At 39.3% G+C, this 72,089-nt stretch overlaps 3 protein-coding genes and 2 non-coding genes across 6 annotated transcripts; 3 read left to right on the forward strand and 2 right to left on the reverse strand.

The window, feature by feature from the left end:
- The first annotated feature begins 17,611 nt into the window (after positions 1-17,611).
- trnai-aau lies at positions 17,612-17,685 on the forward strand. Its single transcript has one exon. It is a non-coding gene; the product is annotated as a tRNA-Ile (tRNA).
- A 181-nt stretch (positions 17,686-17,866) lies between these two features.
- On the forward strand, positions 17,867-17,938 carry trnaq-cug. The gene has a single exon. It is a non-coding gene; the product is annotated as a tRNA-Gln (tRNA).
- A 420-nt stretch (positions 17,939-18,358) lies between these two features.
- On the reverse strand, positions 18,359-26,761 carry exosc9 (exosome component 9). 2 transcript variants are annotated; one of them, XM_042485242.1, is made up of 12 exons: positions 26,610-26,761; positions 26,342-26,436; positions 25,040-25,159; positions 24,737-24,839; positions 24,127-24,264; positions 23,234-23,316; positions 22,077-22,209; positions 21,836-21,924; positions 20,808-20,954; positions 19,441-19,628; positions 19,103-19,209; positions 18,359-18,805 (listed from the first exon to the last, which is right to left on the reverse strand). In XM_042485242.1, the coding sequence occupies exons 1-11, from the start codon at positions 26,673-26,675 to the stop codon at positions 19,127-19,129; spliced, it is 1,245 nt and encodes a 414-aa protein (XP_042341176.1). In that variant the 5' UTR covers positions 26,676-26,761; the 3' UTR covers positions 18,359-18,805; positions 19,103-19,126. The 2 variants fall into 2 exon arrangements, with proteins under 2 accessions (XP_042341176.1, XP_042341175.1); XM_042485241.1 differs by having other exon boundaries at positions 18,359-18,808.
- A 1,138-nt stretch (positions 26,762-27,899) lies between these two features.
- On the forward strand, positions 27,900-43,717 carry clgn (calmegin). The gene is made up of 15 exons (XM_042485157.1): positions 27,900-28,072; positions 31,863-32,141; positions 32,252-32,325; positions 33,589-33,647; positions 33,989-34,130; positions 35,070-35,151; positions 35,432-35,624; positions 35,752-35,941; positions 36,675-36,788; positions 36,883-37,039; positions 38,604-38,819; positions 38,990-39,106; positions 39,217-39,367; positions 39,471-39,625; positions 42,364-43,717. The coding sequence occupies exons 2-15, from the start codon at positions 31,863-31,865 to the stop codon at positions 42,433-42,435; spliced, it is 2,001 nt and encodes a 666-aa protein (XP_042341091.1). The 5' UTR covers positions 27,900-28,072; the 3' UTR covers positions 42,436-43,717.
- Positions 43,718-46,326: 2,609 nt separating this feature from the next.
- LOC121942585 (short coiled-coil protein B-like) lies at positions 46,327-58,710 on the reverse strand. The gene is made up of 4 exons (XM_042485839.1): positions 58,527-58,710; positions 51,989-52,060; positions 51,808-51,888; positions 46,327-47,407 (listed from the first exon to the last, which is right to left on the reverse strand). The coding sequence occupies exons 1-4, from the start codon at positions 58,618-58,620 to the stop codon at positions 47,265-47,267; spliced, it is 390 nt and encodes a 129-aa protein (XP_042341773.1). The 5' UTR covers positions 58,621-58,710; the 3' UTR covers positions 46,327-47,264.
- Positions 58,711-72,089: the final 13,379 nt, after the last annotated feature.

Consider the following 72,089-nt stretch of genomic DNA (forward strand, 5'->3'; position numbering starts at 1 on the left):
TGTGGGATTTAAAACACAAGGTAAGTGTAATTAAAAATGAAAAATACTTGGCTTAATGGGGGATAATCATACTTAATATATATTATACAGCATTTTCTACTGATTAGATTTGTAATTATTAAATATGTAATATATAAGTAATCAGTTGAAGGAATCATACCGCAGTGATGCTGCTTCTTGGCAGAAATCCTGCAGGGTGAGGAGGGACGGTGTGACAGGCCAGCAGTGGTGAGGAGCGTCAGTGTTGGAGCGCAGCAGTGGTGAGGAGTGACGGTGTTGTATGGTGAGAAGCAGCGGTTTTAGAGAGGTGGAGGAGCACTGTTGTTGGCCAGGTGCTGGTAGGTGGAGGAGCAGTGATTTTGACTGGGTACAGGACGTTGGCCAGTTGCCGGTACATGTAGGAGCACTGATGTTGCCTCGGTGCTTGTAGGTGGAAGAGCAGAAATGTTGGCTGGCTGCTAGCAGGAGGAGGAACAGTGAGGTTAGTTTGGTGCTGGACAGTGGAGGAGGGGTCATGTTGGCTGGGTGCTGGAGTAGGAGAAATGGTTATTCCAAATGTTTCCATTGCAACAAACAATGGGTTCGGTAGCACCTTTGGAGCTGTGTGGGGGTTGCTGGATGGGTGGTTTCTGTTGTCCCTCTTTACCTTTTTGGATTGGCTCTTGCTTCCAAGATGTCCATCTTTCAGGTGTTGTTTTTTTTTTTTTGTCATTTCTTATTTGTTTTTCTTTATTTCTTAACCTCAGTCGAAGGAATCTTCTAATGATTTTTTCTTTTACACCACAGCATGATGGGAGTTTGCTGGAGAGTGCCTGAGCCTCCTTCTTCAAGACATCCACTGCGTTGGGAAGCTTCATGAGGGAGGAACCAGTCCTGGTCCTAAATAGTTCCTCAATGTTGTGTATAAAATCAAAGGCTTCCTGGAAGGGATGGCAAAGAGCACCTGGCGTTTCTCTCTTCACCGCAATCAGCTCTTCCACTCTGACTGATGGAGGGACATTTGCTCCACTGTGTAAAGGAAGTCTGCCAAAAAAGTTACCATCATCTTCCTGGTAGCTCCCTGGCCTGATGGTTGTGAGGAACTGCCCCACTGATAGGATCCTCAGTGCATGATTGAATTCCACTGGAGCTGGGACAGGATTTTTTGACCGCACATGGCTGGATGTGTTTTCAAGGCAGTCTTGTGTGAACCTAGCTGTCAACACAAACCTGTGTCCTTGTGACAGCATCTTCTCCTGTATGGCTAACATTGACGTTGTCGCCACCATCCCTGTTTTTTGTAGGCTTCCAGCTTCCCTTTTGCTCAGTCTTCACCCCACAGAAGAGATAAACGATTTCCTGGTGGAAGGTGATAGCGTTCTGGTACTCCTCCATTTTTGTCCTTCTCAAGGCTGTAATGGGATGGCGAGATGATATCAGATCAAACCAGTGATCAATCTGCTCCAGGAGCCATGCTGTGGTCATGTATGACAGAGGGTGGTTTTCTTGTTGCACCATGTATTTCAGTTCAGCACTTGTTGCCTTACTGAAAACATTTAGAGCGGGTCCAACCTTCATTTTGTCGAGGTGACTCGGCTCGACGGCTCCAGATGAAAGATGGGGAGCTATTTTCAATGCCATGCCTTCTGGAAAGGCCAGCAAGTCCTTACTTGGGTCCACTGAAGCCTCGTCAGAGGGGAGGTTCTCTTTTTTTACAATATCTTCAGGAATAATGAACACCTGTCCTCGGATAAGGGCACTTTTCAGATTTTTTACCAGATGTGGGACATCCAGCATGAAATGAAGCTGCCTGTCTGGTGTTGCTGGATGTGGCACTGATGTGGTATTGTGGTCCACCCCAAAGGATCTCCACATGTCCCAGTTAGGGCTGCCCATTTCAGTGGTGACATTGAGCACATGCAGCCCTATGGCTGCTGCTCTCTTTATTATTCAACAACTATTGGCCTATACTCCGCTCCATCAGTTGAGTTGCCACTGTAGCAGTATGCCACTACTTGCTTCTACCTTGTTGTGTTTCCAGCCAGCATAAACACACAAGCATGTGTAGCAACTTCTGTGTGACCTGGCAAAGTCACATCTCCAAACAGCTTTCCTGTAAGCATGTGCAATTCCACACTTGGTGTTATTGACATCTTATCTAATGTCAACTAATGTATTTTTTTGTCCCTAATTTTAATGGCCTTTTTGAGAGCTGCATTCATTTTCTTAGTGCTGCTTTGCTTTTTTGGTGATTTTTTCTTGTCTCTTTAATTTTTTTTAATAGATCTGACTGACTGATTGCTTGCTCACTGGGAAGCTGACTGGCTGCTGGCTCACAGGATGGTGTTGGTTCTCTCTGTCTCTCCTCACTAGCCATGTCCTCTCTTTCTTCATTTTGCCTTTTCCCTCTCTTTGAAACTGACATAAGTAGAAGATATGACATAATTAGTTTTTAAATTAAAAAAAAAAAATCACTTTAATTATTAACAGTTCAGACTTATAGCTGCACCACTGTAAACACTGTAGCTGTGATCTGCAGCTATTGCCTTAATATTTACAGGTTGAGTGGTGCACCGTGCTAAGGGGGCCTGCCTCCTTTTGACCACAATGCAATGCACAAAGATGGTTGGAATTGCATCCCTCCGCAGCCTAGACTTGCCCTTTTTGGTCCTGACAATCTGGTCTGCCTCAAAATGTGCCTGCAGAGGGACTTGAGTTTACTTCCCACACACAACATTTATTATTCCACGGATGTATTATAAGGAAGTCTGTATACAGCCGTGGGGGCGGGGCCTCATTCATTCCTATGAGAGCTGCTCATGAAGCAGAGAAAACTCTTTTTCCGGGTTTAGAAAATTGTAAAATACCCAGATCTACTGGCCCATAGAGCATGTGTAGAAGTGATTAACGACAGCCGAACGCGGCCGAGTGCGGCTGAGTGTACCCGAGTATTAACTTTGACTCACTGGCTCGCTCACACAGATGACCCGAGTGCTCGAAGCGAACAGCGCCAGTGCACGAGCATTCCTCTCGTAGTAGCTTAGCTTATTAGCAACAGCAGCTAATCGGCGGTATAACGACAGCGGTGCTGTCGGTTTTAATATTTATGTGATTATCAGATAATAGTGTATCTGTAACCCTCTTTTCTTGACTTTTAGCGTTCCCCAGTTCTTCCGGGCTGTGGGTAATAAAGCGGGCTACAATATATCGTGGTTTCTCTCTTTTAATCTTCGCCAACACGGTAGACAGTACAGCATGCATCAACTTCGGGGTACCACAACTTCTCTCTCCCTTGTTCAACACGAGGCACTCACTGTGCGTCACTAATACCTGTCCCCACAAAACAAGGGCAGGTAGGAACCAATTCACTCACACAAGGGAATACAATAACTACTTTAAAAAAAGGAAGCGCACAGGGACATATAAATGAAACAATATACTAAGTACTATAAATGACAATAAAATAATAATTAACAAGTAACTCAATGATACTGTAAAAATATTATTACTTAAATATATTAGTAATATATGTACTGTATTGCTTAATTAAAAAAACACAAAATTATACAATAACTTAAGTAATAAAAATAACCTAATGATAACCTAATGATGAATTACATCAACAATATCCATTACTACAGCCGGTACGAAGCCTGTGCTGTGTCAGAAACTCTTAGAGTTACATGCGCGTTCACATGGTAGAGTCCCGCGGGTCCTGTGCGGGTTCATTTTATGTCTGGAGAAAGACCAAATTCCAAATCTTGATTCGGAAAATAGCGCATTTTACGTCTTTAGGACTTAATATTTTAATACTGGCTATAAAAAAATGCGTTCTGAAAAGTCAACATGTCTCAAAAAAAATTATCCAGTGATTTAAGGAGGTCTCTTTCCCAATGTTAACAAATGGGGAAAAGTCTTTCTGGGCCAGTGTGCATCACGTGACGCTGTAGTTCCACTTTCAGCCACTATGTAAATTTTGCTTCAGAGGGTGGCGCACTTCCTGCGGGCTTGGTTTATTCCAGTGCACTATGTGCATGGATAGCCAGCTGACCAATGAGAGCAGACTGAGATTCTGGGAGGCAGGATTTGAGCTCAGATGGTGGTATGACACATCATGATGTGTTTTTTGAGCATTAAAGCATATAAACCTATTCTAGGAGACCCCCAGAATACAAACATGATCCTGAAAATAAGCATAATAGGGCCCCTTTTATGGTGTGAGATAGCTGTCAAAAAGATGTATCCATTATCAATTATTTGTACTTTTAACATTTTCTATGTCAAAAAAGTTGTTTTACACAAAATCCTGCTGTCATATACGTGAGTCTGTGAAATTGGGTTCGAGTTTGAATTATTTTTTTATGAGTATGAGTGTAAAAGCTGTGAGTGCAAAGTGATTGACATTACCTGTGATGTTTCTCCGAACTACTTGTACGCTGCTGCCCTCCATGTTTGCCTCTGGGGCATGCGCACGCGCAGTTGAAGGATCCACGGATCGATTACTCTCCCTGCAACCTGACTGTGACCTCAGTGACGTCATTTCAGCACTTTTCATTTCATACCCGTAAACTTGGATTCGTGCTCACAGTGAAGACTTCGCAGTTGTAGAAACGTGAGTTGTATTGATAAGACTTTGCACTCACAGATTATACACTCATATAAAAACAATCCAAACTCGAACGCATTTTCACAGACTCACGTATATGACAGCAAAAATTTTATGTAAAAAATTACAAATAAGAATGATTAACTATGGATACATCTTTTTGACAGCTATCTTACACCATACCCTTTAAGCATTATAAAATAGATAGTTCCAGTCACTGACTATGATTGGTTGTCGTAAAATACTAACATTACACATTACACTCTCAGTATTACTGCAGCAATTTGTCACCTGCTGTCACATGGGGCACAACGCTAAAGAGGGCAACCTCCAACTGAAGTTTGAGCCATTTGTCACAAGAACAGTTAGTGATACACAATGCGGCCATTCAATAAATGCATAAAAAAACACTAGAGACTGCTTTGGGATGGGATCACTCTGCTCCAGCCACGATTCACCAATCTGATAAAGTAAGGGGGCAATGACCCCATCCCTGCTTCCTTCCCCCTACTTCTGGCCCCGTTGCTCAGACCATACACATCTTTGGGCTCTGTCTTCATTGTAATCTTAACTTCACACCTGCAAGGTTTTGTGAACCAGGGGCGAAAAGTGGGACATCTCGGGGGACATTATTCCGCTTTGGTCACTTACCAAAGAAAAAAAAGGAAGATTTTTTCATTTATGTTTTTATGCTCCTTGCAATCAAAATCTAAAGGGTTTTTTTTACAAACCCTCCCTGACAACACCTGAGGGTTTACCTAAAACCTAAAACAATAATTACTGCCCCATAAGGTTCTTATGCAATGGAAACGTTATTCACTCCTCCAGTAAATAAGACAAACTTTAGATACAACTTAGCAACTAAAAATATGTCTTGTCCACTCAGCTCATAGAACCCTTAGCTGGGGTTAGCCAGAAAGCTAACATTATGCTAGCAAGTTTCAAAGTCAGTTATAATATAATATAATCTGACAGTATACAACAAGATGAGCTAGCAAACCAGCCATGTCACTGTCCCCAAATCAAGATAAAGATCAATCAAGATTCTCTAGAACAAATAACACACAATGTGTAACGTTTCTGTCAGCCACAGCGTGAAGCAGCAAGTTGAATGGCGAGTAGGATGTGAAACGATCACTAAAGTTCAGAGGGGGAGCATAGTATCTGTGGCATGTGTTACAGACATATTCTCATCCCACGTTGTCTCATGTTGCCACTTTACATTGGACTTCCACGTATACCTACATATTACATTTTAGGTATATGATTGATTGATTGATTGATTCTTTATTTGTCATGTGCTCAACCCTCATGGGTTTATAAGACACCAAAAGAAAAACTCCATTGCAGCAGTCTAAACAATTAATTACATTTCAATTAATCACATTTAATTTCATCACGGGGATTTAAGACTTTTTTGTCTCACAGCTCAGTCTTACCTCTGTGTCTGATCTTTCTGTTCCAGGATAGCACTACCGTGATGTCAACAAATACACGATGGGATGACGCTGCACGTGGTTATGTTTAGGCAACAACAGTATATGGCAACCAATGCCAGAACATCGACAAACACATATGCTGGCATGGATGGTTAGCTGGCACGTGCAGAGGGGGGGGCGGAGGGTGCTGGAGCACCTGCCCCTTTTCCTCTCGATGCCCAAAGTGCCCTTTTGTCGAGTATGTGTGTGTGTATGTGGTTGCCCTCGGTCAGTCACATGATCCACGTAAACGTGCCCACACTTCGTCACTCACCGCCCAGACGTGCCCAGTGGAGCCCTGTTCCTTCGCGCTGCTAATTATTTAACAGCTGATAGCCCAATGACTCCAGTGAGTAGGATGTGCAGCGATATTTGTTTGTGCACATCTGGTGTATTCTTTCATTGAAAGATGACTGACGAAGTAAAGTGAGCATGAGCAAGTGAGTGTGTGCAACTGAGTCTGCACACACTCACCTCTCATGAATGATAGCCGAGTTCATGACACATGCTGAGTCAGGCTTCTTTTTGTTTCTATATGTTTCTTTTGTCTTTGGCCGAGTGCATTAGAGAGATGTATAATTTTACTGTCAGTTGCAGTGGTTTTCCTGTGTTTGTAGAGGCAATGAGGCATAGGCTATACTGTATGTTATTTCAGTAAAACTATGCAATGTAGCCTACATATACAATAATAACAATAGTAATAATTAGAAGAATTTGAATTGTGATTTTCTCAACCTCTTGTTTAAACATATCAGTACACTACTTGTTTCTAGTTGTATACACACAAACTAAATATATTATGCATCAGTATAAAATGTAGTTTTATAAACTTTTATAACTTTGCTGTCAGTCAAACTGAATGAAAGCCCAAATACATCTAAATACATGATTTTTATATCATTAGATTCATTTTTACTTAATTACTAGTGCTGTGAATCAGCACCATGGAGCAATTTCATGTTGGTTATAGAGTATATGCCTTGAGAAGGTGTGAAATGTCACTCTGTGTGTGTGTGTGTGTGTGTGTGTGTGTGTGTTTTATGTGCATCAGATTGTAGTTCATCTTCATCATATTTCATTCTGCAGAGATGCCTCGCAAGGAGAGGAGGTTTAAACAAAAACAAAAGGAGCTGCGTGAGGCTGCAAAAGGCAAATACGTGCTCCATGTGCCCCGTTTAAACTTTGAGCACCTGCCCCTTCAAAGGTCTCTGCACGGCCCTGATGGTTAGGATTAGGAGAAGGATGCACATGGTAAGGTGTAGAAAAACATATTACATTCAGATGGGAAGCAAACACCAGACTGCTGAAAGTTCAGGGTTTGCTGGACCCCTGCTGCCCACCCAACGGGCGCCTTTGCATTCTTACATTACATCATTACTGTCAGCGTTTCAACCTGACATCATTCTTTGGCATATCATGCACACGTGACACGTACCATCTGGCCATGTTTTCAAGTGACACTGCCCGTCAGCGTATCAAGTTGACATCCAGCGATGCATAATAACAATGCAAAAGCACTGGTGGTATTTCTCATTTCTGGTTCAGAATGAGAGCTGGCTGGTGTTAAAGTTTCTGCCCTATGGTGTTCAGAGGATTAGGAACTGAAAGATAAGGCCTACACTCAGTGCTGGAAATCAGTTTTAAACAGAGGTTTTGACTGTGTCCCCGTTGCTATGGTTACTCATATTAGACACAGGCTGATACTATTATGTAGCCAGTGCATTCATTTAGAATGGTGAACAGACAGTTCCTTCAGAACTATTTAGTAGGTGTACATTATCAGTTTTTAACAGACACCCAGAATCCAGTATTCACCCAGACCATGGTATATACAGTAGTCCATAGTTGACAATAAATCAAAGTTGTATATTAAAGTGCAGGCACTGAGCAGTTTGGATACGAGATAGATAGCATTCTGTTGTTAAACAACAACATCCCCATCATGTTCAAATCATTCTGTAAATCCACAGATTACCCCCACTGACACAAAGACTGACACTTTGACTTGTGGTCATCAACACCCCAAACAGAACTATTAATACAGATTGCCTAAGTGCTAATGCTCTGATGTGACCTAGTTTCATTTTAACACTTCAGGTCCAACAGTTTGCCACTAAGGTGACATTTGAGCTTGGGGCTAATCAACCGACTATGTTGAATGGCTTCAACATGCATGAGCTCAGTATTCACTCTGCAGGGTGGATGTTGGCTTCTTAACCCATGTGTCAGTCTTATTCTGCTCTAACTTATGTCTGGCTTATTTAACATTTTTCAATGTAAAACTCTGAGCAAAGGCTGAAGGACCATGGTTCCTAAACTTGGTGAATTGAGGACTGTTGTAGCTTTCTTATCCAAAGGATAAACTGATGAAGTGATAAATACAATAACCCCAGCAGATCTTTGTTGGATTGATTTTTTTTTTTTCGTGCACAAGATTTTTATTTTTAAAGCTAGCTCTGACTTAATGAAAGTAAGGTTTGTAAAAACACTGGGCAACAAAAATACTTTCTTGTTAAATGAAATACATAAAAGTGAATTCTTAAAAAAAAAAAACACATAAAGCTGCCAACTGAGTGAGAGAATTGGGCCACCCTCTTACACCACTCTCATTCTATTTATGACAGGTGGATGTAATATGCAATCATGTTTCAAAGCAGAAGATACTGTTGCTCGTAATTATAGCAGTGACCAAGCTAATTGGTGTATGACTGCAGATAGTTTCTCTGAAAAACAAGTGTCACACATTCATATATCCTTTCTAGGTACAGTCTGGGTTGGGGTATGAATACAACTCTAAATCATGGAAACAGGTTAAGTTATTAACTTTGTTATGAAGCTTACAGCCATTAACCATTAAAACTTTGGGATGCAGAATGTGTAATTGTTCAAGATCATTAGCTATTCAGCGAGTTATTTAGCTAGCTAGACATGCAGAAATGTTGTGTTAAGCATGTCTGAAAAACATCCTTTAGCATGGGCATTTTAAACTATACTGTTTTGGTTCAACTTCAACTTTATTACTAAGCTATTTTTATTTTTTAGCAAGTAAAGGTCCGACATCATCCTCTGTAAGGACTTCTAGGAGACAGCTATGAGAAAACTATTAGTTTTCGACTCAATTTTCCTCTCTAGCCCTGTCATCTGGAGAACTTGTCTTTTATGACTTAAGTATCATGCAGTGATGCCCCTGTATCCCTGTTAACCACCTTCAGCAGCTGGTCCGACATGTCATCCACCCAGGTCATTTGAGAACTGACATACAAGTCTTCAGGCCAGGGTCAAGAGGAGAGAAACACACTGATGCCATCTGCCATCTCCTAATTTAGGGCAAGAAATACTTTCTGAAACTGTCCCAAACCTGCAATTCTAACACTCATTATGCAATACACAGAGGTACCTCGGAGGAACTCATCAGTACTGCTTGTTTGGGAAGATTCACTATCACACTTCTACTTTTTAAAATCAAAGAGGTCACTAAAAAGAGAGCAAAAGAGACAGAAAGCAAAACTTGTAGACTACCGTATTTGGAGGCAAAGCATTTCCCTTTAGACAATGTATTTATATGGGTCATTCTGAAGTATTCAAAAACTGCTGCTTTTGCAGTGGTTTTGGCACAAAATCCCCATGATCTACTGCTGGAAGCCATCAGCTGAAAATGTGGGTGGACAGAATCATTCACTGTGTTATTAGGCAGCACCTTTTGCAGCAGCATGATACTCAGACAAGTGGTGTCAGATGAGAACATGGCTGGATGGAACCTGCTGGGTCCGCCTGATGCGCGGTGGGATGGCACTAAGTTGAAACACTGTCAGTAACAATGTAATATAATAATGTCCTTATATGGTGGGCGGGACGATCCAACAAACCCCAGACTATCATGCAGGAGTTCAGCGCTCGATTCCTGTCTGACTGATTTTTTTCCTACACCATACCATGTGCCGTTTTCCCGAAAAACTAACCAAAAGTGGTCAGAATTTTGTAAAAATTGCAAAGTTTATTTCTTCATAACACAAACACCACCTTAAAAATGGAGCGTACATACACTCAAGGAAACACAAGGTCGTTTTCGCAACTTAAAGCATTTGACGAACGAAATCTATTTTTTCCTCTTCCTCGCATTCCTCTATTCATCCATCCTTTCTTCCTTCCTTCCTTCACTGTTTTCTAGTAGGTTACAGAGATGCTCAAGGGAAATACAATGGAGTAAAAGTTTACATTTTATTTAGAAAAAGTAGTAAAGTGAAAGTGAAAGTTTACAGAAATATAAAAACTCAAGTAAATAACAGATTCTTGTGACCGTTTACACTCAAACAATACATCCGCAATTGATGACAATTGAAGTTACGTAAAAAATGTACTTACATTTTTTTAATGGACTGTTCCACAGTGGTACAATGGTAACATTAAGACAAACAAACCTGAACATTTTTAATGGTTTTCATTTTCAAATTGCATTTTAAAATGGGACATTTTTTTTAGTATTTTCCACAAGCATTTTATTAAGATTTTAAACAATAACCCCTCTTTTTTGTGCTGCATACATAGATTTGACTGCTTTTAAACCCCAGGTTAAATCAGACTTCAGGTTATCACCTGAAATTGAGGATGTTTCATTAGTTAATTTTGCTTACCATTAAAATGTGCCAGCTCAGTCTGCTCAAATTACCATTTTTTTCTAATTATATTCTTCAGTTGGTTTTAACATAATTAAAGATATACATTCATGACCAGTTCACCCGTTATAACCACTGTCTTAACCCCTTCTAGCATGAAGCAGATAAATAAATGCTGCCCTGTGGAGTCTGAGTAGGCAGCCATGGTTTTTTGTGTCAGACTGTGGGAGTGCTGAGGGTTGGTGTGCAGGCTCCAGTACTTTTCCACTGACCGAGCTACCAGGCTGCACGTGTGCATGTGTGTAAGGGCCTTGTGTGCCTATGAGAAAAAAAATGCAGCTACACTCGCTGAAGGTTATCAACGAATCAGAAGCAAAAGACAAACAAAAAAGAAAAAAAAATTGACAATCCTTTGATGAAGTCTGAAGTCTTGGGGAAAAAATGGTTCAGAGGCAGAATTTCACAGCCACACAGCATGAATAAGGCAGCACTACATTGCTAGTTAGCAGTGTGTATCTGTTTAGAGGGGACAGCCGGTGCCAACACTGGCGCCTCAAAGTGTGCGTGTTATGGCCTCCACAAAATGTGAAGCAAGAGCAGAGGTGTGTGGTATGTGGCTCCCTCAGTGCCATGTCCTAAGGCATCATAACAAGCTCCGAGCTGTGTGCAACCAGACACAAACGTAAGCCAGAGCTCTGATTCATCACAAACACATGCACAAATGATGATACATAAGTTTAATAAGAGTCCGTTTGAAACTACTTTCAAACTATTATTTAAAGCGATAAATCCACTCACAGACATCATTTGGTTGGTGTGTGGATTTGCATCAGTCACGAGGTTAAACATCAGATATCCGCAGACTTCACTCCCATGATATTTATGGTTTACTCCCCTGGTTTACAGATGAGATTTATATATAACTTTATATAATTATAATATTATTAGTTTTATAATATGTTGCACTGATTGTACCTCTGTGATCGTGTTTCAACTGGTACCACTCCTCTTCCACACACACACACTGTCATGTGCACATTTACGCACACGCTAAGATAGAGCTGATAGAGCTGAGATGTTTGTTAATTATATGTTGGTCCGATAAGAGTCAGTCGGGCCAGAACAAGAAAATCGCCCAGATTTGTGTGTGTGTGTGCGTGTGTGTGTGTGTGTACACCACATATATATCCCCTCCTGTGTGGGATATGTTTGCAGTCAGTGTGTATGTGTATAAGATGACTGTGTTTAAGATTGTGCAACATTCACTTTTACTCAAGTGATTTTTGTTGTGTTCCTCTAACTAATGCGTAGTGCATTGATTAAATAGTGATGATTATCTCACCTCTACGAAAATGACACAAGACAAATTTCCACAATCTGATCCTGAAGCTGCACAGTCATCTTAGAGCCCAGTTTGATACAATGCGAGACAAAAGCCTGTCATCGTGCCATATCTCATCACAAGTCATCACATGTTGCCGCTTTGTCTGTGGACTTCTGCATCTACATATTACGAGTTTGGTATTCTTCTAGGGACCTTCGTGCTTCATTTATTACATCGTTACCAGCAGCGATTCAACCTGACGCCATCAAGCAGCGTATCATGCGGATGCGACAGGTTCCACCAAGCTCCGTTCCAAATTGACATTGACAGTCCATGTACCATGCTGCAGTAACAGGTGGCAATGCCTGTATCTCAGATATTTTAACCTCACTTCAGCATAGGGGTGTGTTGTCCATCTTTATATACAGTCTATGGTTTCGACCAGGGGTCGGCAACCTTTACTATAAAAAGAGCCTTTCTTGGACAAAATAACATTAAAAGAATTGTCTCGACCTGCAAAACATATATGAGCCTTATACTGAAGGTAACACAGCCTAAATAAAGGTAGCAACCTAAGTCTAAATTAGCCAATCAACATTACTAATAGGTCTAAATGAGCATTCATTATGGTGTTTTAGCACTTGGTGGCTACTTTGTACTTTGCAGTGAGCTATTTATGCTCACTTGATACTCTAACGTTGTAGTGCTTGTGGTAAAAGCCAACAAATCTGTCCATGTGTAGCACACAGGATATTTAGTATCTCTTTACACACTTGATTTTATGTAAGTTTATGTGTTTTTATTTTAAATGTTAAAATCGATTTAAATAATCAATTTAAATTTGTTTTTTAGTGGGAAAGGCACAAGCTCCCCATGCAAGTCAGCTTATATAAATAGAAACAATTATCAGCTGTCCCTCAGTTGCCTTTCTGCTTCTAACAGCCAACTAACGGACAGCCGATTATTAAAAAAGAAAGGTGTATTCTTGCAGAATAAATCGTTGATATAAATATAAATACAAAATATGTCTACCCTGAGTCTGCTATGAATTGTGGGAGCAACTGACTTTAAATTACATTCTATGCAAACAACATATATGGCAGGCAGCCAGACCACAGAGGTTTGGTTATTGTTATTTCAATATTACTGTAATTTATTATTGTCATCATGGCTGTACTTGTGCTAAACAGCACAGAATTCAACAATAATCTGAGAACGCCAAATTCAGCTTAACTGTCAGCCTTTAAATACACTCTGATCATTCATCTTTTCATTTTAGGTGTGGCTCAATCCAGAATATTCTCAGTGTGCGTCCTGAGTACTTTGGGTGTGGTCTGCATCTCTTATTTATTAGCTGGAGGTGTGGACAGGGTGGCTGGCAGGAAATCCTGGCATCACAAAATAGGTCTTAGCAAAAAGAAAAAACAACTGACAAGTGGGCAAAAAAAATGGAAAAGATCTGAATAGAGCTGGACATGTCTTACACACTGTGTTCAGCAACAATCCAGCAGGGACTGATTGTGGAGCTGGCTCTCTTGTAGGTAGCTGGCTTGATTGCAGGCAGGTGTGTTGATTTACGAGTGCCACCAGGTGTGCAGAGTGGAGGAGTGCAGACAAGAAGGGGATAACAAAGGAGAAACAAAACCGAAACACAACAGGCACATACCAAACACACAAAAGTGACTGAAAAAAATTAAAAGTCCAAGGTAGATTCATTAGTCATTATTTAAACTACGTTTAAAAAATGACTAATAAGTACTATGTTTAAAAAAGAGAAACATTACCTATATTTTTTTTAATTATTCTTCTATTCTTTGGTCTGCCAAGCAGCCAGTCAGACCAGAGGGGAGAAATAAAACTGAAAGCTCCGGACGAATAGAGTGAGGAGAGCTGTTCCTCTACTAAGCCTTCTTTTGGCTAATGTCCAGTCACAGAGAATAGAGCAGATAAGATGTAATTATATTATTTGCAGTGAAAGCTGAAGATAGCCTTTTCCTTATTATAGCAATATGAAACCTTGTATGAAGTAACCGACATGCAGAGCTAATGATGATAGGTTGATCAGTGGATTCCTTTACCATTACTCATGCTGTGTGGCAATGCAATGTGCTGGGTTTTCTCCATCAGTCTGACTAGTTTAACTGTACTAACTGTAAAGCTGTCATAGCTTTTTATGTTATCATAGGTGCTATTGTTTTCTTTCACCAACAGGAGCACTAGGGCGGCTGAGTGTTGAAACTGTGATGGTAAAACCTTCAAAAAACAATGAATACTCGTGACTGTTTACTTAAAGCCCAAACCTGTTTTCAAGGGAACAGGGTGGGGAGTTATTTGAGCAAGATGTGAAATGTCCTGATGAGTCATTTTGTACTTGGTACAAAACACAGCTTTGGATGTGATCCAAATACTGTCACATACAACTGACATATATAAGTCTGCCTTTATCTTAAAGGGTAACACCCTGTATCAGCAGTAACAACTATGTGTGTATGTGTATGGTTGTGAGTTGGGAACGTTGCCAACGTCATCCGCTGCCAAAGGAGGAGCGTGATGTTTATATAGCTTGACACCAATCAGAAAATTTCCCTGCTTCCTCATTTCCTTCCTCTACAGAAATGTGAAGACCCCAGTAATGTACATTTTACAATTTTAACCCCAGGATTATCAGTATTTCTTTTCAAATTGCATCCCTTTTTGTATAAAACACAATTCTTTTATTTAGTTGCATGTTTAAACATGCCAGAACGTGAGAAAAAAATCATCTTCTCAAAGCCAGCTTACGGGATCCTTCTGACTCATCATGCTTCATAACAGTCTGCAGGCAATTTGCATGTAATAAATTCAAAGGGCAATAAATCAATCAAACGAATAAAATAATCAAGCATTCAGAGGATAACATTTAATATATTTAAGATATTAGTTTATGATGATGAAGAAAGAGTCCCAGTGTCTCATATCGGATACTTCTGTGAGTACACTCACATGCAGTATACTATGTTCACTATATGGCCTGCTTCATTGCAAAGGGTGTGAATTTTAACAGGATAGTGCTGTCTCAGATCAAACAAGGCAGTTTTGCAATTTCCAGAAATTACATCACACAAACTCACAAGAACTGGCAGCTTTTCTTCTTCTGCACTGTTTTGGCTTTTATAGGTCACATGATGCTATGGCTATGTGCTCATTGGTAGGAACGGACTCCCTCAGGCATGATGCAGAAGGCGCTACAAGAAGTGTTATTGCATCTCATAACTCGTCAAAAGTTGAGCGGATCATCCGTAAGTTGTGAAATCGTGGACTATCACCTCCCAGAAATTCCTCTTGCATGGCCACTCCCACCTATAAAGGGTTGGCTTTTCCATTATCACTCGCATAACACTCCTACGCCACCTACATTTGGAAATAATGACAGCTAGTGCGGTGGCTGCAATGGAAATAAACCTGCTAATGTTTTGAGCATACATCTCCATGCTTTTTGGCATGTTATCAAAAGAGGAGAAGCAGCATAACATCGTAAGAGAAGTAGCACAACACCACTCAATGGAAACAAAGTCATCTTGCAATTGTGTTTTATCAACATTTCAAAAATATTGCTTAAGTTTTGCGCAAATCTGTAATAGAAACCCACCTAGTGCCACGAGGGGGAATGTATGAAAAGTAAAGGGCAAGGGTCTACTGTCATGAAATATTCATAAAGATAAATGTTCGCAGCTTGAAAGGCTGGTCACACTAGCATGCCGGGCTTGTGGCCCACCCAGCTAAGCCATCAAAGACCGGCAAAAATTGGTTCAGGACCATCTAAGACCATCTTCGACCAGCTACAACTAACTAAAACCAGCAACCAGAATAAGCAGGTTTTTAGCGGTTTGTTTTTTTTTTCAGCAGGGATTGATTTTTTGTAATGCTAATGAACATTCTTTCACAGCATTGTAATGTTCATGGCATATACTGGCTGGTTCTAAGCTGCCACAGCTGCAGCTGACTTAAGCTGCCACAGTTTGCGATTATTAACAACTTGTCAAGCACCTAAACACCTTAAATCTTGTGTGTTGAGGATGAAAATTTAACATGCTTAAACATTAAAAACAACAATATCTAATGATGCCCAATGCCTAATTAAAATGTGCCACTGTTTGCTATCTAGCAAGCTAATGTTGATAATCACGTTATTGTTTGTGGTACCAATTTATTACACAGATAACCCAATAAACAAATGGTGGGTTATATCTGATAACAGTATAGTGGTAGTGGAAAAATACTAAAAAAAAAATAAAGTAATACCTGAGAAGCTTCTGAAAAAAGAAATAATGACACTTTTTTTCAAGTTTTATTTAATAGATGGCTGAAATACAAGGTAGGTGGGTACAAGACATGGGTAAATAGCAAATTTAGGGTTGGAATAGAATCATAAATACTTCATTGTTCCCCAGGAGAAAATTGTGACATTTCACTGTTTTCTCTCATACTATACATAAGCAAAGAGAATACTAAATCTAAAAATTTGAAAAAAGTATTCAAAAATATGTGCATTATACTACCAAAGCAATAAATGAAATAGAAGTAAGATTATTTACAAATATGTATATCATGCTACAAAGTGTGTTGAATGTAAATGCAAGCCTATAATATCTTAAAATGTGATCGGATTATCAGTTAAAAAATAGTGCTGGCGGATTTGATCCCTGAAGGCCAGTCTTTCTCCCTCAGTGGCAACGTCAGGCCTGTGGAAAGAGCAGAAATATTAAGATGTGTGATCTGACAGTTTTTTCACCACCAGATGTATTTTGGCGTTTTACTCAGGTTTCACTACGTGACAGTGACAGTGCCTGTGCCAAAACTACAGCTGTGACAGGCACAACTTTGTTGTCCAACAACCGCAGCCTGTATGTTGAAAGATACATAATCAGCAGCTGTATAAATGGTTTTGCTATCAAAACATATATACAGCAGTTTAAATGACAAAACAACAAAACAAACAAAAAAAAAGTTAGCATGTGCTTTAAGCACCGCATGTGTTTGATAACAGAAACTGTGGTAGACGAAGAGCTAACTATGCAGTAGAACATTGGTAATGACAACATGGTACTGTGAGAGCTTACATAAATATCAAATTGACAAGACTGTTTGGTAATTTCACAAAGATATTTTTAGCCACTCTGCAATAAATCAATTACAACCAGCCTTAGCACTGGAACAAAGCAAATGTTAGCTCCTAAGCAACATCACACTAACAGTTAATTTTTAGTTTCATCGAGTTTTAAAGTGTGAAGCATGTGTTAGTGTGAGAAAAACAAAATTTGATAAACTGTTTGTCACAAGCCTCTTTAAAGGGAATTTACCTTACCCTTTTAATTCACAAGGTTAGTTTTAAAACCTGCTAGATAAAGAATGCTGATGCTAAATAGTATTAGCCTATATTAGTGATATTTGGAAGATGAGGCATTGTAATATAAGTAACATACTGGGGGAGCACAAGCCTTGGTTAGAGAAATCTTCACCATTTTCTCTACAATTTTGTATTTATTTACAAAGCCTATAACGCACATTAGAAATGACATGTATCTGTTCATTACACAACTATATTCTAGTATGTTTTCTTCCAATTACGTATGGCCGGTTAGCTCAGTTGGTTAGAGCGTGGTGCTAATAACGCCAAGGTCGCGGGTTCGATCCCCGTACGGGCCACTCCTTTTGCGTTTAATAGTGATGGTAGTTAATTAATTCAACGATAGTCAAATATTGTATTCTATTTTTGATTGACGTGATTATGCAAGTCTATATAAAAAAAATATCTATATATAAAGAAATTAGACATCCTGTCATCTGGTCAAAAATATATTTAGTAAATACTTCTATTTGATCTACTGGTTCCATGGTGTAATGGTTAGCACTCTGGACTCTGAATCCAGCGATCCGAGTTCAAATCTCGGTGGAACCTGACTTTTCTATATCTTTGTAAATAATGTGCAGTCATTTATATCTTTATCATCGCTTTTTGTCTGTCATGATAAAGTCAGTGACATTTGCCATTGCAGTCACATTTTGTTATTTCTGGCCCCATAAACACTATATTCAGCGACAAATCCCTATGCCTTAGTATGTCTGAGAGCTGGCACTTGCTTTTGCATGCCCTGATTAAGACTGTATGTCAAAATGAATAGATGTCAAGCCCATTTATTCAAAGGCTTTTTAACTTTTGTAAAATGGTGTGCACTGATTTTTTTTGGTTTTGACTTACTGACATAAAAATTAAAAAGACAAAACCTCTCCCTCCTTTTTGGGGGGATATTTTTGTCCTTGAATCCAAAGAGCACCTGTTTTTGACAACTGCACGTGAAGCAGCACTCCAGCCAAACTCTTTTTCCTTTATCTTTCTTTTTTTTTTAAATTTCCATTCACAATTAGCACCACAGCACATTTCCCCCTCAAAATACACCACTTTTCAAACAACTTAAATTAAAAGTCTGCTAAAACCCAACAGTGGTTAATATAGATTTTTTATTTTTAGTTTATTTTATATTTTCTTTATTTAAAAAAAAAATCTGGAAAAAACTCATTCCAAATACCAACAAACAAGAAGCAGTCTTCATATTCAAAGAATAAGAAGCCATACTTTGAAGAACATCAGCACTGTGACATCTTTGGACTGGAGTCTTTATTCTGAAGTGGGGCAGTACTGAGTGGCACTGCAGTAGATGAGCAGATCCCTGACTGCAGCCAGCTTAAGTGGATTCTTCTTTCATTTATTCTTTCTTTTCTTTGATGTTGCTGCCTCCTTCTGGTGGGAGCTGGATGTGTCATGATCCTACTATGTTTTTGAATGAAAAAAAAAGACGAAAAATGAATTATTTTCAATATAACACATGCTAAGTAGATTATAATTATTTGACGATCACAGCCTGGGATATGTCAGTGATTGGCAGCAACAGTGATTGTGACAGTGCGCATAGTGGAAATTGCATGTATTTTCTCAAATATGGTCAAAAAAAAAAAAAAAGACAAATTCCAAGGCAAAAGCCCAGAATGAGACCCAGAAATAATACAATGCAGTTTTTCACGCTTTGATGGCTGGGAGATCAAAATTTGCATTTTGTGAACATACCTCCTCAGTTGATAGTTGGAGCACCTACTTCAGAGCTTTATCTGGTGTCTCTGGATGAAGGATGACCACCTCCTCCTCTTCACTGTCAGATATTTCAACAACATCCCCTGAAAATCAACACAAATGTTCAATTTATGTTTCAAATTATTCAAAATAATTACTTAAAGAACAACAATAAAGGTGTTGCTGTTTGGAAATCGGATTCATTATTACAGCACTTTCTCTTTCCAACAACGTGTATGAGTGTTGATGCGTTTTTCTTTTGTTTGACTCTTCAGAAAGAGCAATCCTCCCTGAATAATTTCTACTTGACCTAACATAAAAAAAAATTAACAAACCTCCTCTTCTCTTCTCCTTTTCATACTGTTCCTTCTCCCTCTTTGTTACTCTTTCCTCTTGTTCTTCACTGCTGCTGTCGTTTTTCTCTTCTTCGTCCTCTTCCTCTTCCTCCTCCAGTCCCCAGGTGTTCTGCAGCCCCTGTCCTACCTGACCCACACCTGGGACTGGCACCACTGGGGAGGGCACTCTGGTGTGTATGATTAAGTAGCACCATTGGATATAATATGGCATAGGTAAAGAAAGACACATTGTAGGCTTGGGCAGTATCATGGTATTTTTTTGATGGTATACCATCAAAAATACAGACCCTCATCCATCTATTAATGTCATACTAGAGAGACTGTAATGAGGATGTTTTGCATGCATTGTGCATCACGTGCCACTGGAGGTCAGTGTGGTGCAAAAACCTGCAGAGAACGTTACAAGACTGTAAACAGCCAGTCAACAGTGGCCTGTGTTGAGCCCCCAGCAGCAGAAGGGCAAACACCAGAGACCACAGGTAAATTTGCTGATTGGAACATCTAACCCCATGATTTAAGGGATTATTTCACCATGTTATCATCCTAACTCATCACATTGTGCTGCTCTGTCAGTGACCTCCTGTGTCTACTTATGATGTTTTAAGTATCCCTCCTTGTCAGCTGTTTACATGCCAGGATGCTGTTATGTTGAGGTCAACAAATGCACATGGTGGGATTATGCTGCATGGTCCTTTGTTTTTCAACAGCGCATGGCAACCAGCAATGGTTGGAATAAGGCAACAAGTCACGGATGGTTAGGTTTAGGAAAAGACGCACATTGGTAAAGTGCAGAATTTTTTTTTTTTTTACATCCACACAGGTGCCGAACTCTGCATTCCCACACAAAAGGCATATGATAACAACATCAATAGCTCAGTCCAAGCGCGTTCGTCTCTGACGCCTTCCAGCCTCATTCTGGTTTGACTCGGAAAGTGGCATTTGGCGTCACACTCATACGCTGAAAGCACTGACAGACCTGACATATTTTACGAGTTTCAAATAAGAACGAGCTGATTATTTGGACCAAACCAGAGGTGCTGATTGTAACAACAGTGGAATGACTAAACAACTGACAAGATTGACCAAGACAGTTTTGGGGAGTTCTGACATCTAATGAGCGTGTTGTGTCTTGAATGGACTGAAAATGGCGGGATGGCCTGCGGAATGGCCTGCGGGGTGCTGCGAACTCACTGTTCAGTGGTACCAGAGGTTGGCGGGTACTGTCATATACTGTATACCCCAGTGAAACTCCAGGAAGGTATGAAGGTATGAAAAAATAAATACTGCCTAAGCCTAACACACAGTGCAGGTAAGTGCTGTTGTTGTTCAGCCTCGGTAAAGAATACGTCTGAGGCGGGGCCTCGCCTTTCATCACGATGTCATCAACTTTATCCGATACATCCATCATCTCCATTGGAGTCTCGTCCTTTTTTAGGGCTGTGATTCGCTCCTGAGGCATAGACTCTGCAAAACCACACCTGCCACCCGCCTTCCTGGGAAATGTAAAAATAAAGAGTTCTTGTTAATCATCTAGAGCCAACAGCAGAGTTCAAACAGTGGTCTTTATGTCCACTTCCACAGTATAATCAGTCCCTCCAGGATTTTGACAGTTGTTTTTGTGATTGTTGTGGCCTACAATGCCTGATTTCCAGGTAGCTTTTCTAAAAAATATTATATAATTTCTATATTTTTTTTAGGCATTTTTTATCATGAGAGTTTGAATTTTTTGTATATATATATATAATCACATCACCATGTGTTGCATTTTCAAAGCCAATGTATATAATGTAAAATAAAACCAATATTTTACAAAATCTTAGCTTGTCTAAGGTTTTCTTTGCCATGTAAGTCAGAGTCAGTCAGGAAGATTTACAAACAGTGAGGTTCACGATCACGACTATATATGGTGTGTATATATATATACATATAGTAAGTTTCCAGTGGTTTTCTGGTTTTCTGATATTAAAAAAAAAAAAACTCCCCTTTTTTAGAGGTCATTTCTTGTCACCTTACATTTCTTGTGATTTGCAGGGCGCTTCTTGCCAAGTTAGTCATTGCATTTCTTCCCCATGTTTTCAAAATAAATCACACTAATTAGCTCAGGTTTCAAAGGGTTAAATAGCTTATTAAAGGCATACAAGGAAACAGATGTCAGAGAGAAAAAAAGGGGCTGAGTGGATCAATACGCCGCACACAGCTGTACAATGAAATGAGTCGAAGCTGTGGCAAAGATATAGTGATTGGACAAAATTGCAAGGCCCATCAAAATTCACAGATTGCCTGCATTTGCTGGATTTTGTTTCAATTGCAACACTGCGAAATCCTGAAGGGACTCAATAATGCAGAAGTGTGGTGATGAGATGTCACTGCTCACCTTGCATTCCTGTCATTCTCCAGGGCTTTAGTGATGAGCTCTGTGATTTCAGAAACTTTGACGCTGGCTATTTTACTGCATCTCATAACCTTCAACAACATGCACACAAAATATATTGCTATTAAACTCATTTTTTTTTTCTCATGTGGATACTTTGTGGTTTATTTACTGTAATATCATTGTTTAAGCTGACAGATCTTTATGACTACATTACTAAAAGAAGCGCGCTGTATTTATTCACCTGCTCTTTAAGCAACATGATGCCTCCGCTGGACTGGATGGAGCAGATTTCTCTGTGTTTGTTCATAGCAATCATCAGCAGGCCGTCCATCACTCGCTCTTCCCGCTCACAGGGATCCACTAGTAAGTACGTCCTGCAGAGCCAACGGGAAGTACAGAAGAAGAAAGCTAGGAATGAGGAAGGATAATGGATAACATTACAGTTGATATGACTTTATTGTTGAAGCACACCTGTCTCATCCTCTGTTAATGACTGAAATGGAACAGCTGATGGTGAATAATATGGAGTGAATCTAATGAAGTGATACGCCAAACACAAAGTTTGCTCATTCTTTTGTTTTTAATCTCAATTGTGAACAAATAAGCGTCAAGTTGAGTATCCTAGTGTGCCCTAGAATTTTTTCCATGATTCATAGTTCTGCAGCGGTGTTTGGGTGGGTGGTGTGAGTCAAGTGGCACCTATGCCCTGAGCTTTACCAGCAGAACACTGCATTGTAACGAGATGATAAATATTATTTACTTCACCCGACGGTGCTTTGAATATTTTGGATGATCTTTAATTATAGTCATTGCTTTTTGTATTCTGCACTCAGTTGCCAGTCGTGCAGTTAATTACACCCTCATGATTTTTTTAATGTTCAATTTTTGTTGAAACTGTTTAAGAGGTGTTGATTCAACTGCATGACAGTTTTACTCCCTCTTCACCCACAACTACACTCCTGTACATGGCTCCAACAATATCATCAACTTTGCAGATGACACAACTGCGGTGGGCCTCATCAAAAACAACGATGAGTTGGCCTACAGGGAGGAGGTCCAGCACCTCAACAACCTCAACCAACAACCTTAACCTCAAGCAGGCACAGGAACAGCTTCTTCCTATCAGCTGTCATCTTAGTGAACTCTGCAATGACAATAAACTTGAATCGAATCTGAATCTAATCTAATTGTGGAGGATATAATTTGTGGTGCTGATGAGTGTATTGTGCTGAACCAACAGCTCTTTCTGTTTTTTTGTCCACCTCTTTTATATAAATGTATGTAGGTTAACTACATCCTTAAAACCGCCATACACTGCACCCTTTCAATAAAAATCACAACATTTTGCGACTTCACACAGAAAATAATGGCGTCTTGTATTCTGACGTTGTGTCTTACCCTTGTAGGAAGAAGGAGAAGCTGACACTGATGGGCATGTGGTAGATACTCAGAGGAATAGGATCTCTCTCCTCGGGACTGTACTGCGGAGCACAGGAAGAAATACTCAAGTACAACCAGCACTAAGTACAAAGCAAAGAAAATTGCTCTGATATGAGTGTAAAAATTAAATCAATGGTTCAACCTAACTGAAGGGCACCAATACTAAACCTGCTTTGCTCGGGGGCCACTTTTGCAAAATGCCAAGAGGACAGGGGCCAGTCTCTGCAGCCCCATAGACGTTTCTAAGATTTAGGACAATTCTAGGATTTTAGGATATTTCTAGGACTTTTCTAGGGAAGTTTCAAGGATTACAGGACATTTATAGGATTTTAGCTAGTTTCAAGGATTTTAGGACACTTTTATGGTTTTAGGATGTTTCTAAGACTTTAAGACATTAGTGTCTTAGTAAAGACTTCTGTCGGGGGAGTGGGGGATCCTTCACTGGCACTTCTCTTGATAGATAAGCTCTATGTTGATCCTGTTTTATGCACTCTGACACCTTATGTATACTAGAAGCACAAAAACAATTCCCAGTATGAATCACTTTTTTTTTATTGTGAATTAAAAATGGTTGGGGAGCCAACCAGCACCTACTGGGGGCCAGATTTGGTGAGTGAGACAAAAGTTGAGTATTATTGCTGTAGGGTATTTTTTACTTCAGCAATAAAAAGATGTATAGCACTGAAATAAACAGAAATAATGATTAAGTAGTGACGTAAAGCAGGAAATTTCACACTGTTCCCCTGTGAGTAAGGGCAAAGACTCAAAAAACAGAGCTGCTGGGTGTGTGGAGTTTTCCCCGGGGAATTCAGTGAAGCAGAGGCACCACCTGCTGTTTGCTGCTGACTCACCACAGTAACTTCGTCTCCCTGGATGCTGACATCAGGATGTCTGAAGTGGCACAGAGCGGTGATTGCTGCGATGCTGGCTGCATCCATCAGGTTCCCATCATGATTCAACATATGAACGTCCACTCTGATCTGCCACACCTGAACAAAGACAGATCATCATCATCATCATCATCATCACCACACTGGTTAAAGTTCTCTTTTTTAACCCTTTAAAACCTGGATCAAACCTTCAAATAAATCAAAACGTGTGAAAAAAGGCAATAAGAAAGTTGGCCAAAAAAAAAAAAACTTGCAAATTGTAAGAAATTAGCAAAAAATGACAAGAAAATGACCTAAAAATGTTGCAAAGAGAGACAGAAAATTTTCAGAAATTTATCAAAAAAATGGAAAAATATCAAGAATATTATATTTATACTTATTATAATCATATATTCCTAATGGTGACACATATAAAAAATATGATCAAATGGATCATTTCTTGTCAAGTTGTTGTCTCATTTCAAAGTTTTAAAAAGAAATCAAAGCAGATACTCAGGTTTCAGAGGGTCTGTGTGTGTGTGTGTGTGTGTGTGTGTGTGTGTGTGTGTGTGTGTGTGTGTGTGTGTTTTACCTTTTCTCCAGACACCACACACAGAGACTCAGTATCAATGCACTTAGAGTTCCTCAAGCATCTCTCCAGCTGTCTGTTTAACTTGACTGACAGCTCAGACGGTCTGTAGAGAGACAAACCCCCTCAGGTGATTTACACTCTCTGCACAGTTGGACTAAAGACACAATGTTTCAGACACAGTCTAATGTATGACTTAACTCCATCAACGAGAAATGTCACCAGCGAACACGTAACATAAGAGTCTCCCAGATGTGTGTGAGTAGAAAAGTCCATACAAACATCATGACTACTGTTTTTCCTCACCTGCCTTGTTCAAACGCTGGTGAAGCCATGGACGACAGCTCGATATTAAAGAACATGATGCCCTCGTTTGGTCGATTCTCTTTCGGAGCCACCAGCTCACATGACACCTGAGCCATGACCCTGTATGCAGCACATTGATACTCCATTATCACACAAAAAATAACTTCTTAGGGACTGTTTGTTATTTATGAGGAATAAATGGGTGGTGCAAAAGAGGAAATGCATGTCAAAAATTTTTAAGCACTAGGGAGGGACTTGTGTATTTTTATTTTGGCTTTAGGAAAGGTGCATACAACTTTAAATTACTGTGTTTTGCATTTAATTTTCTGCTGACTGACATATTTTCTTGAAAAAAATTAGGAAACTTTCTTTTTCTTTAAAATCATTTTGGCAAATTTTAATTTTTTTTACTAAATGTTTGGTAATTTTTAGTGAAAACATGCCTTCCAAACCTGCAAGCATGTTTTCTTTAAAAACAGAAATGATCATTGGATTTTCAAATTTCCGACTGTCCTTGAACAAATCATGTGTTATTGTACAGGTTTGTGAAACCTGAGCCATGACCCTGCACACTGATACTCCATTATCATACAGATAATTACTTAATGTCCTTAGGGACTGTTTGTTATTTATGAGAAGGAGGGGGGGGGTACAAAAAGGAGAGGAATGCCAAGTCATTTTTAAGCACTGGGGTGGGGCATGTGTTATTTTATTTTGGCTCAGGGGACGGACATAAATCTTTAAATGGCTGTAGATAATTTTGTTTTAATAAAAATACCCTCTAAACCTTGCAGCTTTGACAGACATGTTTTCTTTAAAAAAAATAAAAATACAAATAACACAATTTATCATTGCTAGAAACTGTAAAAAATAAATAAATAAATGTATCATTACATTTTCAAATTTCCGATGGTCAACACTGTGCGTGACAAAGGCATCCCATCATCAAACTACATTTATTTTTCAAGTCTCAGTTAAAATGTGTGCTTATTGATGGTGGAGGGAGGGTCATGTCTTTTTCCCCATTCACTCAAGGAGGCACGGGTCAAAATATTTGTAGATTATATATTTGTAAATATATGAAAGACAACATTTTTGTTTAAATAAAATAAAAAAAATAACAAAATAAAAAAAGTCACACCCCAGCTCTCCTCCCCGCTAAATAAAGTACAGTCCCTTAGTATAAAAAAAGAAAAGAAAAAGAAAATAATAATAATGAAGAAAAAAATATCGCCCCGCTCTTAAGTAAATGTTTAGAGTATATATGAGGAACTCTTCACACTCATCTGGCCGTAGTTTCACCTGGTTTTTCCCAGATCCACAAAGCAGCATCCATAGTCCGTCCCAAAGGTGATCTTCATCCTCCTGTAGTCGTAGGTCTGCCGGCCGTCCAGTCGCTGCAGGGACGAAACACGTCAACTAACGGTATTATCATGGGCTAGATATCGATGAACCCAACTCACTGAAACATGTTTTATCTCCAGTGACTGGAGGCTGATTTGTTGAACCGCGGGACATCAGGTTTGTGTCGGCGCATGTAGCGGACATATAATATTCAGAAGCTGCTCACCTTTTTCTCCTGGATGGCTTTGAGCAGGAAGTCCCGCTCGCAGTTGGACAGCGGTGTGTCCTTCATTCTGACTACTGTTTAACAGCCGCAGTTAGATTTCAATCCTTGAAGTACACTGCTGCTGCTCCGACACACATGTGGCGGCCATAAATGTTTTCTCAACTCCAACCCGGAAGTACATACGGCAAGCCGCAGTAACGGTGGAGGGGAATCATTTACTCTATTTCACTTGTTTAGGATGATTCCAAATCAAAATCACAATTATTTTGGACTGTTTGTCTTTATTTATTATGAACCAGATCTGCAGTTTGCCCAGAGGACGTTTTAGTGAAATCTATGTTGGAAGTAAGCTTTTAATTTGAAATGCAGCTAAAGAGGGAGCCTGTGATGCCTTAAAGGGCCCCTTGTGAAATCGTAGTTTGGAGCTTTCAAACCTACAGCAACTGCCCTGCTTGACTGTACTCATATTTTTACTATTTGTACATGTGACGTCTGGACAGATTTTCACTTGGATCTCCAACAACATTTTGGCAAAAACATTTCATTCATAGAGGCTGATTTGTTTATAATACACTTTTACCCTTTAAAATTTAAAATTCGCCAGGGAATTAAAAGTTACAAGAAATTTTTAATTAACTGAAAAGGCATTCACACACACACATACATAATGTTATTTTTGTAACATAATTTTTAAATATACAATTATAATTAGTCGCGTCAGTAACAAATGTTATTTATTTTAAAAAGTAGCCTCTCTCGTGCAAGAGAATAGCGTTCGCATTCTCTTAGTAAAAGTCTTAGGAGAAAAGCCTCGGACAGCAAGAACATTGTTTCTCCAACTTGTTCTGTCTGTAAAGAAGAAACTGAATCAATCTCTCACTTACGCTACGAATGTTTTTACTCTCAAGAATTCTGGGTTGAAGTGTCTCTGTAGATCTATGCATATTTTAACAGACTGACACCAATTTTGGAAGCCACGGTCTTGTTTCTAAACTGTAATACAGGCTCTTGTTTCACTGATGATGTCTCAGATTTGTCTGTCTTACTGGCAAATATCACAAGGCTTAGATAAAGGGCTTCAAATTACTCTAAATATTCATTTGTGCATGTGTGTTATACTGTATAATTTGAAAAGTGGTCAATTAAGAAAGAAAGAAAGATGGCTCTCATCTCGGCTCTGATTTGTACCGACTGTTGGTTACACATGAACGCACCATTCACGCTCGCCATCTGCGCGACGTGCGCGTGCGCATTGGCCGTCTCGCTCACTCATCAAGCGCGCACCGTTATCCGAGCAAAGCTGTCATCTACCTCCCATCTTCTCTAGCCGACAACTGGGTTTTTTTCGACCGTGTACGGCAGGCCTCCGAGTAGGTCTGACGCACAGGATACTACCTCTGTGCTTTTCAGGCGGAATATCAGCTTTTATCGACATTCCCTCCGCGTTTACAAGAAGACGCAAGGTTTGTTTGTGCGCGCTCATTCATTCTCTCCATCCTCCCTGTGCTACAGCGCTGCTAACCGAGCGAGCTAACGATGCTGTCCACTCATTTCTGCTCTCTAACAGGACATTTAAAGCCACCCTTCGCTTTGAATTGAGATTTTTATGTTTTGAACGCCAGGGTATGTTTTGGAAGTGGGCTCCATTAGTTTGCCAGCTAAGCTTAAGCCAACGTTTCGTGTTTATGATTGGCGCGCCGTTCAGTTAGCATAGCTAGCTAGCGGAGCAGGTGCTGCAGCCAGAGCCGTTCATCTAAAAGAGTTTGGACATTGCAGTGCTCGCTGGCAGCCATGTTAGCTCCTCAACACTGTCCCGTGACCTCTTCTGTCGAGCTCCTACTTTTGTTCAGTGATAAGCTTCTCTACGGAATTATAAAAATTAAAGAATAGCTTTCTGGCAATCAACCAGAGGCTGGTAGGGATGCTACAGAACTGTGACTGTGTCCAGTAGGACTAAAGCTAAATGGGAACTAGAATTTGCTGGAAACTGACTTCCAGACAGAAAAGCTGGTTGATTTGATTAGGTATGTGTATGACTTATAATCTAGTACGTTATATATCTGTGTATTATGATCTTATATAGCTGCGTGGTACATGATTTTAATAACCTTTAATTGCATATATTATCCCTTTGAGACCTGAGAAATTGGCTTGAAAACACAGATAAAAGGCAATGAGCAACTTAAGAAATAACACAAAAACTAGTAAAAAAGGAATGTAATAGACCAAACACATCAACAACAGAAACAATAAAAGCAATAAAACCACAATTAAAAGGAAATAAAAGAAATAAAACATGAATTAAGAAGGTAAAAAGAAATAAAAAGACAAAATGAAAATACGACATCACATAAAGGCAAGTCCAAAAGGATGGGTTTTAAGAAGTGATGTAATATAATGATTCTGCAAAATAAGTTTAAATATATTATTATGACAATTGTAAATATGTTTTTTATTTCTATTTATTATTTTTTTATTTCCACCATTAATGTATTCATTTCATTTCTACAATGCACATTATCAACATTTCTATGAATGTGCCAGTTTTAGACAGCTGGCTTATTTTCAGCTGTTGACCTTTAGCGTGATATTTTGAAACTGATGAGGTGATGGTTTAAATTCATAGACAGATCAAGCAATGCAACAGGAACCAGCAAAACATTTGCACACTATTAAAATCACACAGCGAAGCAATAGTAGGGGTGGGAAACAAAAATCGAAGTATCGCAATATTTTTGAGTGTAGCATGGTCTCCTAAGTATTGATTTTTAATGAATAAAGTATTGATATTACAAATATGATTGCTCTTTGGTGGCTGACTGGAATAATAAAATCAACCACTTTTCAGTCCACTAAATATATTTTGCTGCAAAAATGTGAAGGGGAGATGAACAGACTGAAAACTTGAAGATGACTGTGTTTTCACTGAGTGATGTTCTGTGACTTCTCCTCTCACAACAACATGCCAAGAAGCATGGTGATGGATGTTTAAAACATTAGCAGCTTAATTTCTATTGTAGCCACTTCACTAGTCGTCATTTTTTCCAATCCAAGGCCATGTAGGCGTGTTATAGATCCATAATGGAAAGGCCAGCCCCTTATATGTGGGAGCGGCCACGTATGAGGGATTTCTGGGAGGTGCCCATGATTTCACAGAGGAATTGTGGATTCAAAATTTCCGGATGATCCGCTCAACTTTTGAAGAGTTATGTGATGCAAAAACACCTCATGTAGCTCCTGCTGCATCATGAGGCAGCCAGTTCATACTGACAAGCACATAGCCATAGCATCATGTGAGTTATAAAAGCCAAAAAAGCATTTCCATTGCAGTTTTACAATATATGGCTTTTTTTGAATCACCTGAAAAACCACCTCATGTGAGAGTAAAAACCTTTTTGCGACTAATGGGAGTTTTTTTTCAAATTGACGTGTTTCCATTAGGCATATTTTTTTTATTTGCAGTTTTAGTTTGCACACTTTGAAGGTGAATACCTATATACACATTTGTGTTTTAATATAAGAACCTTTTGGCTGTTCCTACACGGGATGCAGCCACCTTTTCCTATACAGGATGTGGCCAAGATTTTTCACAAACTGCTACCTTGCTTGCATTCAAACTAATAACTGAGCATTATTTTGATGCTTTTCAAAACACGATCGCTCTTATCAGTGCAGCCGGTTCATCATCTCTCCCCTTCTGTTTCTCCTTTTGATCCTCTTGCTCTCTGATGTTGGCAAATAGAACAATAACAGTATGGGAGTTAGAGGTAATCAGGAATGAAGGGAGGCGTGCTGCTGTGCTGTCTGCAGTGATGCTTCTCATTTCAGGCGGCTCACAACAAGAGTCAGCATCTGTGGCCTGATCAATAGGTCATTGGAGCTGTTTGGTGCAACTGATCTGTGAATTGTTCCAGTATTCAGCCAGGGAAGATTTCTAAAGCACAGAGGGGAACACACAAAGATCTTAATCTGATCAATTTATTGTTACAAATGAAGACCAAACGGGTTTGTACGGCATGAAAAACCTAGAGAAATTATTGAATTTGCAAAAATTGTCTTGGTAAACTAAATATACTCTGAAAGTAGGGTTGCTACAGTGAGATGAGACTTTCATGGTAAGATAATCGTCTCAGAAAATTTAACAGTATTACAGAATTATTATTATTATTATTTTTTTATTATTATCAGTCAGAATGACCCTTAAAGAAATAAAAACAGAAGGGTCAGTTTTGGTTGAACAAATATTTTATCTCTTTAATTAAAACTTGGAACCATTTTTAGAAATTGAAGTATGGGTAAAAAGTCTCACTTTTGGAAAAAAAGACTAAGGTGAGATTCTCAGTCCAGTTGCATATTTTTTTCATATCATAGATAAACAAATGTATACAGTATGATTATTATCACCTTTCATATTATGGTATTCCTTAAAACCGATATATTGCTGCAACCCTACCTCAAAGTTTTGAAAAAGTCAGGGAATTTTCTTTCACAAACCAGTATAATAACATATGATGTGTTCAACGACTGTCAGAAATGTGAAAATCCAATAATAATTTCTGTTTTTGCAGTTGCTGGCTGTGATAAATGGTTTAATTTTTGGTGGATTTTTGTGAAAGAAAATATCCCACAGGCTTGGAAGGTGTGTTTTCTTTAAAAAGAACCACAATTTTAAAGAAAAAAAAAAGCCAGAATTTTTTCTTTAAAAATAGCCAAAAAAATTCAAAGAAAAAGAAAGTGGTCTAAATGTTTTTTCAAGAAAATATACCAATAGGCAGTAAAATAAATACAACACACAGTGATATCTCTCTTGTAAAGATGCTTGCAAAGGGGACACTGTAAATCCATCAAGGCTACTTGTATGCTATGGATTTGAAAGCACAGATGTTTCTGGCATCTGTTTCGGAGGAGTCTGTCTTTAAGCTGGTGGGAAAGCGTTGGAGCAGAGAAGGGGCCGAATTAAAGCTTTTGTAGGGAAACGGTGCGAAACATGAGAGATAAGGATGTGATCTGAGGACATGGGCCCATATCAAGCAGCACTGTGTCCTAATGTGACCTCAATCTCTTTGTTTTCTCTCACCCTCTTATCCCTCCATCCTCTAACACACATTCTCAAATCATATCATCAACACACACACATGGCTGCACTTCATAGCTAACATCTTACACTTGTGTCTTTTTCCCAACACACCTTCCCTCTCTCCCTTATCTCACCCTCTGTTCTCCGTCCTGCTATCACCCTCCTCCCCCCTGCAGATGAAGTTGGACAAGGGTTGGATGTGGTGCACGCTGCTCCTCTTCTCCTCGGCTGTGGCGGCTGTAGTGGCCCAGCAGCAGCAGTCGGAGGTTGGTGTCTCAGACAGCGATGAAGATATGGGGTTGGATGAGGAGGAATTAAAGGTTCTGATGGCAGAAGAGGAGCAGGAGGAAGAGGAGGAGGCGACAGTGATGGACGATGACCACGTCGATGAGACTGACGCCACAGAAAATGGGAAGGCTGGCAAAGCTGGAACGGATGCAAATGTCTCCTTTCAGGTCAGAAATGGGTTAAGGTCAAACTGAAGTATGTCAAAGATTCTCCTTCTCAGTTGCAAAGCTTTGGATGATTGAAAACAGCCTTCTGATTTATGGTTTATGTTGCCCAGGTAACATACAAGACTCCCGTTCCCACTGGAGACGTTTACTTAGCAGAGACGTTTGATGATGGATCATTGGACAGGTACAGCCTGAAAAATCTACCACCACTGCTAAAAACACAGTATACAGGGTGCCCACGGTCACTGGAATACCTGGAAAAGTCTGAGAATTTCACAATTACATTTTCCCGGTGGGGAAAAGTCACGAAACTAGTAAATACAGTCTATAGTCTACACTCAAATTTATTTTCTGTAGCTGATGATGTAATGTAGCATTAATATATGTCGACATGTGACAAGGTTTTGGATTTTTTTGTTAATTTGTCCACCATCTGTTTCCTCATTTTTCTTCCATCTCTCCCTTCATGAATGCCCACTAGGCATGTCAAATATTTTTTTAAGCACTTTTGACTTTAAGGGAGGAGCATACAACTTCAAATGGCTTTATTTTCTATTTATTTTACTGCCAAACTTGCCTTTCTTAAAAAAACTATAGAATATATAGATATGTTTTCTTTAAAAATTGCCGAAACGATACCATTTATCACAGCCAGAAACTGTAAAAACAAACTATTGTCTGGTTTTCTGGCTGCAGTGTTTCCCCTTAATAACCAAGACTATGGCGGGCCATCATAGTCTAAATCATCCCACCATAGTCTCAGTGGAGCAGGACTGCTAATTGGGAGCGGTATTAAAAAATATACAGCGTTGGGTTATTTATAGTGTAATAGCAGCAGAGATGCGCAGCAGAACATCAGGCGCATTAAAAGTGAAACTAAACCACGCTTGGCCTAAAACTCTCTTTCAGTGACAAAAATCTGCAAATATCTTCTCTCATCTATCCATCTAAAACAAACAAAAGATATTGAAACAAGCCGGTGGTAGCTGGAGTAAACAGAAAACAGACAATATTTTCTTTTGTTTTCTTTTTGGTTTTATTTGACAAAGAGTTGTCAGAACCTTAACCCTAACCATAAACCTTATTCAGTCCAACTCCATCCTATCCCACAGACCTCTTTCATGAGTAGCACAGTACAGTAAAAAAAATAACAAAATTACGTGAATTGCAATAATCCCAAATAGAACTTTAGTAAAGGTAGTGCCTAGCAATAAGAATAAGCCAAAATAATGAGAGAAAATAAAGAAATAAAAACAGTTTTGAGATTTTTTTCTATAACAATGTGTGGGAGCCCTGAGTGTCAGTGTTGGGTGCATGTGAGGATACATGAGCCTGTGGTGGTGCTGATTGATCAGGATAAACTCACACAGTCAGTGGTTGCAGTGTGTTAGTGTGACACCTTTTCTTGTGTGGAAGCTTAGAGGTTTTTTTATTTTTATCCTCACAGTTGGCAGCTGTCACAGACAGTGAAGGGAGATGCAGATGATGACATCGCCAAATATGATGGTAAGTTGCTTTTTTACCTCTCTGCCAATCTAGACATGTTTGTATAAGGGCTTGTACAATTTGGTTTTTTTTAAATCTTTCCCTCCTTCATACCCATTCTTCTGATGTATGATGCAAATAAATATATTTACAACTATGTCTCGTACTTTAGTTTGGGCCACCATCTCTAGTGGTTATGATCACACTTTGCAGCCATATTGTTGAGTTATTATGTCACAACACCTCAGTTCAAGACTCTTAAAAAGTTTTTGTGATTTTTCTGTTGACGACACAAAAGCTGTCTCAAGCAGAGACTCCGAAACCATGACGATAAATGCTGACTGTGTCCTCTCTGGCTGCAGGGAAGTGGGCTGTGGAGCAGCTAAAGGAGAACAAAGTTCCAGGAGACAAGGGTCTGGTGCTAAAGTCCCGAGCCAAACACCACGCTATCTCTGCAATGCTCAACAAACCCTTTGTCTTCCAGGATGAGCCTCTGGTTGTGCAGTGAGTTCAAACACGCACACACATACACTCACACTGGTAATAGCCTTGGCCAGAGGCACTGTGTTTTCAGGTTGTCCATCTGTCCCATTTTCATGAATGTTATATCCCAAGAACGTCTTGAAGGAATTTTTAAATCATTTACAAATGCCCACTCAGGCTCAAGGATCAACTGTTGAGAATTTCTTCAAATTTGGCACATTTGGAAACTCATTAGAATTTGGTGGTCGTGGGCCAAAGGTCAAGGTTACTGTGACCTCACCGGTTGCATTCTCGTGAATGCGGTATCTCAAGAACAGCTTGTGGGAATTTCTTAAAATTTGTGGCACAAACAGGGCGCCCAGTAGCTTACTAGGTAGAGTCTTTTTTTGTACAAAGTCCTCACACAGCGGCTGTGGGTTTGACTCCAACCACAAACATTTACTTGGACTTTATTTGGACGACCTGATTAGGATTTTGTGGTCGGAGATGAAAGGTTACCATGGCCTCACAAAACATGTTTTCAACCATTACTCAAGAATTCATGCACTGCTCATGACAAAATGTCTCACAGAATATAATGATGAAATGATGACACTGTATATCCAGAAGGTCAAAGGTCAGCTTTACTGTGACATAATGTTCAGTGAAAACACTTTTCTGACTGTCAGGAGGCATTTAGAGGAGGCATTTGGTCAGATACTGAATCTGTGACACTAATCTTGAATCTGCGCTGACTATAGAGATCTTCCTCTATGTGAGCTGAAGCATCCATGTTTTTATAGACACAGATGTAAACTGTAACTACAGCTTGACAGCTTTGCAGAGGCATACAATCACTAGGCTGTACTTCTAGTTGTTCATGCAAGTGGACTTTTTTCATGAGCCACAGTGGTTAGCATTTGTGGATGTGAATAACTAAAATCTGTTCCCTGCTCTTTGTTTGTTGTGTTCTGGCTGCAGGTATGAGGTGAATTTCCAGGATGGTATCGACTGTGGTGGAGCCTACATCAAACTGCTGTCAGACACTAGCAATCTCAATCTGGTAGGTATACATGTTTTCTTTCTACCCTCCTCTATTTATATTATGTAAAGTTGAGATGTACACAGGCCATTTAAATAATCACCCTGGAGTGATTATCTAAGTTATCTATCTTAGTTATCGATGGAAACAGAATCCAAAATCTTCAGAGCAGTCCTCCTTTCTCTTGTGTATGTGCGGTAGAGGGAAGGTTGTCTGGATTTTTAATACATTTTTATGCAGATTTAGACTAAATAGACTCTAGTTACTCTTTCAAATCAAACTTGTTTCTTCTGCACTGTAGGAGCAATTCCACGACCGTACACCTTACACCATCATGTTCGGTCCAGACAAGTGCGGCGAGGATTACAAGCTGCACTTCATCTTCCGCCACCAGAACCCTCTGAACAAAGACATGGAAGAGAAGCACGCCAAGAGGGCTGATGTCGACCTCAAGAAGTTCTACACTGACAAGAAGACTCACCTTTACACTCTGGGTACACAGTCGATTCCAAAAGAGAATATGTTTAATAATATATATGTTTGTATATCTATCTGAAATGTATATTTTTTCTATGTAATAATACCTTATACACCACACTGTACATTTTTTCCTGTTGTCAGTCCTCCACCCAGACAACAGCTACGAGATGTTCATCGACCAGTCCAGCGTGAGCCGTGGCAGCCTGCTGCATGACGTGGTGCCTCCGGTCAACCCACCCAAAGAGATAGATGACCCCAGTGACTCCAAGCCGGAGGACTGGGACGAGAGGGCCAAGATTCCTGATCCTGAAGCCGTCAAGCCCGATGACTGGTGACTACAATCCCTGCACTAGTAGACAGTATAGATTATGTTGCACAATGTTTGACCCTTCGGGACTGTCTGATGCATTTTACATGCTTTTCATTCTTCATTCTTTGATCATTTTGGATGTGTTCATGCATATGACATACATTTTAGCAAGGTTTTGTATTTTTGTTTAATCTTGGAATTTTCAGCTCAGCTCCTAAGATAAGTCTAAAATATGAGGAAACTAAATTGTTACATTCACACTGTTTGGTGCAAAAAAAATGTGCCATGAAAAACTCATTCAAACTTCAGTTTTTGATCCCACAGCCATCAAAGCATAAAAAATAAATGCATTGTATTATTTCTGGGTGTCATTCTGGGCTTTTGCCTTGGAATTTGTCATTTTTTACTATTCTTCACCTGATGACAATTTTTTTTAACCATATTTGGCATATGGAGAAAATACATGATATTTCCACTAGCTGTCACAATCAATGTTGCTGCTAATAATTGACATATCCCAGGCTGTGATTTTTAAAAAATCTGAAGATTAATGAATATTTAATATTTATGGTTAGGACTGATGTTTGTAAAATATTTTTTTAAGTTTGATTTTTTTTTTAAGTGCATTTTTTGTGCACAGCTATATGAGTGTGTGTGTAATAATAAAGTGGGCCCTAACGGTTAAATGTTAGGGCCTTAGTGACCATATTTATAATAACAAACATGGCCGTGTGTGTGTGTTTGTGTGTCTCAGGGATGAGGATGCTCCAGCAAAGATTGATGACCTTGATGCTTTAAAGCCAGAGGGCTGGCTGGACGACGAACCAGAGTTTGTCCCGGACCCAAACGCTGAGAAACCAGAGGACTGGTGAGTGAACACATCCACCTCCCAAACAAACAGCGTTTGAATCATGCTTAGAGTGAGTTAGTGAGCCAGGTTGACTGCTCTCCTCCGTGTGTAGGGAGGAGGAGATGGATGGAGAGTGGGAGGCCCCGCAGATTCCTAACCCGGCCTGTGAGACGGCCCCCGGCTGCGGGGAGTGGAAGCGTCCCAAGATCAACAACCCTCAGTACAAGGGCAAGTGGAAAGCCCCTCTGGTGGACAATCCCAACTATCAGGTAACTACAACTATAACCAGGACCTAACCAGCTGTTTTGGGCTTATTAGAGTTTAATTGTACTACATGGGTAAAAAAAAAAATAAAAACAAATCAAACTCAGGCTACATTCACAGGGCTTACTGCTCAATGCTGATTATTTCCTCAGATCAGTTCTTTGTGCCTACACTGTTCAAATTCATGTTTTAAAGGGATTTTTGAAATGGGGCTGTGTGAGACGCTTGTGTATAGTCAGTGTATAACATTCAGCAAATAGTGGTCAGCACGCCCCGTTTGCAGAAACAGATAGGACCAGCACGTATTTAACTATATTGTGTGCCTGTTTATCTTAGCTGTGTTTGTCGTAGACATTGTGTATATTGTATCTATATATGGTTTTCGTTTTTTGTTTTTGTTTTTGTTTTTTTTTTTAATTTTAGGATGCTTTTAAACATCAGGGAAGGGACTACCAATAAAAACTAGCTCCCCATCTGACTTGGGTGTATCTACATTTATTTCTTCGTAAATAAATGAATATATTACAAATTACAATTACAAATCACCCTTGAAGCTCAGCACTGCACTGCTGTGGATGGGGAATTTCAACTTATTTTAGCCACTTTAAAAGGCCTACCTGAAAGAATCATTATAGGTCTAAGTGGACACTATTTTGGTGTCAGACAGCTTTTCCTTTGGCACTACATTTTCTCAACCACAGATCAGCTGTTTGGGTCCGGCTAAGTCTGATATTGTTTTTTTTTTGTTGTTGTTTTTTTAAGGTAAGCCTTGTTTGTATGGTTAAAATATGTGTTGCTGTTAACCTGAATCCGCAGGAGTTGAAAGCTGGGCTTCTGCGGTGGTAGTGCTGTCTAGGTTTGGACTGGCGTGAACATTTTAAAACCAGTTTGATATTAAGCCAAACAGTGGACCGGTTTACCAGACTTTACCACATGTCCCACATGACTCAGCAGTTAATCCTGAGTGGAACATAAGGACACCATGTCCCAACACGAAAGCAAGTGTCTCACTATCTAGTAGAATCACCTAACACTGGAGCTCTCTATCCACATTAAATCCATTAGATATGCACCTCTGTCACCTCATGTAAACAAACACGTAGCTATCAGCTGTGCACTCGAGATCAGACAAGAGACATAAACACTTAAAAGATGAGTGAGTAGCTTACTTGCTATCTTCCTACGAATGTAACGTTACTTTTGTTCTACCCTTGAATCGGCCACAAGACAAAAAAGTCACATTTTATGTGACACTAAAGATTTGGGCAGAATTGTCCCAAATTTTAGGTAGTAGCTGTCAGTTCATGTGTTTTCTTTTTTGTGTGTCTTAAATCTATTAATGAGTGGCAGAAAAAAAAGTCTTCAATCTAACATGGCTTTAGCTGTAGGAACCCTGTCATGCTGTCATCTGGCTTATTATTAATGTAATTTGAGACAGTTGACAGGAGACACTTTTCTCTCTGCAATTTGCAACACCTCTAACCTGTCCTGTAGGAGATGCTGCATGTTTGTGCCCTAGCTGAAACCATCCTAATCATTTTTCCTCTACATTCTCTGCTCTCTCCCAAGGGAGTCTGGAAGCCGCGCAAGATCGATAACCCGGAATATTTTGAGGACCTGCAGCCGTTCAGGATGACACCTTTCAAGGCTGTGGGCCTGGAGCTGTGGTCCATGACCTCAGAAATCTACTTTGACAACTTCATTATCACCTCTCACAAGGAGGTGGCCGACCGCTGGGCCTCTGACAGCTGGGGGCTGAAGAAACTGGTCGCCAGCGCTAACGAGGTCAGTGTGATGTTTGTAATGGCTTGGAGAACACAGAGCAGCATCCTAACAGGCACATACATCGTCGCTATATGCATATAATTCAGCACAGGGCTGTCAGTTTGTGTGAGGGAAAGGCTCACTATGTGCTCGCTGCTTCATTGTCCGTCCTCGCCCTTCATCCCCACCAGCCGGGGATCTTTGCTCAGCTGATGATGGCAGCAGAGGAGCGGCCGTGGCTCTGGGTGATCTACATCCTGACAGTCGGCCTGCCTATAGGACTGACTGTACTCTTCTGCTGGCCAAAGGTACCAAGAACCTAACGAGTCATTTATTTATCGTTTCTGATTTTTGTAGAAGCACACCAGCAAATCCTTGTAATGATGAGTGGTGATCCCTTCTCTTGTTTGTGTCGTAGAAATCAGATGACGACTACGTGTACAAGAAGGTGGACCCTCCCCGGGCTGATGTAGAAGAAGAGGAGGAGGAGGAGGATGAGGAAGAAGAGGAGGCAGCAGCAGATGAGGAGGACAAAGCAGCTGAAGCTACAGAGGGAGCACCAGCTGCAGGTCAGAGGCTCAAACACACACTCCTCTGAGAGTATCGATCAGTGTGTCATGTCTTATGTCTTTGTCCTCAGTGTCCTAACCTTTATTCTCCCTCTTTCAAAAGCATCAGAAGAGGCTGAGGAGGAGGAGGAGGAGGAGGAGGAGGAGGATGAAGCTGATGCTGGAGGCGACAATCTAGAGGGGGATGATGATGAAGAAGAAGAGGAGGAGGAGGGAGAAGAGGAGAGCAAAGCTCCTGAGAGAACATTAGAGGATGAGGTTGGTGTCATTTGACCTCATTTATCAGTCTGTCATATAAACCGATCTGAGCCCAGAAATCACTCTATGATAGTGTTCACATATGAATTATGAAATTAGCTTTTTTTCTTTTTCAACCTTTTATTCCCCATTTAGGGCATACATATAACCAAGTCAACAAAGCAATGATGTGGGATTGAATTAGGGCTGGGGCGATGCGTCGACGTAATCGATTGCGTAAATACGTTGATTTACGAAACGTGCGTCGACGCGTCGCAACGTTTCACACAGCATGAGAGCGTGAGCGGCGCCAATCATATCGTGTTGGGGTTTTTTTTTTTCAGCGCTCGTGTTATCATATGAGAGCGTGCACTGCCTGAGCGGCGCCTGTCAGGCGCGTCTGAGCTGCGTGTCAGCCGCAGCACATCTAGATAAACGGTGGCTCGCCATTTTTTTACACGTGATGCTCGCGTTTGTTGACTCTATACCACTTTATACGCAGTTTAAAGTCTCTCTCTGTCACAGAGATGAGGAAATACAAAGATGTTTGTTTTTCCTCAACTTCCTTGCTTCCCTTTCTAAACAAAAGCTGACTGTACATCATCAGCTGCTGATAAAATGCATTTTATTTTGAAACATTTACAGGACGGGGTTGTCAGCTGTGCAGGAGCTTGTATAATTTCATAAATGAGTGGAATATATGCTCATAAATATGAAAATACAGCACTCATATCAGCAGGCAGCGATATGCCTTAAGGCCCAGTTAAGGATGGACTATTCTGATGCAGAAAGAATCTACTAGTTATAATTATTTCTGTTAGAGAAAAGTTAGAGTGTTTTTCAAATTGCACTAATTTTACTGTAAGATGTTTTGTTGGACTGCTAGATTTGAGGTTTGTTACTGTAACAAAGAGTAACTGTTTTGTTACTCCTCCTGAAGGTGACTTGAATTTTACATTGTTTTATTTATTTTGCTGTTGGACTGTTAAATGTAGATTGCACTACATTCCTTTTACTTGAGTGAAACAAGCTCTTGCATTCATTTTATTTTGGAGAGACTTTATATCAGACTGTAAAACACAGATTACCAGTTAAGACTGGGCTATTTTTTGTTGGGGCATAATGCCCTGCAGTGTATGACAAGTTTTAAAATTTTATTTTTAGTAAATTTGTCGTTATATTGATCGAGTAATAAAAAAAAATTATTCGATCAATAAAAAAAAAAAAATCAATTGATTAATCGAAAAAATAATCAATAGATTAATTGATTAAAAAACATTGTTCGGTTCAGCCCTAGATTGAATACTGAATTTAAAAAAAAAGCAACAACAATAATGAACATAAAAATAGTTTTAAAATAATTAATAAAATATAAAAATGAATAATGAAATGGTCATATCCCTCTAAACACAGCGTAGGAGTGAGCAGCTGTTGATAAATGTAGCCGATCGAAGCCCATCATGGCTGGAGCCGATTAATTCTTCAGTCAGTTAATTTGAGAGTGAATACCAATTTAAACCTCTTCCATGAAATAAAAAAGGCAGATGTTAGTGGTTGTGGGTTTTTCGTGCAGTGGGGAACATGTTGAACACAGGCCCAGCAGCCGCAAAACGGCGTACAACGTAACATTTGAGGCATGTTAGCACCGCCAATTTCCGTCCACTAAAACTGCCTTTTTTTTCTTCACTGACAGGCCCAGATTGTTAGATTGTTGTAGTGTCTGACAAGACAGACCTTTTTGTTAAAGATCCTTTTTGCTAAACCACAAAATCCACAAAATCTCCAGACTCCATTTGTCACTACAATATACGGGCTTTGACAGCACTGATAGCAGCTATTACAAGACGCTCCATCTGTCAGAGTCTGTCTGCTCGTCCAAAAAGTGTGAATTGGCTGCCACACTTGTTTTACCACACGTAGTAGAGTAGCAGTTTTTCTGATGCTGTGCAGTGAGCGCAGAGCTAAAACATCGTGTTTATGTGCTTAACAGCAAAGCAGCAAAAGACAGATTTTTGTGTGCTTGCTTTACGCTGTGGTGACACAAGAAGATTAACATACTAGTGAGCGTACGTCGGTGAACTGGCCTGGCGTCTGCTGGCCTTTCGAAGGTCGTAAAGGTTTTAATCAGGTGGTTGGTAGAGTCGAGTCATTTTCCAGTTTTGACAGTCCAGGCCGGTCCCACTGAACCTGCATTCATCATTATGAAATGTTTTGGTAAATTGAAAAGTAGCCTATGAGCATAAGATTAAAATATTTTCTTTAAAACTTTATTACAACTTTTTTCATTCTACTCAGCATTTTAAAAAGTCTTAAATTAATTAAAGTCAATTTAAGGTGACATGATAACATTTCCAGATCAATCAATCAATCAGACTTAAATGCCACCATAAGTGAGGCAAAAAACCAGAGGCAGGATAAACCTACATGTACAATATAAAAATGAATAAATATAATATTAATCATAAGTAAAATCAATAAATAAATAAAGATACTCTTAATAGTTGATAAAATGGTAGATTAAAAATAAAAGGAACAAATAATAGACAAAAATGTTAAAAACTAGTAAAGTAATATAGCATCCAGAAAAACGTATAAATAAATAGTCAATAAATAAAATGGTCAAATAAGATTAAAAGCCAAATGGGGGCTGACTACACTTTTGTTAATATTTTCATTATGTGGCAAATGCAGAAGAAAAAAATGTTTGTCTCCTCTGTTAAATTTGCCTTTTTCTTGCTTTTTATTTTATTCCGATTCAGCCAAAGGAGGGAGGAGACGCTGAAGAGAGCCACAAACAAGCAGTGAGAAAGAGGAGGGTACGGAAAGACTGAGAAGATGATCCCACCGCCTACTGTCTCCTTTCTCCCCCAGTGCGGAGGAGGTGGAAGGGCCGTGTCTGCCGCTGCTCCTCCCTTCTCTGAGCGGAGCAGCATGTATTTCCTCCAAACCACCTGGTAGCCTGCAGTCACCCCGGCTGCCCCACCCACCCAGGCCACACCCATCACAGGTCCGCAGTCTCTCTCTCACACACACACACACACACACACACACACACACACACACACACACCACATCCTGCATCACCCCCTCTCGGCTCAGATGAATCCCTGGAGATTCTGTGCATTTAGATGTTTTCCCTCCTCCGCCCAGAGCTTCCACTTTTCCCTCCTTTTCGTCTTCTCTAAGCTGTCAAAATGCCTGTCAGCCTAAAGCGGCCCGCCTCTTCCATGACTGTCCCTGCTGTCCCCGTCAGTCTTCTCTCTGAATATACGCCATCATAGATTTACCCGTGTGTCTCCTGTCAGTGCAGACAGCAGAGAGCGTCGGCGCCGCTGTCCTCTCCGCTCCCTCATCACATTTTACAGCATATCATCACAGGGGGCGACATCCTTTATTCTCCTGTCCTTTGTTTTGAAGAACATGTCTGAGGACACCGTTTGACAAAGTTCCTTCCCTGTCTGAAGTTGTTGGGGTTCCAAGAACAGGCCAGGAGCTGCTCGGAGAGGCTGCGATGTTTCTGTATTTCAGCTGACGAGTCGCCTCAGCTTAGGTTTCAAAGTTTACCTCTTTAAAAATGGATGTTCTGTTTAGATTTTAGCTAGTTTGTAAGGAGCATCAGTTACTTCTACGTGTTTTTTACTAAGTTATAGCAATCTAAGAGTCCAGGGTTAGCACACATGACCCTATTTATTGGCTTAGTTTTATGCTGGAATGAATAAAGATTTAATAATGCAGTGTTTTGAGTGATTTGAGGCACATTGCTTAAGCTATGCCCCTGGTGTGCTCACTCTGAGCCTGGGTCTGTGTGAACCGCCTGATCAAAACACTGACTGCCTCGGCCATCAGTTGTCACAGTGACAGAGTGGATATGTGCGGCAAACAGCTGGGTATTTAACCTGCGACAGCGTCTCATTCAGTCACTACACAGCAGTGTTTTACCACAAGATCTAGACCAGCTGGAGGTCACATACGTGATTGTCGCCTGGGGAAACCAGTGATGCTAATTTATTTGTTTTATATTGTCTCAAGCTTTTGTAGTTCATGTTCATGCCAGATTCTGGCAGAATCTCCCTGTTTACATTTGTTTGCAAATTGTACATTGCTCTTGAAAATAAAACTATTTAATACAAAAAAAAAAACGTGTCAAAAGTGCGATGAGATGAGGCACATCATGTCCTTCAGTTTGGGGTGGTTTTAATTTTTCTGACTGATAATGTCGGGTTTAAGGAAACAGCGGTTTCACTTGGCGGGTTTCCATTGACCCTCAACCTGTGCAAACTAAAATCTCATATATAAAACCCACCTAATGGAAACACTTTAATTTTTTTAAAAATTCCATTTATCGTGAAAAATGTTTTACACTTGCATGAGGTGGTATTTCAGTCGATTCAAAAAAAGCTATATTTTGCAAAACTACAATGGAAACACTTTTTTGGCTTTTCGAGGTCACATGGTGCTATGGTTATGTGCTTGTCAGTAGGAACTGGCTCCCTCATGATGCAGCAGGAGCTACAAGAGGTGTTACTGCATCACATAACTCTTCAAAAGTTGATCATCTTGAAGTTTTGAATCCACAATTCCTCTGTGAAATTGTGGACTATCACCTTCCAGAAATCCCTCATACGTGGCCGCTCCCACGTATGAGGGGCTCGCCTTTCCATCATGGCTCCATAACACGCCTACGTGGCCTTGGATTGGAAATAATGACGACTAGTGTGGTGACTGCAAACGAAGTAAAGCTGGTAATGTTTGAGCATCCATCACCATGCTTCATGGAAGCAAGTCACAGATCACTCAGTGGAAACAGTCATCCCGCAATTGTGCTTTATTATAAGTTTTGTGCAAATCTGTAATGAAAACCCACCTGCTGGTATTAAAAAAAGCCACTGGTCAGAGAATTTTAACTGTGCAGCCATCTCCTCCCTGACTGTCAGACTCCTCAGCTTGTGCTACACACACAGCCATGTGGGATCAGTTTGGATATCCCAAAAATGAACACCGTGTTGTCATTGATGTGTTTCCAGTTTGCAGAAAATGTGGAGGCAGAGTGTCTGCCAAAGGAGGAAACACATCAAACATGTCTGTGCATGTCAGGGAGAACCGTTCGGCCATGCAGATCAATATATATGTCCTGCTTTTAACTTTAACCTCTAACCACAAAAACATTTGAAATTTTAAAAAGTCTGACATAAAATCCGCTTGTCCACATCCGAGCTGACTTCTGGGCTCAACTGCATTGCTTATCCATTTGGTAACGCAACTTACGCGCGCACACACACACACACACACACACCACTTCCCTGTCCAGCTCAACTAACCCTCACACAGTCATTTGCAATTGCAGTTAAGCCCCACATTGTTCATTTTTTTTGTTTTCATTCCTTTCAGTTTCGCTATGATTCATAATAATAATAATAATTGTGTAATACCGTTTACCGTGATGTTTTCTGAGACGATTATTGTACCATAAAAAGTCATCTGTCAAAGCACTCACAAAAGACTGACAAAAGACCCCGCTAAAGTGTCGGTCTGAGGTTTTTATTAAAACAAAAAGGTTCAAAGGTTGCAGGGTGTCTACACACAGGACAGTTGGGGGGGTGTAGATTTGGGATTTTCAGCCATCACACAAAGTAATGAAATACTGTACAACTGTTAAAAAATAGTAAAATAAATTACAGCATATACAGTGTTTATAGCCTCCCGTAATATTACCAATGGTCCTGTTTCAGACAGCACGGATGTTCCACATGAATCAGAGCTGAACAGGATGCTGCAGGTTAAAGGGAATTCAAATTTGTTCAGATCACACGACTTTTGTCTTTAGCTTTGAGGCAGCAGCGCTTTGGAGGACACACCCTCCACTCTGCTGCACATTTTACAGTCAGACCCCTCCTCCAGCTAGTGATGCATTGTGGTCCTGGCTGAGTGGATCGATAGCACTCCAGGCCTCTTTGCTGCTGCTGCAGTTAAAGGAAAAAAAGCAACTTTTTGTTGCTTGTCTCACTTCCTGCTGTCCTCAGTCCCCTCCCCCACGTGGATGTTAAAGACAAATAATACATTAACTCATGATTTGACCATTTCCTTTAACACCATTTCCCTGTAACACTCATTCATGACATAAACTGAGGATTACAGACATGTTTAACCCTGTGAACCCCGGAGAAAATTGGTTTGAATTCTTTCAAAAACATTCTTGAAACATTCAGCTGCCATTAGACTTTTTAATGCTCTTAAATCATTGTTTTTAACTACCGCACTTCTGCACACTGAAATTTTAATATAATACATAGTATTTATCATAACTGGATAGTTTTAGAAGTGAGTATTTTTGAATGTTTATTATTTCTTTTTTCCTGTGGTTATTTACAGGGGTGCTTTTATGTTATGTGTGGTTAGCTGTGAATGAACTGTTGTCATGTTATTTCCTGTATCTATGGGGGAAAAAATGAAAATGAGCAACTTGGCAAGAAATGTCCCTTAACTTGCAAGAAGTTAGTAGATTTTATTTTTAAAAAAGCTTTTAAAAATCTGAATTATTAGCATTTATAAGCACATTTTATGTCATCTGTATTTATTTATTTTTATTAATTTTCAGGTAACTTTCTTGTACTTTTTCCTAATTTCTCGCTAACCTCTTCTGAGGTTGCTCATTGCCATCTTCCTAAATTTTTGAAAGAAATCAAGCCAAAGTTTCCCAAAGTTTGAGGTACAGAAAAGAAATCTTATATCATTGGAATTTATTAATTTAACCACTTGCAAAAAAACATCTCTGAAGTTAGTTGAGATTGACACTTTTATGGAGTTAACACAACTTTTAGTTTCTCTGTGCTTGTAGCTGCATTGTTACTGAGCTCTCATAGTGCATTTAGTTTTCTAGTCTCCACCTGTTAAAAAATTCTGAGTAGCTTTATACAGTCTGTAATTTACTGATCGATTCAGAGACATGTCATACTCATCTTTTAAACTAAAACGACTGATACATGCGATGAAAATACATTTGTTTGTCAGTAATACTGTCGAGTTTGCCAGCTTGTAAATGGAGGAGTAGTCGTGCTTCACAGACATGATGACATCCAAGACTTACTAAAAAACTCTGGCTGACGTAGAAAACATTTCAAAAAAATAAATAATTATATAAAGCAGTGTTGAGCTGAGCTTCACGGTCAAACAGTGTTTGTAATGCGGATGGTTTGTGGTTCGGGATCAGACGGGAACGCTGTCGTTGGGAAAACCACAGAAAATCAGAGCAGTCCTCAAACTGAAAACCAAGCAGGTAAACTAGAGCTAAGAATTTACAGATACTATTCTGACGGAGAGTATTAAGAGGAAATTCAAGGTCCAAAGACCTTTAACCAGCTCGTACACACGACCTGCTCCTGTTTTAGTGTTGGTGATTAAAGGGTGACATCTACCTGGTCTGCAGTGAGGAGAAGCTGCTGCAGAACACACCCGGGCAGCACTAACATTAAATGATCTATTTCCAAGGCAGCAGGACGGTGGACAGTCAGTTTTGGAGTTTTAAATAGTTAGTTTGGACTCGGGTAGGTTAACAGAAAGCGCCCAGGTCTGCTGAGAAAACAAAGCCCTCTCCATGTCTCCGTGGCGGCTCTCCTCTCCCAGCGGCCGGCCCGGGACTTGAGGTGTTTTTCGGAGGTGTGCCTCACTTCCGTTTGCTCTTGGTGTCGGTGGTCTGGAAGACGCTTGAGGCGGACATGAGGTTCTCGATGTACTGACCGAGAACCTGGTTCTCAGACTTTAACTTGAGGTTCTCCTCCTTGACTGCGTCGACCCGCGCCGACAGGTCTGAAACAAAGACAAAGAAACACAAACCTCATCACTGAAGAAGAAATCTGCTCTGTCGTAGATTTAATAACACTCAGCACAAGTTTAAATGCAACACTTTTGTTTATGCTCCCATTTTTCACAGGTTTAAGTTAAAGAGCCAAGACATTTTTATGCATTTAACAGATATATTTCTCTCAAATTATGGTCAAAAATGTATTAAAATCCATGTTAGTAAGCACATTCAATCCACCTTCACCTAATTCATCCACCTGACATGCAACATAAATTGCATTTATTAATTTTCTGTCTATCACTGTGTCTATCACACATATGTTATTGTTTCCATTATTGCTGTGTATATCTCCCCCTCTCTCCCTCTCCCTTTCTCTTTCCTTTATGTCATTATTGTAATTTCTGTTATTTACATCTATAGCACGTCTGTCCGTCCTGGAAGAGGGATCCCTCCTCAGTCGCTCTTCCTGAGGTTTCTACCATTTTCCCCCATTATAGGGTTTTTTTTGTGTGTGTGTGTGTGTGTGGGGGGGGGGGGGGGTTCCTTAGTCGATGTGAGGTCTAAGGACAGAGGGATGTTGCATGCTGTAAAGCTTAACTTGGTGAATTTATTTCTCCCAAACTGGAGCTGAGTCTTCTGTGACTGAGAAAAAGTTGAGTTCAGAAGGTGTACAGGTGTTATCGCCGTGAAAAACTGTATACCCCAGTAAAATTTCAGGAAGGTTAAAATATTACATACCACCCAAGCCTACTGACTATCAGTGTGTTAATTACATCTCAAGGATACAGTGTGTTTTGGGGAGAAAGCAACATGGGATGTAAACATTATTTTATTTATTTATTTTTTTCAAGAAAAAAAAAGCATAGAAAAAAGGAAGATGCTAAGTTACAATTTCAGGAGCATCCTAAAAAATCTGCCTGTATGTGTGATTCATTTGTCAAACACTAAAAAGGCTCAGTTTAGCCATAACAAACATTTGTCCTAATAACAAAAAGCCGGTTGATGACATTTAGTTCAGTGCAAATGTTTTCACCATCAAGTAATGCAACTCAGTGCCCTCTTAAGAAATCTTAAAAAATAAAATCAAATGTTGCATGTTGCTTAACTTTATGCATGTTATACACTCTTTTTTTAGCTTGATTTTTATTAATATTACCTCAGTGGGTTTTATTTTCCATCTCAGGATATCTGTGTGTCAGATCATAAGCTGGTTTTATTTAGTGTGGTTTTATTTTTTTTACCTGTTATTAACAGTACACCGGTCTCTCGCCGTGTTTTAACTGTACGTCTGCCTGCAAGTTTTCCGAGCTTTTTACCACCGCTTCTTTAACTGCTTTTAACTCACATGTTAATACAGAGGAGATGGTCTCCACTGTTAATCGTTAATTGTATTTTGTGAGATTTAGAGAGGTGCCATGAAAAATTACCAAAGAGCAATTACAGAAGCAAGAGCATCTTTCTATTCTAACCTAATTTTATCTAACCTAAACTTTTATTTTAAAGTGAGACATTTTTTTAAAAAATGTATGAATATAATCAGTGACATTAGGCTTATCCCCCCCGACCATGTTTTACAATCTCACAGATATATTGATCAATATTTTAGCAATTTAACCCTACTTTAATGTTGCTTTTATCAGATATTTCAACTAATTTGAATCCAACTATGTGCAGCCTTGACACCATTCCATTTAAATATCACCAAGAAGTTATAGACACAGTTGGGCCCAGTATTTTAGCAATTATTAACAGCTCACTTTTAACTGGTCACTTTCCTTCTGTTTTTAAACATGCTGTGGTCCAAGCCCTTTTAAAGAAACCAAATCTTAATCTTACTATTCTTAGTAATTTTAGGCCGATATCTAAGCTCCCATTTTTATCCAAAGTTTTAAAGAAAGTTGTTTTAACCCAAATATTAGATTAAGTCAGGCTTTAGAGCATTACATAGCACAGAAACCACCCTCCTCAAAGTAACAAATGACCTTCTTTTAGCTGCTGACTGAGAAGAGAGCACAATTTTAATCCTTTTAGACTTAATTTCAGCATTTGGTACTGTGGATCATGCCATTTTAATGCCATCGTCTCAAAACCTGGGGTGGTGTCAAGGGCACTGCTTTTAGTTGGTTTTATTTCTATCTTTTAGACAGAACCTTTACGGTCACCATAGGTAACCATTCATCCTCCACCTCTTGTTTTGCCTGTGGTGTACCACAAGGTTCTATTCTAGGTCCACTTTTATTCTCTATTTATATGCTTCCAGTTGGTCATATCATCCAGCGACATAACCTTTCCTTCCATTTTTATGCAGATGACACACAGATATACCTTCCACTTGGACCTGGTGACCAAAAAAGCCTAGCTGCTGTTTTTAACTGCCTCAAAGATAATAAATGTTGGATGGCCCAGAGGTTTTTACAAGTGAACAACTAAAAATCAGAAACCATCCTGTTTAACTGTCCAAAATCCCACATCAGTCACATTGAAAGCTCCCTCAGTCCACTACATTCAAACATCACAGAAACAGCAAGAAATATAGGAGTTACTTTCGATTTGATTTCGATTGATTACTTTTAAAGCATGTATGGGTCTTGCTCCATTTTACGTTTCTGAAATGCTGACCCCATATAAACCAACTTCCTTAGATCCTCAGGTGGGGGAATCCTGGTCGTTCCAAAGTCGAGGCTTAAATCTAAGGGTGAACGTGGCTTTGCCATTAGGGCCACCCGACTTTGGAGCGACCTCCCTGAGGGCCCGCAGAATCTGTGACATCTTTTAAATCACTTCTTAAAACTCACTTTTATAGACTTGCTTTTATTTGATGTCACCTTTATTTACATATTTATTTATTATTTTAGTTTATTATTATTTTCTATTTTATTTAATTCTATTTTTTAATCTCTTTCTCTTTTCATTTAACTGTTCTTACTCTATTTATTCGTACCCCATCCTTCTTATGGCCTGTTCTTACAATCTTGTTTCGTTTTAATTTTTTTAAAATAATTTTTGGGGGATTTTTTTCCTCTATTTCCAGCTGTAGAATGACAGGAAATGTGGGAGAGAGAGGAGGAATGACACGCAGCAAAGGGCCACAGGCTGGAATCAAACCCAGGCCACTGAAAAGGCCTCGGCATATGGGGGGCACACTCTAGCAGGTGAGCTAGCCCCTTGTCTCATTTTAATTTATCTACTTGCTCATCTATCCTTTATTCATCTGTTTTTATCATCCTACCTTTATTTTAGCCCCACTGATGTGATCTTGTCTTGTCGCCTTGTTAGATTTCCTCTTTTATTATTTTTATCATCTTTTATTGCATATATTTTTATATTTTCTAAAAACTTCTAAAAATTTGCTTTATCCTTGTTGACCTTTGTATGTGTATTTTGTTCTGTCCTTTTTGTCTGTTTGGCTTGATTGTTGATGTCTATTTTTTTTTATTCCCAGAGTTCTTGCCTTTGCTTTGTCTGTCAAAGAACTTTGTAAACAACTGTTTTTAAAGGTGCTGTAGAAATAAAGTTATTATTATTATTATTATCGTTATTATTTTTATTATTATCATCTTATGTTATGCATTCTGTGCATTCTATTTCTTTTATTCTTCCTGTATTATCAAGTGGGTTTTATCTATGTGAAGATGCATTCTATGTATTCTATTCTCATTTTTTTAAATCATATTTCTACACAAAGGTTTTATTATGTCTTTATGTCTATCACTACGTGTGCTGGAAACACTCCAATCTACTGGAGAAAATCTTGTGCTTATGTGCATAGTGTTTGTGTGTGTGTGTTTGTGAGTGTGTGTAAAGGAGATGGAGGGAGAGTGTAGGAGAGGTCGAGTGAGTGCATTAGCACAGGACGTTACTGAGACAGCAGAGCGTCTGAGAGGAGGAGAAAGAGGAGCAGCAGAGGAGGGAGACAGTAGCTGTGTTCAAAACCGTCCCCTATCACGGATGTAGTGCACTATATAGTGTGTTTGCCATTTTGTAGCGGTGTTTGAATTCTCAGTCATTCATTTCAACCACTATATAGTGCACTATAAAATACCCACAATGCACAGCACATTTGACTATATGTATGATGTACCGTACATTTAACGCCCATATACCACAATGCAATGGGGCTGTGTATTTCCGGGGGAAAAAAATTCCAACGTAGTGTCTGAAATCTGTTGGTTATTCCCTATATAGTGCCCTATTTAATTCACACTACATAGTGAGTGAGTGAATGAATGAGTGTTTCAAACACAGCTAGTGTTTTAACCCCAGCATCACAGACAGTTACGTTCTGGTGCTGAGGAGAGAGCACAAAGAGGGTTTGGGCATTTATTTATGCCGATTTTTATTGGAGCAAGACACACACTTCCATGTAGATGAAGGGGTGTGTCTATGTGATATGAGTGTGTGTTACCTTCCAGTGTGTGCTGAAGTTCCAAAACTTGATTTATTAACCGCGTCTTCTCCTCCATCTCCACCTGGTTCTCCATGTCTCCTGAAACACACACAAACACTGATTCACACACCATCACAACACACCATCTCATTATTATGACATGATGCAGCCCTTTAGAGGTGTGTGGAAGCAGGCGTACCGTCTATGTCGCAGTTCATGATGAATAGTTTGTTCTCCTGTTTCGTGTACAGGGCTGCAGATCCACTGGCCACTGTCAAAGAATGAAACACACACCATGAGCTCCATAAAGCAGCCTCCGGTCTGCTGATAACATGATGAATATTTCAATAGCCAGTACATATTCCTGCCATTATCTACTTGTGTGTTCATAGAAATAACAACAATTATCACAGTTATTTCAGGCTTCCACTAGGAAAGTGTTTAGTCAAGGATGGTAAGCTTTCTTTTTTCTTTTTCTTTTTTTTCAAATGTCTAAATAGCCTAATTTCTCCCACATCTGGATAACATTTCTGGCCAAGTTGCTCATAGTTTTTTTCCCCTGTATGCTGTGAGTTTAAAAGTCTTAATACTTTTGCAAGGCAACTGAATGCAGCACAAAAAAGTGATTGCAATCCAAGTTTCAAATGATTTATAAAAAGAGCCTCTCTCTGTAGGTATCTTTAGTTTCTTGAAGACGTTTCAGGTCTCATCCAGAATTACCATGACCTGAATGACTGAGAACCTTCACAACATACATCCTTTACATCCTCTGTTTAAATACTTTCAGCAAATGTTTAATCAAAAATGAAACTTTCAACATCATATACGGCATGTTCACAGCATTTTTTGTTTTGTTTAAAAAGTCAAGAAAAAAATAAAATAAAAAAATGAATAATCATTTTTAATGTATTAATTTTATCAGCAATCCAATAAAATGATGACACAGATAACAGCATAATGCCAAATATCAGCCCAAAAATTGGCCAGGCTGATAATCTGTCTACCCCTAGTCAAAAATTGTTGTTCCCATTAGCCGCTTAGACACAAAAACATGGAAAAAAGGGTCTAGGATGAACAACAGCCAAGTTACGCTTTAATATGTGAGGGACATGTTTGAAACCACACCGTACACAGAATCTTTACACATCACTGCACGGCTTGGATTTGCTTTGCAAAGATGCTATACATAATATTTGGTGATAATCCCTGCTGTGTTTACTGTCAGTCAGTGTCATTAAGTCTCGTCAGATAAAACAGTAAGTTTAGTGATGTTGTGCTGAGGGTAGCTGACACACCCAGGGCCAGGCTGGGACAGGATGCCCACTGCTCACCAGCCAAAGTGGACCTCGGAAATGCCTGCTTGGAGCCAAACGCTTCTTTAGATGTGTGGAGACTTTATTGTGTCTGTCCACTTTCCAACAATCTTACACGGGTTATAACTTAAATCCACTACAGCCACAAATACACGAGCTACTAACGCCTTATTACGGTCCATCACATCTCCGAGTCAGAGCCACAGCTCTATTATCGGACAGCCACATAGTATGCACATTGTTACACCTAACACTGCTTTATTTATTCTGGCCCTCTGTTGCTTATCATTTGATCTTTCGCGTGGTTCAATGTTTGATGTCATATCTTCATTCACGATCGAGACTTGGCTTGTCCGAACACAGCTGCCCGTAAACAAATTAAGCATACTCCAAAACAGACAAAAAAAAAACGTATGGTCATCACTACCGTCGCTTAGCTTGCAAAAACATTGTTAGATGTATTTTAACACGGAGGGTTGATCGATGCGGAGACTGTCAGTAACCTTTTCGGGCATAAAAACTGGCAAAAGCAGGGTCACGGGCGGATGTGCCCGATAATGGACGCGTGTATATTAGCTATGTGAGCTATGTACCGGTGTAGCTAGCCAACGTTACGTCCACGGAGCCGCTACTTCAGCACACTGTGAGGACAGTGTCTCAGCACCAGCAACCCGCAGCAACATCCTCTAGTTGTTCATATATTCAGAAGTGACTCTTTGACAAAATAAATTTGATAAAAAGCGAGGTGAAACGGCTCGCAGTGCTGCTAACTGTTAACGCTACAGTCTAACTGCAGCTGCTAGCTAATATTTAGCGTTAGCTTCAGATGTTAATGGAGAGGCTGCCTGTGATTTCGCCACTTATTATTCTCTTACTCAAAACAACCGCTACATGTCGGCGTTTAACTCACCTACAGCGAGAAATGTCTGCTCCGTGTGGCGGAGTGACCCTGTAAACACACAGGCTCTGAGGCGGCGGTGATGATGATGAAGATGGTAGCGACGTCACCGTATGTGAGAGACTGGACTACAACTTACAACCTATGAACTACACCGACCGACAGGGGGAGCCACTATTGCGCAAGCGCGCTCAAAGGTACTATTAACCTTAAAGTGAATTGTCTCGATTTCTTTGAAAAATAAATATGAAAAAATATATATTAAGAAATCATTAAAAAACGTGGGGAGAAGGCAATTTGAAAAGAAAGAAGAAATGACCCCCAAATAGCAAGAAATTACTGCAAAGTACAAGACTTTTACCTGACAGTTTTTCCTTAGCTTTACCACCACACATCAATTTTGTTGGGGTTCAGAGGTTTAAATAATTATGAAAGGTATCTGAAAGCACAAGAAAAGTGATGTCGCTCCAGGTTTCAAATGGTTAAAGTCTATAAAGTACTACACACAAACACACCACAGGTAAACAAGTTAAAGGGGCCCTATTATGAAGAACTCACTTGTTCAGTGTGTGTGTATTATTCCTGCCAAACACACAAAGTGTGAAATAAGACTACCCAATCATTCAGCTGTGGGCATGCCTGCTCTGTAGTACTGTGTAGTGCTGTGCTGAAACAAGCCGTTTAGAAATCGCTCCTGAAGTGACATCACATCACAATCCAGTTCACCTGGTCACTGCACTGCGCTGCTGCGTGACGAGTCAGGTTCTGTGCTTTTCTTTTACCATTTACCAGCTAAAGCTAACTGCTAATTTACGAGTAGCTAACATTAACTGCTAAAATGTGGGAGCATTTTAGCTAGCCCCCAACCCCCCCCCCCCCCCACCCCACCCCCCCTCCAAGAAGCCAAGGTTAGATTCTAAGTGAATGAGACCATCTAAGTTTTATGATATTTTGTTCATTTGTGTTCGGGAAGAGGGATATGTACTAGTGCTAACATTGTAAAAATATAACATCTATAGATACATTAAACCATGATGGTGTTAGAAAACAGGATGTATTTACCAGTGATAACACTTTTGTGATGATTGTTTTATACACATAGTGAATTTGTTTTTAAATTTTTTTTAAAAAATGTAAAAAAAAAAAAAAAAACACAGGACAAACGAAGGACAAAATTAAACGGCTGGCACCAGGTGTGTTGTTCATATACTGACCAAAATCATATCAAGAATATCAAAAAATATTCTTTGATGTTAATCAGACTTATTGGGTCAGTTTATTAGATCACAAATAATATCATTTTTAATTTGTATTTTACTGTATTGTAAAGTCTACAATATTATGTATACATATAATGTATGTATAATATATGTCTTTTTTTAGCAACTCCTGCATTCTACAAGCTGGAGAAGGTGCTGACTAACAAGAGGACTCTGAAAGATGTCGCTAAACTGAGGCCCCACCACCAGACTTAATTTTTGGAGGCTTTTCACAGCATCACACTTCGTTGCTGCAGCATCAAAAAATGTTGTGTTTCCTTTTCTTGGTATACTGTGCAGGTAAATGTAGCTGTGATGACTTAGAACTTAAGAAATGTGACAAGGTTGTAATTATATACATCTTTGATTTATTTATGAATTAAAGGCTCTACCTGGCTGCCATGCTTTACGATGAAAACACTCAACGACCACAAGTCAGAACATCTGATGGAGACCTACTCTATAAAGTGCACTTTCCAAAGGCCATGAAGAAGAATGCAGAGCAAAACCAGTGAAGACTAATTTAAAACCGGCATTCCGTAAGTGTTACTTTATTTTTTTTTCACCCAAAAAGTGATTTAGCTTATGCATTAAGTTACACACATGTTGTATTGTACCATTACAGTTGTTGTGGTAACAGTTTCATTACAAAGATAATTTAGTAATAAAAAAAATCAAACCTACGTAGATAGAAATAAAAACTTATAAAAAGTGTTAAAAGAGTAATAACAGTAACAGATTGAAGTGTTATGCCTGGGTATGAACAGGCATCCTCAAAAGGCTACATTGTTCTCAAGCAAGGATTGTCACCCTGTGAAAAGCTGCGTGTGCAAGCAGTCCAACACTTTAAGAACTTTTCTCAACAGATAATGGCAAAGGATTTATGGAAGGATTTATGGATTTATCCATCTAAACTCCATAATGTCATCAAAAGATTTAGGCCTGATTCACATTGCACATGGAAGCAGTGCGTGAGCAGTGCCAAATTTGTTTGTTTTATTCGGTGCCCATGTTAACAAGTCGGAGCATCCACAATGCCTACATAAGCAGCGCTTTGTCAGGCAGGTCTCAGTTGCCTGTCAGCCTTGGCAGATTAAGAGAAATTGTGGCTTGCCGCTTTTTCTGCATTCCATGCATGGTTGTCAGCAGTAATAGACAGTGAAAATAGTGTTTTGATAGTTATATTGACTTTATAACACTTGATACTGCAGTTCAGAGGTCTGTCTCTGCCACAGAAATGAGGAAATACAAAGATGTCTGTTTTACTCAAACTTTCCTGCTTCTGTTTGAAAATAAATGTCCTCTGACAACGTCTCTGTCAGTTGTTGACACAAAGCATTTTATTTTGAAATATTTACAGGACCGTGTTGTTGACAGCAGGAGCTTGCACAACTTCATAAATGAGTGGAATTTATGCTTATGAATGTGGAATACAGCACTCATAGCAGCAGGGAGCCTTGAAGAAGCGTCACAGCTACAGCGCTGTCAGTGTGAACACCACAAGCGTATATATTTGAAGAAGTAAACAGTAGAAAGCAGTAGGGAGGCCTGTGAAAACTTTACGGCTGTTACTTCTCTTTATATCTTGTACTTATTGAGTCTCTCTTTCAAACTTGGGGCATATTAACGCCAGGAACACACTGCCTGCATGAGCAGCACCTGAGCATAGCAGATCCTGTTGGGTTTTGAGTTTGTTTGGCACCCACGTTAACAAGTTAGAGCAGCCACACTGCCTGTGTGAGCAGCACTGGTCAGGCGCATCTCAGCTGCTTGTCTGCTGCAGCACATCTAGACAAACAAAAATAAATTGTGAAAATGGTGTTTTGTCAATTATATTGACTCTACGCTGCCTTTTATTACAGTTTCAATGCCTTTATCTGTCACAGAGATGAGGAATAACAAATATATCTGTTTTACTCAAACTTTCCTGTTTCAGTCTCAAAATAAAAGCCCTCTGACAACGCTTCTGTCAACAGAATCACATCAGTTGTTGACACAAGGCATTCCATTGTGAAATAATTGTAGATGGTGTTGTTGAAAATGCAGGAGCTTGCATGACTTCTTGAATGAGTGGAATATGTAAAAGTGGAAATATAGTACTCATAACAGCGGGTAGCCCTACAGAAGCATCCCAGCCACCACGCAACGCAGCCTGTGTGAACATTGTGAGTGTCCAACATGCTGCAGTTCGGTAAGGTTGCCGTCACACACTGCTCGCGCATCCAGAGTGTTCCAGGTCTAATTTGAATCTATGTTTTAGCGCTGCTTAGGTTGAGACTGTCGGTTAATAGTGATGGCGCGTCATTGCATTTCACCAGTTGAGGAGCTGAAATTATCACGTTCATCGTGTTATGTGTCCATTGATGCCAATCAGAGCTTACAGGGATAAATGCCGGTGGCCACCGTAGAGTCATTTGACCCAGATAAAAATGCTGATGGTACGCTTTCCCACTGCATTAAAAAGCCAGATGTTAGCAGGTGTTTGTGGGGTTTTTTGTGCAGTCAGAATGAATCCCAAAAAGCAAGCGATGCAACTTTGGTAGGAACCACACCTCAGTCCTGTCACAGCACAACACACCAACATAGCCACTCTGGTTTTACAAGCTGTTTGTCTCCGCCTCAGGGCCCTTTGTTCAGTCTAGCATGATTACAACAACTGCTTTAACCCTTTGAAACCTGGACAGACATCATGTTTCTTGCGCTGCATTTAGACACCACAAGTATTTAAACCTCTGAACCCTGAGCACATTGATTTGCTTTATCTCAAAAACATTGTGGGAAAATTTTCAGGTAATTTTCCTGAATTATTGTTATTATTATTTTCGCTAATTTCCTTTCAATTTGGGGATCATTTCTTCTTAAGTTGCTCATTGCCTTCTTTCCTTGTTTTTGAAAGTAATCCAGCCAGTTTGCTCAGATTTCAAAGGGTTAATTGTAGGTCACGTAAACTGTCATTCATACCAGAAAAATACATACATAATAAACTGATCATTTTCATTAAATCTGTAGATATTTTAACAGTCAGATTGTCTAATAGTCACTTTACACCTAAAGCATGTTCCATAATTAGTTTATCTATGAAGAGTGAAGCAATTTGTATGGATAATTCTCTACAGAAAACACATCAAGAGGGATTTAACAATGTAGAAAGTCAGCATTTTAGTTTTAGAAGATCTCATCTAACATGTCAGTGATCTGACTGCTTCCTCAGATGAAGATAATAAAAGGGCTAACTATAATTGCCAAATAGTCTTTTTGCAGTTTTACCTGTATCATCTGCCAGAGAGATGTTGGTGAACGTCCCATCGTCCTCATTGTCCTCGGCCTCAAAGTCCTGAGTCTCCTTTCCTTCCTCCAGCATGGTTTCCTTATTGTTTTGATCTCACAGACTCATTCGTTAGTGTCAGAGCTTTCTCTTTGTCTTTGTTTCAACTTTGCTCTTGTTTCGTCTCTCTTTTGGCCCTGCCTCCACACACACCTGCCGCCTGACCCGTTCACATCGTCACGGTTACCTGCCCTGTCTGACTGGTGGCTCAGGTTACACAGTTGTCATGGGAATGCGTCACCATGGCAACCACTGGACCACAACATTGAGACAGACGTCCTATCAGGAGAACTATCAGTGGTCAAAGTGTAATTGGCAGAGAGTCACACATTAACCCCATTAACCAGGTGTGCCGTCTGATGATGCTTCTTTTTGTTTTAACCCTGATCAAAACCAGAAAATCCCACATTGTTATAACACACGTTTCACTTATTTTTTCCACACTGATTCATGCATTTTATCTAATGATCTATTGGGCCTCATGCAGCAACGTTCTCTGAAATTTCTCTTATATATACTCTTAATTTTCCGGTAAGAGAAAATATAAAAGAAGTCAACTCCAGATGCAGAAATCGTTCCCAAATCTGCTCTGACCAGGTGAGCTCAATGATGAGTCCCATTGATCATAAGTTAACTGTTAGCACAAGTAATGCCCCCTAAACTCTATATAAGGGCAGGCTTAGAGCCATGTGCAAAGACTCTGTCACATGAACAAGACTGGAGACGCGACACCAAAAAAAAAACATTGTAAGAAGAACTTCTGCAGCAGTGAAACTGATGTAGGCCTACACTTAAATAAACTTAAATCAAGTAAATGCGACTTCAAGGAAATAAAATAAAGTATTGAAAGTAAAAGTACACATGCAAAAAGGTTTAATAAATCAAAAGAATTAAAAGAAAAAGCTGCAAGTCCTCATACATTATACTGTATATGAGAAGATGGAATCATTAATTTTTTTTGCATGAAAAATTACTTTTATGATGATAAATATAGTTGCCAATTAATTTTCTAATTAATTGAATAATTGTCTGACCTGCACTTATATATTTTCATAATTTTGGTTTGTGCTTTAACATCTTAATTTGTAAAGTAGTTATCTAATAATAGAAGTGGAGTAAAAAAATACAGTATTTCCCTCTGAAGTGTAGTGGAGAAGAAGAAGAAAGTGTCATGAGTTTAAAATACTCAAGTAATGTAAAAGTTCCTCAGATTTGTACAGTACTTGAGTAAATGTACTGAGTTAAATTACACCAATGGTCAGCAGAGGGATGCACAGTAATGGAAATTACAGTAACTGGGATCAATGCACTAAGTATAGTAGTATTTTTTCAGCCCTGAAATTGAATAATCCAATCAGTATGAGTTCTATTAAACTACTCAATTTGATTAATGATATTCATCCATTTTTTTAAATGTTCCTCAAATATACAACTTTTTATTCCTTGTGTTTGACAACAATTTGTGGCCAGTTGAATCCCAGAAATCAATAGGTACTAACAAAATAAGAACAAAACCAAGATATGAGCATAAATAAGAGAACATTTGTTTGTATACTGTTTCATGTATGAGGCCCAGCGTCTCAGTGCAGTGTGACCCAATATGACAGGAGTGGACATGAATGGGAAACCAGTGTGACTGGCTCTTTGGGAGCAGCCTGCCCTCTGCTGGTGAATGTCGAACACTGCGGCTCAGTGACAATAACAGACTCCATCATGTGAGCAGCTTGCAGTGACGCTGCACTTTACACACAACAAAGACCACCTGACGCTTTCATGCTCTCCACTACACAGCGTGATTATGAAAAATATTTTAGCCATCATTGCATTAACATAAAAAGAGTAAACCTGTGAAGAGTTTCAGAGGCAACTTAAGTTAGATATCTCATATCACATTATGCAGCACAATGTACAAACCTGAGGCCTTTTTTCTTCTCTACATTTATCTGACAGCTTTAGTTACTTTACAAATAAAGGTTTTTGAATTAAAAACTAACAAAAGTTTATAAAATGTGATGTTTTGTAATTAATAAAATTACCAAAGGGTTTATACAAGCACAGGTGCAAAAATTTGTTTGGGGGGGTTGCATATAATTTTTTCCTGGGTGATTGTTCTCACTATTATCTGAGATAGAGCAGGAAGTTAGCACTGCACTGGTTCTCTCGTCAAAAACCTTACGGGATTTTTGAACAGGATTTTCAATTATCGCCCAAAATAACCTCTGTGATGAGTTCATGATACTTGCACATGTTGTTCAGCATGATAATCTTCACAGATGAACACACTTTTTAGTGTTTTGAAGCATAAATGCAATCGCCAGAAGCAAAAAGCTATTGTTAGGCTATAAGCCAACTACATTGTAGTAGCACAACTTAAATATCACCACCCCGAATCGTTCAACTTCACTGTAAAAACATGTAAAAACACAATTGAAAAATATTATAATAGATAAAACTACAAGTTCGAGTGTGACTCTGTAAAGCTGTAAAGGCAGACAAGTGGATTTAATGAGTTTCTGTGTGCAGTGTGATGACGTCTAACATCCCCAACAAACACTGTAGTCCCATTTGGCCACTTGTTAGCAACCGACTTTTTTAAGACAAGCGAAACCTTAAAAGTAAAAAAAATGGGTTTGTATTCGTATTTTATGTTGCAGAACAAACCGTCTAAAAATCTTTAGCCTGTGTTAACCACAGACGAAGGGCAAAAAAGTTAACAGACTTCCACGTTTTAGGATTACTTCACCACTCTATAGCAACAAAACAAACAGGGAAATGACAGTAATGGTGGTGATTTAACAGTAATAGATTGCTTATTTGAAAAGGTAACTTAAATACTCCTCTGCTTGTTTAGTTACCTCAGTGAGCTCCTGACTTGGCGTAAACTGGTCTGTTTATATTGAAGTTTATATGAAAGTTTACCCACAACAGCAATGGTGATGTCAACAGTGTGATAAAAATGGCAGCTGCTCTGACCACTCTGCTATGTTAACGCTACAGTCTGTTCAACTCTCATTTTATTTGAAAACACTAAGAAAAACATTCTAAAGAAAAAAACATATTATTTGTACCATATGAGATAAAATAGGTCTAATAAAATGGGAGAGCATCATTCAAACTAAGTGTGAAAGTTTGGTCTTGATTTTCGGTCTGAGATGTGTTTGAAAGCTCTGAAAACAGCAAAAGGATCAGGAAATGAGTTTTTTTTTTTTTTGTTTATCAAACCACATGAACTCAACACTGACAGCAGATTACAAATATATGGGAAGAGAGGAGATTTAAATCTTTAAGGGCCTCTTTTTCTGCCTTGTTGCTATTTTGACAAAAGACCCTTTAGTGAATAATAGTAATAAATAGAGATTGTAGAGAGGACATATGCCATTTTGTGCTAATAACAGTCTGAAAGACTGGAAATACTATATAATATAACATAATAATACAAACAAGAGAAGGACACTCCAGCAGGTGAGTCCAATGGGGTATTTAAGTCTAGCCAGCTGAAAATAATACTTACACACTCTGTGCACTTAGTCTGTGTAACAGCAGCATGTGGTTCTGTTGTCTCAAAGACAATATGTCAACATCTGCATTTTTGTTATGTTTTCATTTTGCCATTTATGTGTAGTTCTACTCACACTCATATCTGTAGGGTATCTATACTCAAGCAGCTGAAATTGAAATGGCCATTACCAGGGTTCCCACGAATCCTTAAAAAGTCTTCAAAAGCATTGAATTAAATATTCCAAAAAATAGGCCTTAACTGATATTAAACTGACTTAAATTAATCTTTCAAAAGTCTCAGAAATGCTCAGACATGGGAATTAAGATTTTATGCATTGCTTCTTGCTGAAGTTGCATTGTAAAGTCTCAGAATAATTGCTAACATCCATTTTTTTTTTGTTAAATAATAAAATATATTTTTTAAACTTCTTCTTTCTTCTTCTCCTTTTGTACTTTTATGATGATATAATATGTTAATTGTCCTCCATGTGTTCCACTCTAAAAAGTGTTGGTTTTTTTTTCAAAAACATTGATAACATTTTCTTTTCAAAAATCATGTTTTAAGTAGCAATAAAGAGTTTGGCGAAATAAAATAGTCTGGTTATTAAAGTTTGGTTATTAGAAAATAGGCCTTAAACTCAATTCTGAGTAGCATTAAAAAAGTCTTAAATCCAGCTTGCCTTACGCTGTAGGAACCCTGATTACATATAAGTACGTGGGTGTTATTATTGATCAGTACTTGTCATTCAAACCAGATGCTGAAAACCTTGTTTCACAGCTGAACTTTTAATTAAGTTACCTTTTCTGGAATAAGTCCTATTTCTCCCTCCCAGAAAGGAAACACTTTATTTTGGCAATATTTTTATACCTTTATTGGACTACAGTGATCTGCTCTGTATGAATGCACCTGAGCAGCCTAAACAAGTTAGATTCTGTATACCCATTGTGCTTTACATTTTAAAGTTTATTGGTTCTTTTTTATATATAAAAGTCTGCTTAGACTGGTTCCTTCTTATTGATTTAAATACATGTGTAAAAACAAAAAACAGTATGGCCTGCGCTGTCACAAAATTCTCTTGATGTTGGTCCCCAGAGTTCACAACTTGGCATAAAAACGCTTTTAAATATATTGCCCCCTCTTCTTGGAATAACTCACACAAGGACTTGAAACTGTCTGAGCTGATCACTATCAAGAAATATAAGTCACTTTTAAAGGATCTAGACAATAGCACTCTTCGTCATCATGATTGCTACTCTAATTCTCACTGAAATCGAAAAATTGTGCATGTTAATGTATTTGACTGTTTTTAGTGTTGCATTTTATCTGGATGTTTTGCTTGCTTTTTCTGGTGTGTGACATTTATTGGAACTGTAACACCGGTTCATCTATTAACTATTAATAACCAGTAGTAACGGCAGAAAATGCAGTCAAATTTGCACTTAACTTAACAAAATATCCTGCTTGATTTTGTAATAACATTAGAAAAGAACTGTACTGTAAACTAATGCTTCATCTGGTATCTGACCCTATGACAGCGGATTAGGGCCATGTTGCAAAAAAAATAAATAAGTGTTAGATTTCGAGAATTACTTCATAATATTATGAGAATAAAGCTGTAATTTTGAGAATAATGTTGTAATATTATGAGAGAAAAAAGTCATAATATTTTGAGAAAAAAGTAGTAACATTATGAGAATAAAGTCAGAATATTATGAGAATAAAGTCAGAATATTATGAGAAAAACAATCGTAATCTCATGAGAATAAACTCGTAATACTGCGAAAATAAAGTTGTAATTATAAGAGAAAAAACTTTTAATTCTATGAGAATAAAGTGAATTACAACTTTATTCTCACATTCTCAGTTTTTTTTCCCCTCAATATGGCCCTAAAACTCTATCCTACAGATCCTAGCCTAAAACATATGCTACAGCTTGTATTGGTGTGATTACAGGTCGCCATCATGAGGTCTCTGTAACAGTGAATAATGAATACATTTATTCAAATTTATTCAATTTATTCAATTTATGCAAACACAAAAATACCTAAAAGCTGCTTTGTGTTGTAAAACACTACCAACATGTTAAATAATCCATAAGTAAGTTTTTACAAGCGGTTCAAGTGAAAAACGTAACTTTTAACGTTATGTCGTGTTCTCACTCTGAACTCATCAAATAGCGCCGCTCTGTCAGTACTTTCAATCGTGACAGAACCAGTGGTGTTGTTTTCATATGATGGCAACAGCCGCATGGCATCAGACGTGTCCACATGCAACAGGTAGTAATATTTGACAACGCCGCCAGACGAAATGCGTGCGTCTGAATATGCTGAAGGACAGAGGCAGGTACTTACGCCACTGGTAACCACGTAATTTAAGGAGCCCGAGTGCACTTATCGGGTGGGGAGGTGGATGGGTCTCACAAACAACTGACTTTCATGTGGGCGTTCAATGTGCACTTCCCATGTGGATGTGTGTATGCTTTTTTTGTTGCCGTTACCATGTGCCTTTTTTTGCCTAAACATAACCATCCATGACTTTGGTGTCTAATCCCAACCTTCGTGACGTTCCACGATGTTTTAGGGAATGTGCAGCTTCATCCCACACATGTGAATGTGTTTTGTTTTTCTTTTTTTTTTTCTTTTTATTGACAAATTAGGAAACAAAATCTACACACAAATCATAAGAGAGAGAAAAAAACAACAAAACAACAAACAAAAACCAAACCAAAACAACTAAAACAGTACAATCACACACAGACCCTGACATATACACACATCCAGGGAGAGAGTTACAAGAAACTCAACAATTCATGATAACCATGTGTCTTAATGTGATAATTAAAATACAGCAAGGAAGGTCTTGATCCATACATCCATAGAGGTGGGATTAGAATCCAAATATTACAAAAAGGGACCCCGGGATTTCTCCCATTTATCTTGAAATTTTGAATCAAGCAATTGTAGCTTTTCCATGGATTACTGAAATAAATTCATGTAGCCAATTTCTAAAGCATGATGATACTGGTGTCTTCCAGTCTTTGGGGATGACTATCTTTGCGATTACCATGCACATCATCAGGGTTCTTTGGATGTGTAGTGGTAGCACTAAAGAATCCTCAGAGCAACCAAAAAGAGCCAAATCTCTGCCTGGATTATGAGTCAAATGATAAACATAAAAATAGTCTTGACCAGAAAGGATAACTCTGAGGACAGTCCCAAAACAAATGCAATAATGTACCATTGTCAGATTTACATTTATCACAAAGTGGGCATACAGCAGGATAAAATGTATGTCATATAACCTTGGAATAGACATGTGCATTTGTTGACATCACCGTAATGACATCCTGGAGCGCAAACAGCTGATGCACAGGATACTTAAACATCATAGGTTGATGTGGAAGGTCCTGACAGAGCGGCACCATGTGACGAGTTCGAAGGGGATCCTGACATTCAGTATACTGACATGCAGCCAGCATTTTGTTCATTTGAGCAGACGGTTTGAAGCTAAATATACTATGGGATGCCTGGTTTTAGCTTAACTGATGATTCAATCAAGTAGTTATAAAGTATGTCACTTGTGGCCATTGAGTGGGATCATTTCTCACAGAGAAGCAAGACAAGAAGGTGGGATCAAAGCAACAATATTCAGTTTCGCAATGTAACTTTTCCTGTCTGGAAGACACAAGGTGCTAAAATAATCCATTGTCATGCTGATATATAATGTTTTTAGCTAACTGCAGGCACTTTGTTAGTGCCTCTGCACTCGGTTGTAGACATTACTTTGTGACAGCACAGATTTGTAAATCACTTTCATCAGCTCAAGGAAAAATTTCCAAATATAAAACCAGCATGGCCAAAATTGAGAATGAAAAGATTCATGATTGACCCTGTTTGAAGTTAGAGGTGTCCTGTCAACAGACTGTCTTTTACAACTGTGGTCAATGGGGAAAATGCTTTTTGGGCTGCAGGGGATTTTTTCACTGCAATACTGTGAGTGGCCACTGGGAAAAATTGGCTGCAAGGCTGAGCAGCCTTCCTGGAGGCCTGGCTATCATCCAGGCCCCAGAGACGGTTTGACCCCTACACTACCTGGAAGCAGTCCACTGAAACACACACACACCACAGCTTGATGCTCACAAAAAATCAAGCCACCAAAAGATGTGTGTGACCTGTATTCTGACTCCTGTGTGTGTGTGTGTGTGTGTGTGTGTGTGTGTGTGTGTGTGTGTGTGTGTATTATCTGTACTGAATGCACAACTTCTTACTTTCAAAATCTGCAACCAGTGTGTTTTTTTCCCTTTCCTTTCCTGTATGCATGTGTGTGTGTGTGTGTGTGTGTGTGTGTGTGTGTGTGTGTGTGTGTGTATGTGTGTGTGTGTAGTTAATTATTGCTAAGCTGCGACATTCAAGAAGCAGAACAAGATCTGTAGCAGGATTATCCACAACTTTAGAAAGACAGAGAGAGGAGGTTTTACATTGGTGTCACTGTCCCCCCCCCCCCCCCTCCCCTGTGATAGTCCACAGACCAGATGCCCACTTTGGCACCAATGCTCTGCCAGTGTTATGCTAGGCATGGGGCATACACATACAGCACACTCTCTCTCACACACAAACACACATACATACACACTGATACGTGTGCATACACACAGGGAGGAGAGGAGGCTGTAAAAAGAGCACTCGTCCATCTGTCCATCTCCTCACTAAACTGGTACTGAGCACATCAGCATGTTTGTGTCGCCCTACAGTGTCCTCAACATTGTGTGTGTGTGTGTGTGTGTGTGTGTGTGTGTGTGTGTGTGTAAGCGCATCTATGAATGAGTCGAATGGTGAATCTCTGCAGTATAGAAGCTGAATTCAGCCTTGTTAAAGAATAAAAAGACGCTGTTTCATCAGGTTTTCTACAATTCAGCAATCATGGGTTCGGCTTAGAAAACCATTTGCAGATGAACTCAAACTTGCCGTTTAACTTTGTAAATTGGTATTTTAATACCATATGATATTTAACTCCTACCAAAACATAACCTCACATGCACAATTTGAAATTTGAACCGCTAGTTGAAGATGTTGAAAATAGCCTTAATCTTTGGACATATCTGAATATTTATTATACCTTATTAATATTTGTTGGTTTTGCAAGAATCAGTAACAATTACTGTATTATCCATAGATGGAAAAAATCCAAATGTGCAAAGGTAAAAATGAATCACTAAGTGATCAAACTGTGTATCTTTTGAAAGAAATGAAGTCATGAACATCTGAACACGTGTGACCAAAAAAACCCAGATGATTTCTGTTGCCCCAAATCTATGCTATTATATAAATAAATCTAATATATTTGAGTAAATGTTCTTCTGTTGGCCAGATATTAAATTGAGAGTAGTGTAGACCACCTTTTATGACTCAAAATCCTTAATTTGCAATTAGAGCTACCCAGATTATTGTGGAATGGATTTAAATGTAGGAGATTTGTCAGCTAAACCTTCATTCTGAGTTCATCTTTTCATGGGACGGACTGTAAGCCATGACAAAACTGCAATGTGCTATCATTTTTATTTCTTTCTCTTTTGTTCCTTATTGAGGATTAAGTGAAAAAGACAGACAGAGGGAAAAAGATATGCAATGGAGTAATAATGATTGTCTCTGTTTGTGAAAGGTATCTCTAACTTGTCAAGCTTGGGAAGTCTTTTATCAAGGACAGGGTGAAAAGGTAGAAATAGCAAAAATAAAGTGGCCTATAGACACTAATTATCACTACACTGCATATCCTTAGATTGTCCAGCTCTTCAGGAAGGACCAGCAGCTAACAGAGGTCACCAGCTTTCCTTGTTTCTTTGCATGCCTGTAGAGATGGAGTAGACCTGTGGTGCTAAATGTGTGTGTTTGTCCCGCTTTGTAGCTTTACCCATCAACTAATTGAATTTCTCTAAAATATTCAACAGCTTGCGGGCAAACAAGGCATCTGAATGAGGATCAATTTTATCTCATCCTCTCTCTCTCTCTCTCTCTCTCTCTCTCTCTCTCTCTCTCTCTCTCTCATTTCTCCTCTCTTTAGACATGAGCAGCAGTCTACCGTAAAAGTTAAAATAATAGCCCAGGATAATATTTGCTGAAATCATTGAACTCAACATGCCTATATTAGGGACAGGCATCTATATTGGATGGGCATTCTTTTCCTTTCACACAAAACTGTTGCTCAGCAAAGATGGGAATACAGTCAAATTATTTATTTAACCCTTTGAAACCTGGGCAAATTGACCTTATTTGTTAATTTTTAAAAAAAACAACAAACACAGGAAGAAGGTAATGAGCAACAGAAAAAAAAATGACCGAAAGTTTGCCCATCCATCCATCCATCCTCCAGTCCCTCTGTCCTGTTCCAATAACAATCCGCTCCAGTGTTTGCAGGCAGCCATGAACTGTTATAGTGTTAGTTTATGATCTTACTCACATGTCTCCCCCTTCACCTTCCCTCTCCTCTCTCCTCTCCCCTTTCTCCCTCACTCTATTCCTTCTGCCTCAATCTCATCCCACTGACACATACTCTGTGGGGCGAGCACACACACACATGCTGCTGTAAAAATAGTTGAGTGAGCAGAGTAGTTGTCGGCACTCTGAAGTGCCATATCTTTTGACTGTGTGTCTTCCAGAAACCACAGGACAGAATCCAGCTGTAGATCCAGCCGTCATCATCTGCTCCACCGTCCACCACAGTAACACACTGACACTCCACACTCAACATGCTTTAATTTGGAACATGCTTCAATATAGGATGGGTATTTATGTATTTGACAAGTTCAAAGTGAGAAGGGACTGAAACAAAGCAGCTGATCTGCAGCACACCCACAGAGCAAGAGGTCAAGCTCTGAAAACCTGGGATCCTACACTTCCCATAATGCAGCTTGATAGTGTCCTTTTTCAGAATTCTTTCTGCCTAGTGAAAACCTGTGTCTTGTAAACTTCACACATCAGTCTCCGTCAGTCCCGGTGTTTCTCATCTTACTCCTGAATCTTTGCTTATTTTCCTTTGATGAAGGGATGTGTGGGCTCCTCCTCTGGATCAAACACCCCAGTGTTTTTATTGACCTCCCTCAGAAGCCAGGGATAAACTTAATACAACTCATTTGATGAGCTAAAGCACAGGTTTGTTTATGTCATTACTTGAAAAGATGGCATATTGAAAGTACAAACGATTGCACACAGAGACAACACACACTTTTAGGGCCCCCTTGTGAGTCAGGGGCCCGGGGCTTAATCCACCCATAACTATTAGCTACATGGTGCAGACTGACTTCAACCAAATAACAGTTTACCTCCTGGCGTGACTGAACCAACACAGATCTGTCGTTACACCTGTGTGAAAATACCTTGACCTTTAGGCAGCGTGCATGCTGTTCTTTTAGAAAATACAGGCTCAGACAGCAAGATACACCAACATGCATGTGCACAAACGCAAACAAACACACATGCAAATCTATAATCTGCACACTCCAAAAACATTGTTTCCACAAAAATCGAATCCAACCTGGTGAATCATTCGGATGCAGGTTGTAGCTAGTTAAAATACTTTATCTTTAAATATCTCAACCTATCTTGATTTAAAGCTGCTACATGTTGGATTCCAAACTTTCTGCTTAGTGGATTCAGATCAGAGACATACAAGCTACCTCATACTGAAGAGTGCTTTAATCATGATAAAATTATTCACACAGAGGCTTCAAACCCTGGCTATAGTTTTCTATTTTTTCAACACCATGTCCCCTTCTGCTGAAGCATGACTTGTCTACAACAGAGAAGCATTTACCAACATCAGTAAAAGTTGTGTGGGGTTTGGACTAATTGCAGCAGACTGCAAGAGGATCCCCACTAATGGCATATGCCGAGTGGCCAGTCAGACCAGAGGGGAGAAATGAAACCGAAATCGCCAGACGAAGAGAGGGAGGAGAGCTGGCATCAGGGCAAGGCTGACCCAACTTGGACTGAGAGCTGTTCCTCTACCAAGCCTTCTTTTGGCGAATGTCCGCTGACATTAGCTGAGAAAGACTGCTTTGCGCACATCTTCACAAAGACATGGTTAACCCCTAACATCCCAGATCAAGCTATTGCTCTAGATGGGCAGACCTTGTTGGGAGCCATAAGGACACAAGACTCTGATACAAATTCAAAAAACTGCAGGAATTGAATTATGCCATCAGTGGCAACATCACCAAGCAACTGGATGGAATCTTCATAGTAGCTGCTGATTTTAATAAACTCATCCTTCAACTCAAGAGATATAGCAGGATCAAAGACAAATGTAATTTCATTTTGATCAATAAATAAAACAAGAATGATCAATAAATCTACCTTTTAACTAATTTCATATTCATTGCATTTGAGTTTAATTCTCTATGACATGGTGTTGCTTCTAGGTAACTTACCCATTTTTGGCTGTTTACACTCACACAATTTATTCTTAATTATGTTGCAATGCTTAAAAAAAGAGCCTGGGCCTTAAGGAAACCAGCGGCACTGTTTATATCATGACATGACTTTCTGGAGGCCATGAGTCCCCTTTTCAGGGCCTTCCCCACATGGTTCAGCTGCATCAACTCTCAGATAAAAATGGTCTGAAAAGGTCTTTTTTTTGTCATTTTATTATCTAGAAAAAAGAGACACAAAAACAGACTGAAGAGTAAATCATGCCGACGTCTGCGGACTTAGTTTTGAATTGTCATCTAAAACCTGAACTTTGAATATCCTTTACATAAAGACGTTTCCATAATAAATTGATGCACAAAAATTCACCAGAATGCAGCAAATTAAATGTTTCATGCCTAAAATTTCCTGAGCCGTCCCCTTTTGATGTGCTTTTTGTCACAGATCTTCCCATTACTGCACCTTGCCTAAAACTGCATGTGTCGAAGACCTCTTAGCCCTTTGAAACTTGAGCAAATTGATCTGAATTTATTCAAAAACATGGGGAGAAGGGAATGAACTTAATAAGACATGGTCCAAAAATTTGCAAGTAATTAGTAAATTCAAAAAAGCTACAAGAAAATTATCTTAAAATAACTTTAAAAACAAAAACAAAGAAGACAATAAATTGAAAAAAGTGCTGACAATTGAAAGAACAAATCATGTATACATGATACATATACATTTTTTCTGTAACATCTGAAGAAATAATCCTAATAATTATAAAAGTGAGTTTTTTAAACTAATTTTCTGGGCATTCTTTTTTGTCTCTTTTTTATTTTGTGATTTATGGGAAATTATTGTAAAGTTGCTCATTGCCCTTTTCCCCGTGTTTTTGAAAGAATTAATCCAATTTGCTCAGGTTTCAAAGTGTTAAATAGGTTATGAAAGTCGTCTGAATACAGCATAAGAAAATTGATGTGGATCCAGGTTTCATAGTTAGAATATTTTTTATATCCCCACCACTTTTCAACACAGTGATGTCCTTGGCTACAACACCAGAAAAAACAGAAAAAAATGGACAAAACAAAAGGTTTGATTTTGGCCTCAGAGCTGCAGAGTCGGGCCCACCTTGTTTTTCTGTTTTTGCAGAGACAAAACAGTCATATTTAATCGTTCTCTTTGCCTTGCGTCACCATGACATGGCAAGAAAGTGTCAAATAACACTCATTAAGGGATATGAGTCAGTGTGTGTGTGTGTGTGTGTGTGTGTGTGTGGTAGAGTTATTGACATCAGTCAGCGGTGGTGCTCCTCTAGTCGACCTGTGTGAACATGGAACGTCTCCATGGTGTCATGATGTCATAAATGCACAAATGAAGTCATATACACATATTATGATCTAAATTTAGAAGTCAGACTGTGTGTGTGTGTGTGTGTGTGTGTGTGTGTGTGTGTGTGTGTTAATGTGTGTTTTTAAACATTTGTGTTTGTAAATGTGTGGGCCTGTGTGTGTGTGTGTGTGTGTCTGTGTGTGTGTGTTTGTGTGTGTGTGTTTATGTATATATACAGGGTTAAAATGTTTCATCATAATTCTGTGTGTGTGTGT

The sequence above is a fragment of the Plectropomus leopardus genome, chromosome 4, assembly GCF_008729295.1.
Source record: "Plectropomus leopardus isolate mb chromosome 4, YSFRI_Pleo_2.0, whole genome shotgun sequence".
Taxonomy (NCBI): domain Eukaryota; kingdom Metazoa; phylum Chordata; class Actinopteri; order Perciformes; family Serranidae; genus Plectropomus; species Plectropomus leopardus.

Bases quoted from the DNA above. Each gene is read 5' to 3' on its own strand.
- exosc9 (XM_042485242.1), bottom strand. From the start codon at position 26,675: ATGAAGGACACACCGCTGTCCAACTGCGAGCGGGACTTCCTGCTCAAA. The intron at 25,160-26,341 runs GTGAAACTACGG...TGCTGCATACAG, and splicing joins GTGGATCTGGGAAAAACCAG to GGTCATGGCTCAGGTGTCAT. The intron at 23,317-24,126 runs GTGAGTCAGCAG...TGTGCTCCGCAG, and splicing joins AGGGAGACGAAGTTACTGTG to TACAGTCCCGAGGAGAGAGA.
- clgn (XM_042485157.1), top strand. From the start codon at position 31,863: ATGAAGTTGGACAAGGGTTGGATGTGGTGCACGCTGCTCCTCTTCTCC. The intron at 36,789-36,882 runs GTGAGTGAACAC...CTCCGTGTGTAG, and splicing joins GCTGAGAAACCAGAGGACTG to GGAGGAGGAGATGGATGGAG. The intron at 38,820-38,989 runs GTCAGTGTGATG...CATCCCCACCAG, and splicing joins TGGTCGCCAGCGCTAACGAG to CCGGGGATCTTTGCTCAGCT.
- LOC121942585 (XM_042485839.1), bottom strand. From the start codon at position 58,620: ATGCTGGAGGAAGGAAAGGAGACTCAGGACTTTGAGGCCGAGGACAAT. The intron at 51,889-51,988 runs GTACGCCTGCTT...TGTGTGTTTCAG, and splicing joins CATGAACTGCGACATAGACG to GAGACATGGAGAACCAGGTG. The intron at 47,408-51,807 runs GTAACACACACT...TCTTTGTTTCAG, and splicing joins ACTTCAGCACACACTGGAAG to ACCTGTCGGCGCGGGTCGAC.